Below are 72,089 nucleotides of genomic sequence, written 5' to 3'. Positions count from 1 at the left end.
GTTAGTCCGACAGCGCATTCCTCCGACAGCGCAGTGCTCCGACATTAAACAGTAAACCCGAACCAAACCCGCACCCTAACCCTAACCGCACGCGGATGCCACATAGTCGGAGAAAAGGTCTGTCGGATTAACGCATGCCTCCCCTCTTTAAGAGCCGGTGGTAACTGTGACTGTTTTAATTTAACACGCTTTAAGAGCCGGTGGTAACTGTGACTGTTTTAATTTAACACGCTTTTAGAGCTGGTGGTAACTGTGACTGTTTTAATTTAACACGCTTTAAGAGCCGGTGGTAACTGTGACTGTTTTAATTTAACACGCTTTAAGAGATGGTGGTAACTGTGACTGTTTTAATTTAACACTCTTTAAGAGATGGTGGTAATTGTGAGCTGGTGGTAACTGTGACTGTTTTAATTTAACACGCTTTAAGAGCTGGTGGTAACTGTGACTGTTTTCATTTAACACTCTTTAAGAGCTGGTGGTAACTGTGACTGTTTTAATTTTACACGCTTTAAGAGCTGGTGGTAACTGTGACTGTTTTCATTTAACACTCTTTAAGAGCCGGTGGTAACTGTGACTGTTTCAATTTAACACGCTTTAAGAGCCGGTGGTAACTGTGACTGTTTTAATTTAACACGCTTTAAGAGCCGGTGGTAACTGTGACTGTTTTAATTTAACACGCTTTAAGAGCCGGTGGTAACTGTGACTGTTTTAATTTAACACGCTTTAAGAGCCGGTGGTAACTGTGACTGTTTTAATTTAACACTCTTTAAGAGCCGGTGGTAACTGTGACTGTTTTAATTTAACACGCTTTAAGAGCCGGTGGTAACTGTGACTATTTTAATTTAACAGTCTTTAAGTGCCGGTGGTAACTGTGACTGTTTTAATTTAACAGTCTTTAAGAGCCGGTGGTAACTGTGACTTTTTTAATTTAACAGTCTTTAAGAGCCGGTGGTAACTGTGAATGTTTTAATTTAACACTCTTTAAGAGCCGGTGGTAACTGTGACTGTTTTAATTTAACACGCTTTAAGAGCCGGTGGTAACTGTGACTGTTTTAATTTAACACGCTTTAAGAGCCGGTGGTAACTGTGACTGTTTTCATTTAACACGCTTTAAGAGCCGGTGGTAACTGTGACTGTTTTAATTTAACACGCTTTTAGAGCTGGTGGTAACTGTGACTGTTTTAATTTAACACGCTTTAAGAGCCGGTGGTAACTGTGACTGTTTTAATTTAACACGCTTTAAGAGATGGTGGTAACTGTGACTGTTTTAATTGAACACTCTTTAAGAGATGGTGGTAATTGTGAGCTGGTGGTAACTGTGACTGTTTTAATTTAACACGCTTTAAGAGCCGGTGGTAACTGTGACTGTTTTCATTTAACACTCTTTAAGAGCTGGTGGTAACTGTGACTGTTTTAATTTAACACGCTTTAAGAGCTGGTGGTAACTGTGACTGTTTTCATTTAACACTCTTTAAGAGCCGGTGGTAACTGTGACTGTTTTAATTTAACACGCTTTAAGAGCTGGTGGTAACTGTGACTGTTTTCATTTAACACTCTTGGGAATTAGCCGAAAGAAGAATACATTGTTTCAACAATTAATTGATAGGATTTACCAGTGGTTCCCAAAAGGTGTGACGATGCACACTGGTGTGCCATGAGACAAGTCTAGGTGTGCCTTGAGATGATTATTATATCAATATAACAATAGCACACTTTAGGAATTCAATGAAAACATTTATGTACGTGTGTATTTACCTCAAAGTAAGAGCTGATGGAGGCCAGTACAACTCTATGGCAGGGGAACTCCTGTCCCTCACAGCACAGAATCACATCACATAAAACCTTGTTGAGTCGTAGACAGTTTAGTCCCTCTAACAGCTTGTTAGGATGCCTGTCTAGCTTCCTAGTTTCCTCCAGAAGGCAGGAGGGTGAAGCAGCATCGTCCCGAACCCTTTCAGCCATGATGTCTCCCTTCTAGAGCAGCCTGAGATGGAATACATGGTCACATAGTAACCATTGATTACACTTTACCTTTAATGAACAGAATATTCAAGGAGAGAAATGACAGACAGTGTGACAGCTAGGGTTGGGTACCGACATTCGGTAGGAACCGAATAGGAAATGGCGGGTACCGGGGTAGTGGTACCCACAAAAATAATTTCATTTTGGTTCTGCATATCGGTACCTAGACCCGCTGGGCCGCGGTTTTACTGAGATTATGGTTAGGAATAAGGTTATGTTTAGGCATAGTTTACTGAGGTTACGTTTAGGAATACCAGGGAGAGACCGTTTCGAGGTCGCCGGATTTGCGCCCGGGGCAACAGTGTTTTTGGGTGAGCGTTTTGGTATTCCTCTTGACCAATACGCCCATGTCTCAGACACACTGCAGTGAGGCTCGGTGACAAAACGGTGTAGTGACCACCGAGTGGTCACGATGTTTGTTGTCGAAGGACTATGTCTATTTGGATCCAAAGCAAAAGCCTGCAGAGGCTCCAATACATCCAGAACAGCGCTGCTAGGATCCTGATGAGCGTGCGTAAATACGAGCACATCACACCCATTCTCCACTCACTACACTGGCTTCCAATCTCCTCCCGGACGGAATACAAAATCGCCCTGTTAACCCACCAATGCATCCACGGCAATGCCTCCCCTTACCTCAAGGACCTGCTGGAGCCACAGACCTCCACTCACAGCCTCCGCTCTGGAAACACAAGTCCCCCCCACCAAGCTCCGGACCATGGGGCGACCGAGCCTTCTCCTTAGCTGCCTCTCTACCGTGGAACTCACTCCTGGACCAGCTAAGGGTTCAACAGTCTGTTGATGCTTTTAAGGGAATACTGAAGACTTTATTTTTTGCCAGACCCAAGGGGTCGGGCTTACATGAGGCTTTGGACCTGTTTTCTCCATACATGGGCATGCCCCCTTTGCCCTTTAGGCCCCAGCCATAAAAGTCTGTCCCCCTTCCGTCCATACATGGACATATTGTGTACCTGTTTTCTCCATACATGGGCAAAAAACAGGTTTTGCCCCCTTTGCCCTTAGGCCCCAGCCATAAACGTCTGTCCCCCTTTCGTCCATACATGGGCATACACCGTGACGTAGTGCTGGGTCTGGCAGAACCAGGTCTCCTGGTCTTGTTAATAAAGCATTTGGCTAGCTTTTCAGGTTTTCTTTGCCTCCCTTGCTTGTTTTTAATCGTATTTTTTAGATTGTTATATGCTCTGTCCTACTCCTCCCGTCCTGATGACAGGTGCTGGCCCCCGCCCATATGAATACATGGCGTGGCATCACCCTCCCTGTCCGCCTTCCCTCCCCTGAACACGGGCCAATAGACCTTTTGCTAAGCCCCGCCACTCTTTGCTAAGAAGAAAGTTGAGCTCCACACCCAATGGTGCAACCTGGAAGTGGATCTGTTCACCTCCGGTTTTACCAAGGTATATGGAAACAAGGTAGGATCATCTAAGTCGTGTTCGCTATCATGCAATTCCAGCCGGCAGATTCGTCGCACCATGGGAGCCAGACTGCAGCCTTGAGTTCAGTGGAATGCATTGGAGTTAATGAGAGCCCGGTGGATCAGCTCATGAACAACATATATTTCTGAATGACTGAGACCTTTGTAAAGTAATTGCTTCTGGAAAATAAAAGAAGACATATCACACATTGTTTTCTGCTGTGTTGCTTTTCGATATGTACGCTGTAGAAGTTTATTGAGCGATCTAAAGAACACAAAGTACAAGATACTGCAGAGCCAGAAACTAGTGTTGCCATGTCCACTTATTATAAGCGACTTTGGGCTTATTTTTCTGTGAAGTTGCTTGTAAATATTCGTAGTTGAAGGTTGCGTTTTTGGAGGGCTTTTTTCTAAAGTGCAGTTGATTTTGAGTTTATTTGGACTTGTTTTACAATTTTAAATTTATTTTAACCAGTGGTTCTCAATTATTTTTATGTCATGGACCCTAAAATGAATATGTATTTGTGCCTAACCCCCATCTGAAAATGTTTTGTGCCAAGGAGCCCCGTACCAGATTTGTGTTGTTAGTGTTTCAACAAGCCTCAAATATTTCACATTTTACTTCAAGATTTTTTTTTAAATAGCTGATCTACAAGCTTGAGGTGCGACGTGTTGTGAGCTTGTAGATCGGCTATTTTCAATGTATACAGTATAAAGGTTTAAAGTGCTCATAATGTTCTAGTGCAGGTCTTCAACAGGGGTCCGCCAGGTACTGCAGGGGGTCCGCGAAATTGTTGCTTGATTAGACAATTAAAACACATATATGTGTGTATATACACGTGTGTGTGTGTGTGTGTGTGTGTGTGTGTGTGTGTGTGTGTGTGTGTGTGTGTGTGTGTGTGTGTGTGTGTGTGTGTGTGTGTATGTATATATATACATATATATATATATATATATATATATATATATATATATATATATATATATATATATATATATATATATATACTTAATATATATGTTATTCTTTATTTTTTCAAAAATGTCCATTTGTCTTCATATATTTTTAAAACATTTTCCACATTTATGTATTAAATAAATCATGATTTTGTCCATTTTGAATAGCTTGTATACATCATTATTGTGCAATTGAGAGATTGTTGTTCTCAGTTGATAAAGTATGTTTATAAATGGCAGTACGGCCACCCTACTCACTGTAGGCTACCTTGTACATGTTGTTATGTTATAACAATAACAGCGTGAATATATCAATGTTTCTATTATTTTAATAGCTTAGTATTGATGCTCAATAAAATCTATGTTTATGAAACACAATTGTATACATAATTATACAATATATGTTGAGTCAGAATCAGCCTCCTGGTGGCTTATAAAGGGTGCATGTGAAAAATTGGGCCAGAGGTTCTTCTCTGGCATTCAGGGAGTGTGTGTGCACAGTTTGGTTGCGATCAAGCTAACGGTACCGGAGATTAGCTGTTCAAAGACAGACGGACGGACTCTGGGACAGGGGGCTAAACATACGTCTCGGCCATGCCTTTGACCAATAAATACATGTTTTCTCATTAAATTCCCTTTATAGCAGCAGTCATCAGCCACTGGAGTAGTGTGGTGGTGTTTACCTATAGAAACACACTAGGCCTACAGTAGTGTGGTGGTGTTTATAAACACACTGGAGTAGTGTGGTGGTGTTTACCTATTGAAACACACTACAGTAGTGTGGTGGTGTTTACCTATAGAAACACTACAGTAGTGTGGTGGTGTTTACCTATAGAAACACACTACAGTAGTGTGGTGGTGTTTACCTATAGAAACACTATAGTAGTGTGGTGGTGTTTACCTATAGAAACACACTACAGTAGTGTGCTGGTGTTTACATCTATACTATCCAACTCGGAAAGTCTACAAATATGAACCAAATGGACCCTTTACGGGTCCATGTTACTTAGATTGCATATTGTTTAGACAGATGTTAGCCTGATACTAGGATTTAAAGATATGTAGCCTAATACTAGGATTTACATATACCATGTAGCCAGCTAATAGCCTACTAGGATTTACAGATACAATGTAGCCTAATACTAGGATTTACAGATACCATGTAGCCTAATAGCCAATACTAGGATTTAAAACTAGGATTTAAGAGATACAATGTAGCTAGCCCTTAAACATGACTGTCATATCATGACAGTCATGGAAACACTTATTCATGATTTGAGAATGTTTTACATTTACAACCGGTATATCTACATAAACGTTCAGATTGCAAATACAAATTGATTACCCCAAAGACAAGAATGTAACAAGTGTAAGCGCCCGGGTCTAAGTACCTGTATCTTCCGTCTTGTTCAATGAAAAGCTTTTTAATCCGATCGGTGGCCATTCTCTTCGAATTTTCTCTAAATGCATTCAATTACGCGCTCCTATCGGTGGGCAGATGTATTGCACCCTGATACATTATACCCAAAAAATTGAAAATGGCCACCGATCGGATTAAAATACTTTTAATTTAACAATACGAAACATACGGGTACTTAGACCCAGGCGTTTTAATTTGTAACATCCGTGGCCGTGTAGTGATCACTTTATATTTGAAATCTGAACGTTTATGTAGATGTACTGGTTGTAAATGTAAAACATTCTAAAAGCAGGAACAAGTGGTTCCATGACGCTTGTGACAGACGAGCGTCATGTGAACCATGGCTACAATGTAGCCTGATACTAGGATTTACAGATATAAAGAGTCTTACCTTGTGCTGTTGGAAGCGTCCTGAATGAAGACAGTACAGATATTATAACTAATAGAGAACTAAAGTATTGAATGAAGACAGTACAGATAACTAATAGAAACTAAATAATGGTTTGTTTACTAAAAAGTTCCTCTGCAGTTTCCATGCCGTTGGTCTTCTGCTTCATTTAGTGTTCTGCTGAACCAATGCAACCATTGCTTTGAGGCGCATACTGCCACCTACTGTACTGGAGTATGTAGAACCCTCGTCCCTCGCCTGGTGTCTGATCCGGTCGGAGCGGAAATAACCTCACGTCATCAGGCAGCCGGAACCACTGGTACCGTGCACCTCCAAAATGATTCCCTGGGTTTAAAATTGGTTTTAATTTGTATAATCGTGTCGTTTCTTTTGGTATAATAATCGTTTGGTATTCATCTTTTATTCTAACTCGTAGCACGACTAGCGAGAATAAACTAAATGATACGCATTATGTGGGGAACAAAAACAACGCGACGCCAACCGGAACCAACCACCGGGTTTTCTTCTTTTGTTTGTTTGTCACAGCACATGCAGTAACATGTTTCAACCAGAAGAGGGAGCACTATCATCACAAATGTTTTTACTGAGAGACATAGTAAACACAGGACAGACTGGGTACAAACAGACATGTCCGTTCGCGACGGAACGAACGGCCGGAAGTCCCATCCACTCCCATGTTAAAAAAAAAACGGAAACGAAACGCGTCCGTCTTTCCGTTTTTTTTTTAACATGGGAGTGGATGGGACTTCCGGCCGTTCGTTCCGTCGCGAACGGACATGTCTGTTTGTACCCATTGACGCAAGTACAGTGCGTAAGCTTGAAGACCTTTCGCATCTTCTGCCTTGACATTTGGCCAAGCCATGATTTTGTCCATGTAAGCTGCTGTTACTTTTATCGGATTTCCAAAGTGCTCCTCGAGTAGGTCTTTAGCCCGAACGTAACCTCTCGCAGGGGCCATATGAAGGCAACTGCGTACCAGGTCCCTTGACTGTCCCTTAGTAAACTGCTCAAGGTAATACAAACAGTCACCCTGGTCACTGGTTTTAGCCTCCACACAATGCTCAAAGGCTTTTATGAATGAACGAAACTTTAAGGGATCACCATCAAACTCTGGGATTTGCCTGCGTGGTAGGAAGTGAGAAGCTTGTGTTTGCACAAGGAGTGCCATCATTTCATTTTGTCTTTGAAAGAGATCTCTTGATGGTTGGTTGTAGTTTGGAGATGATGATAGAGTTGCATGGGGTGATTTTTGCCTTGTTTTCCTTTCCACAGGCCCCCAAGTAGATGTGGGAAATGGCGGCTTATTTTGTCAAGGGTTGAAACGATCCTTATCTTTGTGATGCTCGGATGCGACAGACATTAGTGGTGGCTGAAGCTGTTGTGAGGACTGCTGTAGGCCAAGAGTAGGCACTGTTTTAGGTTTAGCACCTTTCCTAAAATAGGACTCCATACCATCAGATTTCCTGCCAGTAACACTGCTACTGGCCTCCCGGAAGACTGTTATTTTAGCATCAGAGGCTGCTATTTGAGCGTTCAGCTCCAGCTGCTCCTTTCTCCTCCTCAGAGCCTCAGTCTCTTCCTCCTGTGTTCTCCTCAGAGCCTCAGCTTGTTCCTCCACTGCATGCACCTCCTTTAGCGCAGCAGCACGAGCCACTAGTGCGGCCCTTTCCGCCTCTGCTTTTATGCGTGCAGATGAGGTGGATGATCTTTGGCTCGACCTTGAAGCGGTGGATTTATGGTGTTTTGAATAAACTTTGGACGTAACATTTGAAATGCTGTCATGGGGCTCAATAGTAACCTCATCAACATTTCCACCATCATTGGTGGCAACAAAACACTCATTTGCATTTTTACCTTTGCCGGCGGCAACAAAACCCTCATTGTCAACCTCACCATTGTCATCATCATCATCATCAAAATCACCATCATCATCAAAATCACCAGGGGAACCTTGTACCTTGCATGTAAACCTGCCTTCATTCACCGCCTCGATAAACCCATCAAAATTCAACATTTTTGCATTATACCATGTTTGGTGTTTCTTTGCTTCAGCCTCAGGCAGCAAACCCATTAAAGTACCTTGAACCTTTTCGGCTTCACCATATAACCCCATAAATGATGTGCGAAATGTACCATTTGCCTCATTTGCATTTTGCTCCTTAAACAAGGCAATGATGTCTTCCTTAATTTTCAAAAGTTTATTCAGTTTAGCCTTTCGCTCCTTCTCCAAACCATCAATTTTCTCCAACAATGCTTTAGGTGTCATTTTTACCATGCGTTTTCCCAAAGCCCCATCCCCACCAACGTCAAGTTCCACCTCTTCATGAGCGCAAGTTTGCGCCTCCTCTTTCTCCATAATAAATAAATAAAGTCAATGCTCCGTGCTCCACCCGCAATACAGTCTAGTCCAAACAATACGCCTTAACGCGCAAAAGTCTTTTTAAGGCGCTTGTTACCAATGCATTGGATTTGTTTATGTTAGTGTGCACACATGCTTACAATGGCCATTGTTTTATCGTCTTATCGGCGCTGCGCCGCTAATCGTAGGCTACCACTAACCAAAACACTGACGTCCGTCAGCGTACGAGAAGGTGGTGTAGGTCGGAGATGGTGCGCACCCGACGTGCGGTCCGGTCCAGTCGCGCTCACCGCTGGGCTGGCTGTTGCTGGCGTGCGGTGTCGTCTGTCGGATGTCCCCGGTTCGCTCCTGTAGCTCCGGGTGGCGATCCCTCACAGTACGGCACCTCGCAGCTGACCGCCCGCTGATGGCCCGCTGTCCGCTGATCGTCCGCCGTGGGTCCCCGTCTCCGCCGTGGCTCCGTCGCCGGTCGCCTCCGTCCACACAAACACACACGGCACGGCCTGTCCGTGCGCGTTCCTAACGAGCCTCGCTGATGTGATTTGCTCCCAATAAGCAAATTACCCCGAACTGAGGCAGTTTTAGACCTAAATGTAGCGTCAGTAAGTCCTATACTTTTTAGCCACTACATGGATGCCTGTGGCCAGGTATTACGTTCAGACGTGCGCTCTGTAAGAAACTGAATTCCAAACCGTAAAGTTGAGTTTAACAAAGGGGTAATTTATTCTCCGTCACTGTCAGCATACAAAGCATAAATGTAACTTAAATGCAAGGAAATATACGCCAAACAGTCCTCTCAAACATGGCTCTCAAGAGCACAGTCTAAAACTGTGTGCCTCTGCCACAAGCAACACCTGCACTTGATTACAGAACGTGTTAAATACCATGACAACCCTTGGCCTTGGCCTTGACCGCGCCCCGCAGACGCAGTGACGTCATCAAAAAAGTAAAACAACAGAAAACGTAAATATGGCTCTAACAGAGGTCTTGTAGATCATGACTGCTGTGGCTCCACACTGGGTACAAACACACTTGTCCGTTTGCAACCGAACGAACGGCCGGAAGTCCCATCCACTCCCATGTTAAAAAAAAAACGGGGGCGTGTACCCGTTTTTTTTTTTAACATGGGAGTGGATGGGACTTCCGGCCGTTCGTTCCGTCCCGAACGGAGATGTCTGTTTGTACCCAATGTTCTAATGCCATGGGGGAGCTACAGTATTTGGAGGAGCTAAACGTACCGGCTAACATGAAAGCTCTCTTACAGAAGCTCCCATACAAGCTCAGGGAGCAGTGGAGAGGCAAGGCATACGACATTATTGACAAGCAAAGACGAAGAGCTGGTTTCAGAGACATTGTGAAATTTATTGAACTACAGGTCAAAATTACTTCCGATCCGGTCTTTGGTAACATCCAAGACACTATTCTAGTTAAAGGAGAAACTAAACCCAAAACTCAACCTCAAATAAAGTCACAGTACAAAAACAGTTTTGCAACTCACGTGGCAGTTACTAACGAATCTGAAACAGAGCCACACCAGATTAAGTTTCCTAGCAACTGTCTGTATTGCACCCGTGGGCATGTATTGGACCAATGCCCACAACTGGGGAAGAAGGCCCATCAAGAGAAGGTGGACTTTCTAAGGGAGAAAGGCCTGTGTTTCGGTTGCCTGTGTACAGGGCACATGAGCAGGTATTGCGACAGGCGCATTACTTGCTCACACTGCAACAAAACACACCCCAGTGTGCTACATATGGAGAGAAGGGAGGTGGAGAGCAGCCTTGAAGATACCGAAGTGCCAACAATAATATCAGATTGTTGCATTACAACATCCACTTGTGGCCATACAGGGGCTGGCAACATCGGCATACTTCCCATCTTGCCTGTACAAGTGAAGTGCTCAAAGGGCAGCAAAATTGTCAAGACGTATGCTTTTCTGGATCCAGGAAGCACAGGTACTTTCTGTTCGGAACAGCTGGCGAACAAATTGAACATGGAAGGCAAAAGAACAAAAATCAATTTGCACACCGTGGGTCATAGTGAGACGGTACCTAGCTACATGGTTAATGGCCTGCAAGTATCTGCTTTTACTGGCAGGCTATTCTTTGAACTTCCTGACGTATTCACCCAAAAGGAAATGCCTGTGTCTACTGACAACCTGATCAGTGAAGAGGAGCTGGATAGGTGGCCTTACCTCCAAGGTATCCAAATTCCTCGAATAGCAGCTAATGTGGACCTGTTAATCGGTACCAATACCTCCAAGTTAATGGAACCGAGGGAGGTAGTTAACAGCCATGGGGAGGGACCCTATGCTGTCAGAACCCTACTGGGGTGGATAATCAATGGTCCTTTACAGGGTAAGGACCTGCATAGTGGGAGTGGTTGCCCCACAGTTACTGTTAATTGCACAGTCAGTAGCCAGTACAATGAACCATCAGTAGACTCAACTATCACGAAGAAGAAGAAGAAACGGAGGACAGCGGCTGTCAGTGAGGTCAAAGATCAAGGCGATACAAATGACCCACCAGCTGGTGAAGTGCTCCCTTCCTCTGGGAAAAAAGGCCAGAAGGAAGAATCGGCTATGGGGAAGAAGCCCGAGCTGAACAGGGTGGTGCAAGAGCCACTCAACGCAGAAGAGCACAAAATGACCGACATGGCTAAAAAGCCAAAGAAGGCCAAGAAGCCTGCCGCCAAGAAGGCAGCAGCTAAAAGGCAAAGAAGGAGGAACAAAGGACGATGGCAGAGCTCAAGAAAGAAAAGGCTCAAAACAGAAGACTGAAGGGAGAACAAATAATAAAAATGGGTTGAAAAGTGACTCAAACTAAAATCTGCCGGTACAGATTTAAACCAATTTTGAGTTTGGGTTTTGCAATTGTGACTATTGCCTGAGTTTATAACCTCAAAGGTTTTGTGTTTTGGTTTATGGCTCTTTGTGAATGTTTGTTTTTTAATTGCTCTGTTTTCTCCACCAGTAGCAATTAGGGGCTGGTGTGTTAGAGCCATATTTACGTTTTCTGTTGTTTTACTTTTTTGATGACGTCACTGCGTCTGCGGGGCGCGGTCAAGGCCAAGGCCAAGGGTTGTCATGGTATTTAACACGTTCTGTAATCAAGTGCAGGTGTTGCTTGTGGCAGAGGCACACAGTTTTAGACTGTGCTCTTGAGAGCCATGTTTGAGAGGACTGTTTGGCGTATATTTCCTTGCATTTAAGTTACATTTATGCTTTGTATGCTGACAGTGACGGAGAATAAATTACCCCTTTGTTAAACTCAACTTTACGGTTTGGAATTCAGTTTCTTACAGAGCGCACGTCTGAACGTAATACCTGGCCACAGGCATCCATGTAGTGGCTAAAAAGTATAGGACTTACTGACGCTACAACCTCCATGAAATTACATCAACCAACCCACATGTGTTACCTCAGTAAAAGTAGCAAAACCACAGAGTAAAAATACTTTGTTACAAGTAACAGTCCTGCATTCAAACACTTATTTAAAGGACCACTTCACCCATGTTCAACCTTGCCTTGATATAATTGGTCCATCCAAATTATGCTCTTTATAAGATGGCACCATTTTTCCCCCGTGTCTCATTGGTGACCTGTGGACAGTTCAGAAACCTGCCTAACAGTGACATCATCGATGTGGAATCCAAGCTAATTGAAACAGGCCCTCTCTTCCTGGAATAGAAGCCATTGTTCTCGCATTAACTTTACAAAAATATAATAATCATTTGAAATCATGTGTGAAAAGACCAAACCGATGATGTCACTGGTAGACGGGGTTCTGAAATAACTAAAAAACAAACAAACAATGAATGAAAACAAATATTGCATTTATTAGAAAATACCAAAATAATACTGCAATCAACACAAGCAGTGTGTATGTAAACACACAACACAACAGTAACAACAGCAGCTTATATCAAAACAAACAATGATATATATATATATATATATATAACATAATCAATACATATAACCATCTCCAATAAACTGTAAACAATACCAAAGCTTTATTATGTAAAAAATAAACAAAAAAAAATAAAAGTCAGGAATAGTTCCACACTTTTTCCATGTTTCACAATCTTTGTAGATTTTACCCTCCAAAAAAATAGCCGATCTACAAGCTCACAACGAGTCGTAATGCCATGCTTTGTGAGCTTGTAGATTGGCTATTTTCAAATAGCTCAAGTATAAAATCAGGTTAAAGGGGTCAAAGTGACTGATACAGTATTTAACTAGTTTAGCTGAGGACCCCCTGGTGTCTATTATGGAACTAATTCAGAGACATTAACCAAACAAACCCTACAGTCCCTATTCTGGACATGTCATAACAGGTGAAAATATCAGATGTACAAGCGTGTGCTGACATGCATTGTGAGCTTGTAGATCAGCTTTTTTTCAGTGAATACACTTGGTATAGAGGGGAAGAAAGAAGGGAGCCATGTATAGACCTCTGGGGGACACCAGTCAATGAGGTATATAGGTTTACTAGAAATGCACCGGTTGCAATATTCTTGGACGATTTATTCATCTGACATTATCTAGTATACTAGATAATGTTACCATCTGTAAACTGTCACTAGGCTACTATGTAACGTTTAATGACTCAGCATTGCGCACAACTTGACCACAATGTCACGCAGCACCTATATGAGTATCAATTTGACACCAAACCTCTGCCACGATCACCCCAAAACTGGACGATTTTGATGGGCGGCCGATTGACCGGTGCACCTCTAACAGCTACAGTACAGGATGGCATCAGTTACAGTGGACTAATGTATATAAACCTGTCTCCATAGGAACAGTGTTTACATCATATCAGGTGGAACCCGAGTGAACCCGAATGGTCAAGAGTGCCAGAGGTTTTTTAAAACAGGGTACAGCCAGTGCCAGCGTTTTTTTTTTTAAAAGCTGTTTTTGGCACTCAATGTGTTAATCATGACAGAGCCTATTTAAACATACAAATTCAGAGAACCGGCAGGGGGGGGGGGGGCAGTGACACGCATGTATCCGAATAAAGCAACCTATTTTCGGCATGGCCCTTTCAAAAGTCCCCTTGCATCACGTTGCTCTGGTGGTGGGGGAACGAACTGCTGATTGGCCTATAGGGGTTGTCAGTCAACGGTACTAATCCCGCCCAGCTCCCAGCCACAGAAAAAAAGGCAAACATGCCCGCATGCCAGACTCACTACTGAAATCAAGTACAAATGAGATTTCCGGAGGGAGGGGTTTACCAGGCTAATATAACTAGTAGATACCTACTGAAGCATGATGTTTGCATAGGGAGGTTTGGCATCCTAGATTCTAGGGCAGATCATCATCATCATCTTCACTGTCATCATCACCATCAGCTGTGTGGTGCATCGTTTGTCAGCCTGACAGACGCACACCTGAGACCAAAGTGACGAGCGGGCATCTCCCCGACAGTTTCCCACCTGTCCGTCTCTGCACAGTACCTCTCGATGTCACTAGAGAGACCAATAGCCATGAGAGAAATGTCTGGTGTAGACAGGAACTTTTCTCAAGCTTTCATGGTGCAGCAGCCTCTTACCTGTTAACATTTACATTTTCCTCTCCTTGTAGTACGTAGATCTTTCCATCCACCACAGCCACATGAGGAGAGAAGCGACTGTTTTGCATGGGGGCACACATGGTCCACTGGTTGGCCTCAGGGTCGTAGCACTTCACCTCCGCCGCTACGTAACCTGCTGAATCCACACCACCTATAGATAAAGAGGAATTAACAGGATAGTGACTGTTAGTGGGATCTATCATGTGTCTAAACTACAGTGAAGTTGAAATGTCTAATTTATTATGGAACTAAGAGCCATTAAGAACAGATATGATACCTATAGCGTAGATCTTTCCATTGAGCGTACAGCCAGCTGAACAGCCACAGCCAGCAAAACTATGATTCTGCATAGGAGCGACTTCTGTCCATTCACCAGTTATAGGGTTGTACTTGTACACCGGCCCTGAGTCACCTAAGGCCCAGAAGGAAGGAAGGAAGGAATGACGCACGCACGCACGCACACGCAAACGCGCACACAGCATAACATTAAGGCCACACACACACACACACACACACACACACACACACACACATACACACAGACACACACACAAGGCAGAACATTATTCATCGTCAACAGGGGAAGGATGAATATGTAATAATACAAAAGGTTATTTCAGTTAAACAATATGTTTTGCATGTATTGCAGCAGGTTGAACCTGCAGGTGCATAAATCTGTTTCATACCAAAAACGTAGATCAGTCCATTTAGAGCCGCCGCTGATACGATAATGTAACCAATGTCTGGTATGTTGACAGACTTCATGAGCTCCCAGGTGTTGGAGTTTGGGTGGTAGCGCTCCACTGATTTCTCACTCATATTCAGCTCCTCCTCCACGCCACCCATTGCAAACACACAGCCATCCAGCATCACCAGCTCTATGTGAGGTTGTGCAAGGGAAAAAATATACCTGATCATTAGAACTAGGGCTGTAACTACCTGCTCCGCTAAGGTGGTGGCCATCTTGAAAAAAATGGTCGCCATCTTGGATTTCTGAGTGGCCAGCGCCCTTTTCCATAAGAGTAGTAAATGTTTTTTTTATTTGAGAATAAAAGGAGATGTACAAGTAGCAATCATAGATAAAATCATAGATTGGATCAAAGATTGAATTGTGGGTACATCGTTACAAATAAAAGCATAAAAGGGCAAACAAACACCAAACATACAGTCAGGTTAATTATTTAAAAGTCTGATCATGTAGGGGATGGCACTTTTTTTGTACCGCTCTGTTGTGCAGAAGGCCAGGTCTAGGTCATTTAAGGAGCGGGTTTGGCGTTGGCTTATTTCGCCTCGCTCAGAAGAGTGGCCCTTACAGAGTATGTGTGCCAAATGTCATGCTTGCATCACAAAGTGAACGATTAAGTCATTAACCTGCTGCACTAAAATTGAATGACATAGTTTAACAGCCTTACCGAAATCACAGCGTGCCTTATTCATGGGAGCCATCTCCAACAATGTGTTACGGTGAAGGTCAAAGCGCCACATCTCCTTGCTGGTTGAACCATCAGGAGATTGTCCTCCAGCCAGATACAGAACAGTACCCATGTCTTTAGAAGAGCAGAATTAAAACGAGTTATGTTTTTATGCACCAAATATCTGGAACAAACTTCTAGAAAACAGCAGGACTCCTGCTCTCTTTATTTTAAAACACAACTGAAGACCTTTTGGTTTGCTGCTGCATTTGATCAAGTTATTTGTTTATTTCTCTTCTCCTCTGCACTGTAACTGTATCTATATATAATCCACAGGTAGGTCCAAGATTAAGAGCAAAAGTCTAAGACCAGCCTGATGACAGGCGGTGACCATAGCTTGTTCAGCAGTCTGACGGCAGGAAGCTGTGGAAGCTGTTCATGAACCTGGTGGTGTTTCCTTTGATACTGCGGTAGGCCTTCTTGCCTGGCCGCGGTCGTTGTAGGGGTTTGAACAGTTTGTGACTTGGGTGGTGCTTGTCCTTGATGATGCGCTGGGCTTTGACTACACACTGCTTTTTTTTTTTTTTGTACAGTTCCTTGAGCGCTTTGGATAAAGTTACAATATAAAAGGTAGGGTAAGTGGTATTTTGGTAATTTCTTTTTGTTTTTGTTTAAAGGTTAAAGTACTACAGAGCGATTGTTCGGTCACAGGGGTCTCTTCAGCTCTTTAGTAAACAGAATAACATACATTTTCAGGTAGGTGACAACATTTAAGCCAATCAGGAGAGAGCACTGAAAATGCATTTTCTGTTTAATAAAGAGCTGGAGAGACATGGGAGACTCCTTTTACTGAACAAACACTCTATAGCAATGAGTACTATCAGAATATAGAGCTATTTAACACTTATTTTAACAAAAGTAAATCACTTACCCTACCTTTAAGTAGTGGACGTGGAATTCAATAATTGCAACTTTATTTCCAGTGCAACATTGTTACAGCTCAATTCAGAAGCAATAAAAACATTACAGATCATACATTGATTGACCTCTACTCCACTTGACTCTGATGATGGTATTCCTCACCTGAAGCAATGATGCTTGGTTGTTCTGTACCGGAGAATCCACATGGCAGACTCTTCCATTGTTTAGTCCGGGGATCAAAGCTCTTTACGCAGGGACGCAACAGCGGGTCACTATCTTCACCATAACACACTGTCAAAATCACTTCGGGGGAGAAGGAGGCAAGCCAGAGGAGATTTAAGAGTTCATGGAGTAAATACATACATTTAACCACTTAAAACTAATTTGACAGGAGTCCCTCAGGGCCCTTTACTAGTAGCTCCCCCTGTTTCCACTCTACACTAAATATCTTCACCACAAATAGCAGATCTACAAGCCTAAACATCTATTCTTTCCTTTGAACGTTCAGCCCAGAATAGAGTTCATGTGGCGATCTACATCAATGCTTGAATTGTAAAATCTAATTGCCAGGTATGTTTGCTCATTGAAGGAAGTTGTGTCAGCACAAGAAGTCCTAACTACAAAAACAAGTTTGTATTTTTGCAGAAATAGCAGATCTACAAGCTTACAACGCGCAGCTATTTCCGCTATTTTACATTAAGTTTACATACATTTTTTTTCATTAAATAGGGCAATCATGTCTTTGCATATTTAAGTTATTTGTCATTAATGCCCTGTGCATTTTTTTATTACAAAGCCTATATGTCCCATTGTTCAATGCCAAACACACAATTAAATCGTTAATTGCAATTATGTGAGTGAAAATTAATCGTCAACTCAAATGTGTAATCGTGACAGCCCTAGATACCTGTGGTGTCAGTGTGTGTGTGATGTGTTACTACAGTAGTACCTGAGGTCCCACGGGGGCGTGCTGTGTTACGGTAGGACAGGAGAAGCTGGTCCTCAGCCTCAGAAATGAGCCTCTGGTAGGTCTTGGCCTCAGAGATGAACCTCTGACAGCCCTGGGATTCTTTCACCACATCCAGAGACTCAATCACAGTGTGGAGGTAAGAGGGGCTGATGAGAGGCAGACGGATGTGTTCCAGCACCTTCAACAACACACAAAACACTCATTATTTACTAGTTCAACTGGATACTGGGAGAACAACACTCATTATTTACTAGTTCAACTGGACACTGGGTGAACAACACTCATTATTTACTAGTTCAACTGGATACTGGGTGAACAACACTCATTATTTACTAGTTCAACTGGATACTGGGTGAACAACACTCATTATTTACTAGTTCAACTGGATACTGGGTGAACAACACTCATTATTTACTAGTTCAACTGGATACTGGGTGAACAACACTCATTATTTACTAGTTCAACTGGATACTGGGTGAACAACACTCATTATTTACTAGTTCAACTGGATACTGGGTGAACAACACTCATTATTTACTAGTTCAACTGGATACTGGGTGAACAACACTCATTATTTACTAGTTCAACTGGATAAACAATACTCATTATTTACTAGTTCAACTGGATACTGGGTGAACAACACTCATTATTTACTAGTTCAACTCGATACTGGGTGAACAACACCATATCCATGAGACTAATTAGTGACTGACCTTGTCAAAGGTCAGCCTGTGGTCTGGACATTTGTTTAACCACAAGATGGCAGCATCAAACACCATGTCCTCCTCTGGAACATTGAGATGGTCACTGGAGAGGATCTCTGTCAGTTTGTCCACAGAGACAGAGAGGAACTCCTCCTATTGGTAGAACAAATACATGAAATGATCTGAAACATTAAGACCCTGTTCCCATACGTCCTTAACTGATTGAATCTATCCACACAGGTCTGGGTCAGTTGTTATTGCTACAGGCTGAGTAATCATAATAAAACTAATCTATAGGAGAATAAGCCAACAACAGACCAACAAGTTGGTAAAAGAACACATCACTGACCTGCTTGTAGATGACACTGAAGTATTCCAGGATGTAATCCATGCTGGATTCCTCCAGCTTTTTACAGGAGTATTTGTCAGCCAAGAGGTGGATCTCTACACAGTTGTTAATGTTCATATGATGCTGCATGAAGTCACAGCAGGCTTCTTGAACATCTGTGACATCCATGAAGTTTGATTCTGCTAGCAAGGCCTAGAAGACCAAATAATCCAAAGATGTTTCTAAACACAGACGTAGGACAGAAATGGAGACCATGAATAAAGTTTATGATGATAAAACATTACCTGCACATTTTCTGTGGAGATGGACACCTCTGAAGTGTAGGCAAAGTTCACCAACATGTCGACCACCTCAGGTTCCACTCCATCCATGTTAACCCTTTCCTGTGTGGACTCCAGCATGCCGGTTGTAAACATGGCCTGTGTGGTTTGAAAAGACTGAATGGTTGGTGTGCAGTGTTCATGGTGTTTTCATTGTTTCAACAGTGTAATGGATGCAGGACAGTGGAACAGTGAGGATGCAAGGAGTAGAGGAAGGAGTTAAAATGAGTTTTAATTGTTGGGGTCAAATATCCAAAGTAATGGGGAGTGTGGACAACAGGTGAAGTAGGTGGAGAGGAGGTGAAGAAGAGAGTTCAGGCAGGGTGGAACGGATGGAGGAAACAGTGAGAGGGAAGATGCATAAGACGGTAGTGAGACCAGCCATGTGTACGACTTGGAAGCGATGGCACTGACAAAATGAACGAAGGTGCAGCTGGAGGTGGCAGAATTAAGGATGCTACAATTCTTTATTAGGAATGACAACATCAGAAATGACTTCATTAGGGGATCAGCCCAGGTTAGAAGGTTTGGGGATAAACAAGAGAGGCGAGGTTGAGATGGTTTGGACATGTGCAGAGGAGGGATGAGGGGTACATTGGGGGAAGGATGCTGAAGATGGAACTGCCAGGTAAGAGGAGAAGAGGAAGGCCAAAGAGGAGGTTTATGGATGTGGTGAGAGAGGACATGCAGGTGGCTGGAGTGACAGAGGAAGACGCAGAGAACAGAACCGGTTGGAAACTCCTGTGGCGACCCTTGATGGGAATTAGCCGAAAGAAGAAGACTATGTTTCACAATTAATTGATAGGATTCATCAGTAGTTCCCAAACGGTGTGACGATGCACACTGGTGTGTCGTGAGACAAGTCTAGGTGTGCCTTGAGATGATTATTATATCAATATAACAATAGCACACTTTAGGAATTCAATAAAAACATGTATGTATGTGTGTATTTACCTCAAAGTAAGAGCTGATGGAGGCCAGTACAACTCTATGGCAGGGGAACTCCTGTCCCTCACAGCACAGAATCACATCACATAAAACATTGTTGAGTCGTAGACGGTTTAGTTTAGTCCCTCTAACAGCTTGTTAGGATGCTTGTCTAGCTTCCTAGTTTCCTCCAGAAGGCAGGAGGGTGAAGCAGCATCGACCAGAATCCTTTTAGCCATGATGTCTCCCTTCTAGAGCAGCCTGAGGAGAAGGAATACATGGTCACATAGTAAACATTGATTACACTTTACCTTTAATGAACAGAATATTCAAAAAGAGAAATGATAGACAGTGTGACAGCATCACATGGATGCGGTTAGGACAAACCTGCCAACATTAGACTGTGAAAAATATGAACATTTTCTGATGGGGTTTCTGACTTAGTATTCACTGACTTAGTATTCACTGACCTAGTATTCACTAACATAGTATTCACTAACCTAGTATTCACTAACCTAGTTTTCACTGACTTAGTATTCACTGATTTAGTATTGACTATTTTTGGGAGAAATTACAATTCAGAAAGCACTGCAGGATAAAGGGTAAACATTCTCCTGCTAAATTCAGGAGTGTTGCCAGCTATGAGTTAGGGGTGCTGGTGCAACAGCTAACCGTGCTGCCCTCCCTAAAGGGACTTTAATGCATGTTTACATACACTTTTATGCATGTAAACACGGTTTTAAGAATGAAAGTGAACCTGTAACCTTGTGACCACAACCTTCGGATCAGGAGCATTATACAAAATTAAATCACTCCTGTGGATGCGACGTCACCCTATAAGTGCGTCAATCACCCACAAAAACTCTCTCTCTTGCTACCGACTGGGAAGGCATGACAGGGCCAGCCTTCACCGACCGAGTGACAATGAAGGGTTACAGGTTCACTTTAAAAACAATCATATTTACATGCGTAAACATACATTTTATGTAATGTCAAGTGAACCTGTAACCATGCAGTACACACAGTATACCAAATTAGGAGTCATGAGGAGAGTGAAGTGGCCAAACCTACAGGTTAAAAGTCATACAGAGGAGTAAACCTCATCACAGTAATACAGCAAGACACAACCAACTGAGTCAAAGCACGTTATGTTCAACTGATAGTCATGTTAACAAAATATTATCCAGGTTAATATCAATAAACTGAAATGTTCCAATCAAGGGAAACACACATTCCGGTTGGGACACCAGCCAATCCCACCACCACATCTACATCAAGCGTGCTCAAACACCGCCTCTCAAGGGCCACACATGAAGCCTCATCATCTGAGGCTTCGGGTGCCATATCCTGCCCTGGCTGGCCCTCCAGCATCTCGTAGATCCCTCCCATCCATGGTCTCTGTGGCTAATTTGGCGCCACCAATAGAACCTGGGGGCACGCAGCAACCTCACCATCCTGAGGAAAGCCGGCAGGAGAGGAAGTGGAGGAAAGCATACAGCCTCTGCTGAGGCCATGAAAGGCTCAGAGCATCTATCCCCAGCAGAGCATGTGAGCGAGGAGAGGAGCGACGCGATTTTGACGTGAGCACGGAGCTGGTTTATAAAAAGGTTGGAGCGCTACTCAAGAGCGAGGACCGCCTGCCGCTCCAAGACGCCCCGGCGGGGGCTGTGCACCCTATGTTTGAGCATGCCCAGTCACACAGACTCAGAGACACACAGACATCCATCAATGCACAGCGCACCGAGATTTCATTTGAATTTCGACTCTTTTCTTTTTTTTTACTGTTGAAAACCCGGTTTGAGCGGAGCGTGGAGCGAGAGGTGCGTAAATCAACGTGAGCGACGGGGAGCGGAGCGCGGGGGGAGTCAACGTGAGCGAATAGCGAGCATGAAACCAGCCCCCCCTGGAGTGCCGAGGGGCATTTCCACCCGGTCCGCTCACGTCCTCTGATCCCCAGTGGTCCTGGTGGTCCATGCATTGATGACTGACCAGAGAGGACAGTGAGTGTTCTGGAAGTAGCTGGAATAAAACCCCTGTCTCATTTCCCCTGTAGACAGGGGCCTTATTGCACCTTTCCCCAGCAAGGCAGAAACGTCATTGGCCAGAGTGGCAAAACGAGATTGGTCCCTTACGTTTGTCTCCAAAACTCCCCGAAAATGAGGGAGAACCCAAACTCCAGAGTTTGGGTTCTAACGCCAAGCCACTCACACCAAGCGGCTGAGGTGGGCGCTGGAAAAGCTGGCGCCAGTCCACTCGCACTGACAGGGGCGCTGGTGGGGCTTGGCAGATCCCCCCCCCCCGTGGTGAGCTCCTGAGATTGAGGCTGGGAACGCTGAGGGGGATACCCCCGCCTCACAGTCCCAGAACTCCAGGAGGAGCTCTGTTCTGCAGAACGAGGCCGCTGGAAGCTCCCTCGCCTTTCTAGGGGCTCCCGAGCCACTGGCCTCAACTGCTCAGGCTGGCGTATGGACTTGAGTGCGCCTCCAAACCTGCTGGGCCTCATCCAGCACAGCCTCTGCAGCAAGCGTGAACACCCCCCCCCCCCCCCCAGGTTTTATCTAGGCCTCTATGACAGCAGCTCGGTCTGCATCTGTCAGGTCAGATTCGCTCAGCCAAATCTGGCGCCGGACCAGGGTCAGTTGTGCCAAATAACTGCTAATAACCGTGGCTTGAGTGCTAGCACCCTGGATCACGGTGTCTACAACCTTTTACAGTTCTGGTAGGTCAGCTGGGTCCTTGGACTCCAGGTCCCGTAGCAGAGCCTCCAGATACACAAGCAGGAGTGTATTTGTGTTCGCCAGTCTAGAGGCCATGGCAGTAGACTGATAAGCCTTCACCACCAACCCATCAGTGGACCGGCATTTTTTATTTGGGTGACGGGCAGCCCTATTGCCTGTGGCTGGAGCCCCAGCCAACAGAGCAAAAGTCAGGTCCACTCTGGCCCATGCTCTGCAGCACCATGCAGGGTGCTGAGTGTAGAACAGGGTGCAGCAGCTGCCATTCTTATTACGGGGCCAGGCTTCCAGCATGGACCCGTATTGTTATTGGCATTATTCCATTTCTTCTTCTTCTTCTTCTTCTTCTGACGTTTTTGCCAGTTCTGGCTGAACCGTGCATACGCTTTTTATGAAACTCGGCCATATGATAGATGGTCATGAAAAACGATCAAAAAATAAATCTCACAATCTTTCGTCAAAAGGTGGCGCTATAGCACTCAGTTGAAAATGCCAACTTTGAACAGGTACAACTCATGCCCTGTTTTACCTACAGCCATAAAACTGCAATACACACATGCGTCTCCTCATGATGAACAACTTTCACACTCTGACTTTTGACCTCTGACCTTTAGATCTCCCACCATTTCGAATTATATGAAAAACAGTTAAAACCTATCTCCTCCTGGGATTTTTGAGTAATCTGCACGAAACCTTTTACACATGAACTTTGGACCTATGCCAAAAAACGTTTGCAAAATATTTTCCATAAGTGAAAAAATGAAGCTTTAATGAGCCAATGAATATTGCAGTTTTATGACAATTATTCATCTGCCCCTAACACATACATGCAGACTTACCATTCTTTGAAACTTTGCAGAAATGTAAAGGGCCATTCCAAATATCACTGAAACCAATCTTACTCCAATTGGTCAAACGGGGACGCTATAGCATTTTTTTTTAAATTGAAACTTTAAACAGGCAAAAGTCATGCCTCGTTTGGCCGACAGCCATTAGACCTGCTTACACATGTGCCTTGACTAATGAGGAACACATCTATCACGTTGACCTGTAAGCACCGCCCTTAGATTGTCCGCAATCTTGAGCAGTTTGAAAAACACTTAAACCCAGGATTTTTCAGCTATTTGCGTGAAACTGTATCATCAGTGTGATCTCTTTTTTCAGAGGTTTGTCTGTTGGTTTAATAGCTTCTCGCTTAAGTGTATGTCTCACAACCTCGAGGTCACAGGTTCAAGCCTCACTTGGTGCAGACTTCATCTAAGTTGCATTTCACACAACATGACTATCAATGAATACATCTGCAATTGTTAAAGATAACATGAAATACTCAATTGAGTGTTTTTTACATAATTCATTGTGAAAATAGCTGATCTACAATCTCACAACTTTTCAGATAGCAATGAGAGTATGTTTTTTCAATGTATAACATACTTCATTGTGAAAATAGCCGATGTACAATCTGACAACTTTTAATAGTTTGTGAGCTTGTAGATCGGCTAATTTCACTAGTTTTGGTTCTGAGGAGATGTACAATTTCTTCATTGGTAAATGGTTTGTGAACGAGTGATCTTTGTGTTAGTGAAACAGGGGCTTGGGTCATGACAGAAGGCAAGAGTTTGTGATCCTCAACAGACAATATCAGCCTGGACAAAGCTATAGCACTATAGGTAGTGTTGCAGCTACCTAAGAGTGCCTCACGATCGCAAGGTTGCCGGTTCAAGCCTCACTTGATGCAGACTCATTTAAGTTGAAAAAAACATGACTCAATCTATTCCGTTTCCATGGCTCTCTCTCTCTCTTCAATCTATTCCGTTTCTATCTTCAATCTATTCCTCTCTCTCTCTCTCTCTCTCTCTCTCTCTCTCGTTGCCCCAGGCCAGGTCAGCAAATGTGTCAATGAAATGTGTCCCTGAGCAAGACTCTTAACCCCTAATTACTCACAGGCCCTCATTGGAAACAAGACCGCAAGGACTTTCATGAACTGACCTGTTAAAGGAATTATCATTTCTCCTTCTCTCTCCTGGCCCCGTATTATCGCTGCTTGCAGCTATATTTATTATTATATTTCACCAGTAAACTTTACTGGTGAAATATGGGCTTTACTGTTATTAACAGTAAGCACCTTATGTTTTAAATTTGTACATGTTTGGAAAAATACGGGCTTTACAGTCTGTAAAGCCTGTATTTTTCCAAACATGTACACATTTGAAACGTATACGGTGCTTATCCGCTTGCCCAGAATGTTAACTAGGTCCAGAGTATTTTGGCAATGTATTAGTCCATTATGTTTCAATCAAGAAGTGTTTTTAATCCCGTCTGTGGCCGAACGCCATTTTCACCCCCCGTTTACTTCCTGTTTACATTGAGTGTAATTCCGGCTTTCACCGGATGCGCCCCGTATCTATCACTCATTGAGAACTTCAAACAGAATCGGCCATAGACGGGATTAAAACACTTCTTCATTGAAGAATATGGATTAATACATTATACAAATACTCCAGACACCTAGTTAACATTTGCAGCAAACGGGGAAGCACCTTATATTTAGCATTTGTACATGTTTGGAGAAATACGGGCTTTACTGGTGACATTCCATGACAAACTGGGGGGGGGGTGGAGCTAAGACTCTGGTAGATAGGCAAGTAAAAGCCAGACTGAATAAAATAGATCTACGATAGTCTTGATCTAAGGCTAAGATACAATGTATCCTGATACTAGGATTTACAGATACAATGTATCCTGGTACTAGGATTTACAGATACAATGTATCCTGATACTAGGATTTACATATACAATGTATCCTGGTACTAGGATTTACAGACATAATGTATCCTAATACTAGCATTTACAGATATAAAGAGTCTTACCTTGTGCTGTTGGAAGCGTCCTGAATGAAGACAGTACAGATATTATAACTAATAGAAACTAGTTTCTTTTTTTAAACAAACTAAGTTTGTTTGTTTACAAAAAAGTTCCTCTGCCGTTTACTTCTTGGTCTTCTTCTTCTTTTACTGTTATGGTGAGGACATGCAACCATTTTTTAGGCGCATACTGCCACCTACTGTACTGGAGTATAGAGCCCCTGTATTACTTCACAACATACATGTAGGCAAATATATAAATAATACAAATGTTTACTTGTTGATAATAATAGTAATAATAATAATAATAATAATAATAATAATAATAATAATAGGCAATAATAAGTTGAGTAGAAGAAACAACATATTCTACTATATAAATATAATCATAATCTATATGATTATACCTCTGTACCCCATCTCATATTGTTCTTTTGTAAATATAGCTTTATTATTTTTCCCCTGCTTTTTTATTTTATTTTTGTTTGTACATAGTGTTATCTTTGTCTGTATGTTTGTATTGATATTTGAACTGTGGCGCCACTATATATGTCTATGAATTGAATACCAAGGACCTCATTGGAAACAAGACTGCAAAGACTTTTTTTGAACGACCTTTTATAGACAAAGTATCTTAAATGTAACTGTGCTGTTTTACATTTTTGCCTAATAAAATATTCAATCAATCTCAGAATAGCCACTAGGAGGCTCCGTTCCATTGATTGATTATTCCATGAATGTTTGCTGATGAAAACACAATTTGTATTACTTGTTATGTCTATAACTGCTGCCCTGCAACATATTTCATATCATAACGTTATTGTACTCTGTAGTTTTGTTTCAATATTTATTTTATCTTCATAAAAAATGTACCTGATTGTTAGTGAATTAAGTACATCAACCAACCCACATGTGTTACCTCAGTAAAAGTAGCAAAACCACAGAGTAAAAATACTTTGTTACAAGTAACAGTCCTGCATTCAGACACTTATTTAAAGGACCACTTCACCCATTTTATACCTCGACTTGATATAATTGGTTTTCCTAAATAATGCTCGCCATAATAGTTTTTCTGTGTCTCAGTTCAGAAACCTGCCTACCAGTGACATCATCGATAAGGAATCCAAGCTAATAAAACCTGCAGGCTTTCTCTTCCTGCAAAGTTATCTTGCTATAATAGAAGCCATTGTTCTCGCATTAACGTTAAATAACATTTGAAATCCTGTGTGAAAACACCAAAACTGCAAACAGATGATGTCACTGGTAGACAGGGTTCTGAAATAACAATAAAAAACAAACAAACACTGAATGAAAAAAAGATATAGCATTTATTTAATCAACACAAGCAGTGTGTGTATGTGTGTATGTAAACACACAACACAACAGTAACAATAGCAGCTTATATCAAAAAGTATAAGTAAAAAAAACATATCAATACACATTATAACTACCTCCAATAAACTGTAAACATACCAAATACATTTCAAGAAAAATACCAAAGCTTTATTATGTAAAAAGAAATAAACAAATACAAATAAAATAATAGTTCCACACATTTCCCATGTTTCACAATCTTTGTAGATTTTACCCTCCAAAGAAATAGCCGATCTACAAGCTCACAAGTCGTAATGCCATGCGTTGTGAGCTTGTAGATTGGCTATTTTCAAATAGCTCAAGTATAAAACCGGTTAAAGTGGTTAAAGTGACTGATACAGTATTTAACTAGTTTAGCTGAGGACCCCCTGGAGTCTATTATGGAACTAATTCAGAGACATTAACCAAACAAACCCTACAGTCCCTATTCTGGACATGTCATAATAGGTGAAAATATCAGATGTAAAAGCATGTGCTGTAATGCATTGTGAGCTTGTAGATCAGCTTTTTGTGTGTGTCAGTGAAGACACTTGGTGTAGAGGGGGAAAAAGAAGGGAGCCATGTATAGACCCCTGGGGGACACCAGTCAATGAGGTACTGTATATAGGTTTACTAGAGATGAACCGGTTGCAATATTATTGTCCGATACCGTCTTGGCTGATTTATTCATCTGACTTGACTTTTTTTATACAGTTTTTTTTACCGATAGGGTTACTGCATGCAGCACCATCTGTAGACTGTCACTAGGCTACTAGATAATGTTTAGTGACACGATCACCCCAAAACTGGACGATTTTGATGGGCGGCCGATTGACCGGTGCACCTCTAACAGCTACAGTACAGGATGGCATCAGTTACAGTGGACTAATGTATATAAACCTGTCTCCATAGGAACAGTGTTTACATCATATCAGGTGGAACCCGAGTGAACCCGAATGGTCAAGAGTGCCAGAGGTTTTTTAAAACAGGGTACAGCCAGTGCCAGCGGTTTTTGGCACTCAATGTGTTAATCATGACAGAGCCTATTTAAACATACAAATTCAGAGAACCGGCAGGGGGGGGGGCAGTGACACGCATGTATCCGAATAAAGCAACCTATTTTCGGCATGGCCCTTTCAAAAGTCCCCTTGCATCACGTTGCTCTGGTGGTGGGGGAACGAACTGCTGATTGGCCTATAGGGGTTGTCAGTCAACGGTACTAATGCCGCCCAGCTCCCAGCCACAGAAAAAAAGGCAAACATGCCCGCATGCCAGACTCACTACTGAAATCAAGTACAAATGAGATTTCCGGAGGGAGGGGTTTACCAGGCTAATATAACTAGTAGATACCTACTGAAGCATGATGTTTGCATAGGGAGGTTTGGCATCCTAGATTCTAGGGCAGATCATCATCATCATCTTCACTGTCGTCATCACCATCAGCTGTGTGGTGCATCGTTTGTCAGCCTGACAGACGCACACCTGAGACCAAAGTGACGAGCGGGCATCTCCCCGACAGTTTCCCACGTGTCCGTCTCTGCACAGTACCTCTCGATGTCACTAGAGAGACCAATAGCCATGAGAGAAATGTCTGGTGTGGACAAGAACTTTTCTCAAGCTTTCATGGTGCAGCAGCCTCTTACCTGTTAACATTTACATTTTCCTCTCCTTGTAGTACGTAGATCTTTCCATCCACCACAGCCACATGAGGAGAGAAGCGACTGTTTTGCATGGGGGCACACATGGTCCACTGGTTGGCCTCAGGGTCGTAGCACTTCACCTCCGCCGCTACGTAACCTGCTGAATCCACACCACCTATAGATGAAGAGGAATTAACAGGATAGTGACTGTTAGTGGGATCTATCATGTGTCTAAACTACAGTGAAGTTGAAGTGTCTAATTTATTATGGAACTAAGAGCCATTAAGAACAGATATGATACCTATAGCGTAGATCTTTCCATTGAGCGTACAGGCAGCTGAACAGCCACAGCCAGCAAAACTATGATTCTGCATAGGAGCGACTTCTGTCCATTCACCAGTTATAGGGTTGTACTTGTACACCGGCCCTGTGTGACCTAAGGCCCAGAAGGAAGGAAGGAAGGAAGGACGCACGCACGCACCCGCACACAGCAAAACATTAAGGCCACACACACACACACACACACACAAGGCAGAACATTATTCATCGTCAACAGGAGAAGGATGAATATGTAATAATACAAAAGGTTATTTCAGTTAAACAATATGTGTTGCAGAAGGTTGAACCTGCAGGTGCATAAATCTGTTTCATACCAAAAACGTAGATCAGTCCATTTAGAGCCGCCACTGATAGGATAAGGTCTTCTGGCATGTTGACAGACTTCATGAGCTCCCAGGTGTTGGAGTTTGGGTGGTAGCGCTCCACTATATTCTCACTCATCCGCTCCCCCTCCACGCCACCCATTGCAAACACACAGCCATCCAGCATCACCAGCTCTATGTGAGGTTATGCAAGGGAAAAAATATACCTGATCATTAGAACTAGGGCTGTAACTACCTGCTCCGCTAAGGTGGTGGCCATCTTGAAAAAAATGGTCGCCATCTTGGATTTCTGAGTGGCCAGCGCCCTTTTCCATAAGAGTGGCCCTTACAGAGTATGTGTGCCAAATTTCATGCTTGCATCACAAAGTGAACGATTAAGTCATTAACCTGCTGCACTAAAATTGAATGACATAGTTTAACAGTCTTACCGAAATGACAGCGTGCCTTATTCATGGGAGCCATCTCCACCAATGTGTTACGGTGAAGGTCATAGCGCCACATCTCCTTGCTGGTTGAACCATCAGGAGATTGTCCTCCAGCCAGATACAGAACAGTACCCATGCCTTTAGAAGAGCAGAATTAAAACGAGTTATGACTGATTGTTAAAGAAATAAAGATAATTTATGCATACTCAACTTGAAATGTTTATTTTGTTTTTATGCACCAAATATCTGGAACAAACTTCTAGAAAACAGCAGGACTCCTGCTCTCTTTATTTTAAAACACAACTGAAGACCTTTTGGTTGGCTGCTGCATTTGATCAAGTTATGTGTTTATTTCTCTTCTCCTCTGCACTGTAACTGTATCTATATATAATCCACAGGTAGGTCCAAGATTAAGAGCAAAAGTCTAAGACCAGCTTGATGACAGGCGGTGACCATAGCTTGTTCAGCAGTCTGACGGCAGGAAGCTGTGGAAGCTGTTCATGAACCTGGTGGTGTTGCCTTTGATACTGTGGTAGGCCTTCTTGCCTGGCCGCGGTCGTTGTAGGGGTTTGAACAGTTTGTGACTTGGGTGGTGCTTGTCCTTGATGATGTGCTGGGCTTTGACTACTAACTGCTTTTTTTTTTTTTTTTGTACAGTTCCTTGAGCGCTTTGGATAAAGTTACAATATAAAAGGTAGGGTAAGTGGTATTTTGGTAATTTCTTTTTGTTTTTGTTTAAAGGTTAAATTACTACAGAGTGTTTGTTCGGTCACAGGGGTCTCTTCAGCTCTTTAGTAAACAGAATAACATACATTTTCAGGTAAGTGACAACATTTAAGTCAATCAGGAGAGAGCACTGAAAATGCATTTTCTGTTTAATAAAGAGCTGGAGAGACATGGGAGACTCCTTTTACTGAACAAACACTCTATAGCAATGAGTACTATCACAATATAAAGCTACTTAACACGTATTTTAACAAAAGTAAATCACTTACCCTACCTTTAAGTAGTGGACGTGGAATTCAATAATTGCAACTTTCTTTCAAGTGCAACATTGTTACAGCTCAATTCAGAAGCAATAAAAACATTACAGATAATACATTGATTGACCTCTACTCCACTTGACTCTGATGATGGTATTCCTCACCTGAAGCAATGATGCTTGGTTGGTATGTACCGGATAATCCACATGACAGACTCTTCCATTGTTTAGTCCGGGGATCAAAGCTCTTTACGCAGGGATGAAACTGCAGCTCACTATCGTCACCATAACACACCGTCAAAATCACTTTGGGGGAGAAGGAGGCAAGCCAGAGGAGATTTGAGAGTTCATGGAGTAAATACATACATTTAAATACATTTAACCACTTAAAACTAATTTGACAGGAGTCCCTCAGGGCCCTTTACTAGTAGCTCCCCCTGTTTCCACTCTACACTAAATATCTTCACCACAAATAGCAGATCTACAAGCCTAAACATCTATTCTTTCCTTTGAACGTTCAGCCCAGAATAGAGTTCATGTGGCGATCTACATCAATGCTTGAATTGTAAAATGTAATTGCCAGGTATGTTTGCTCATTGAAGGAAGTTGTGTCAGCACAAGAAGTCCTAACTACAAAAACAAGTTTGTATTTTTGTGAGGCAGGGTACCTGTAGGCTTGTCACAATTATTACATAATCGTCCTATCGCAATTATTTTAGATAATCGCAATTATTTTTGCATAATCGTCTCAATTTTGAAAAATTTTCACACATTTTCAAATATTAAAAAAGCAGAAATAGCAGATCTACAAGCTTACAACGCGCAGCTATTTCCGCTATTTTACATGAAGTTTACATACATTTTTTTTCATTAAATAGGGCAATCATTTCTTTGCATATTTAAGTTATTTGTCATATCTGCCCTGAGCAATTTTTTATTAAGAAGCCTATATGTCCCATTGTTCAATGCCAAACACACAATTAAATTGTTAATTGCAATTATTTGAGTGAAAATTAATCGTCAACTTAAATGTGTAATCGTGACAGACCTAGGTACCTGTGGTGTCAGTGTGTGTGTGTGATGTGTTACTACAGTAGTACCTGAGGTCCCACGGGGGCGTGCTGTGTAACGGTAGGACAGGAGATACTGGTCCTCAGCCTCAGAAATGAGCCCCTGGTAGGTCTTGGCCTCAGAGATGAACCTCTGACAGCCCTGGGATTCTTTCACCACATCCAGAGACTCAATCACAGTGTGGAGGTAAGAGGGGCTGATGTGAGGCAGACGGATGTGTTCCAGCACCTTCAACAACACTCATTATTTACTAGGTTAACTGGATACTGGGTGAACAACACTCATTATTTACTAGTTCAACTGCATACTGGGTGAACAACACTCATTATTTACTAGTTCAACTGGATACTGGGTGAACAACACTCATTATTTACTAGTTCAACTGGATACTGGGTGAACAACACTCATTATTTACTAGTTCAACTGCATACTGGGTGAACAACACTCATTATTTACTAGTTCAACTGCATACTGGGTGAACAACACCATATCCATGAGACTAAGAAGTGACTGACCTTGTCAAAAGTCAGCCTGTGGTCTGGACATTTGTTTAACCACAAGATGGCAGCATCAAACACCATGTCCTCATCTGGAACATTGAGATGGTCACTGGAGAGGATCTCAGTCAGTTTGTCCACAGAGACAGAGAGGAACTCCTCCTATTAGTAGAACAAATACATGAAATGATCTGAAACATTAAGACCCTGTTCCCATACGTCCTTAACTGATTGAATCTATCCACACAGGTCTGGGTCAGTTGTTATTGCTACAGGCTGAGTAATCGTAATAAAACTAATCTATAGGAGAATAAGCCAACAACAGACCAAGTTGGTAAATGTACACATCACTGACCTGCTTGTAGATGACACTGAAGTATTCCAGGATGTAATCCATGGTGGATTCCTCCAGCTTTTTACAGGAGTATCTGTCAGCCAAGAGGTGGATCTCTACACAGTTGTTAATGTTCATGTGATGCTGCATGTAGTCCCAGCAGGCTTCTCGAACATCTGTGACATCCATCAAGTCTGCTCCTGCTAGCAATGCCTAGAAGACCAAATAAACAAAATGTTTCTAAACACAGACGTAGGACAGAAATGGAGACCATGAATAAAGTTTATGATGATAAAACATTACCTGCACATTTTCTGTGGAGATGGACACCTCTGAAGTGTAGGCAAAGTTCACCAACATGTCGACCACCTCAGGTTCCACTCCATCCATGTTAACTCTTTCCTGTGTGGACTCCAACATGCCCGTTGTAAACATGGCCTGTGTGGTTTGAAGAGACTGAATGGTTGGCTTGCAGTGTGCATGGTGTTTTCATTGTTTCAACAGTGTAATGGATGCAGGACAGTGGAACAGTGAGGATGCAAGGAGTAGAGGAAGGAGTTAAAAGGAGTTTTAATTGCTGGGGTCAAATATCCAAAGTAATGGGGAGTGTGGACAACAGGTGAAGTAGGTGGAGAGGAGGTGTACGGCTTGGAAGCGGTGGCACTGACACAATGACAGGAGGTGCAGCTGGAGGTGATTATTATTACAATATAACAATAGCACACTTTAGGAATTCAATAAAAACATGTATGTATGTGTGTATTTACCTCAAAGTAGGGGCTGATGGAGGCCAGTACAACTCTATGGCAGGGGAACTCCTGTCCCTCACAGCACAGAATCACATCACAAAAGACCTTGTTGAGTCGTAGACGGTTTAGACCCTCTAACAGCTTGTTAGGATGCTTGTCTAGCTTCCTAGTTTCCTCCAGAAGGCAGGAGGGTGAAGCAGCATCGACCAGAATCCTTTCAGCCATGATGTCTCCCTTCTAGAGCAGCCTGAGGAGATGGAATACATGGTCACATAGTAAACATTGATTACACTTTACCTTTAATGAACAGAATATTCAAGGAGAGAAATGACAGACAGTGTGACAGCATCACATGGATGCGGTTAGGACAAACCTTCCAACATTAGACTGTGAAAAATATGAACATTTTCTGATGGGGTTTCTGACTTAGCATTCACTGACTTAGTATTCACTGACCTAGTATTCACTAACATAGTATTCACTAACCTAGTTTTCACTGACTTAGCATTCACTGACTTAGTATTCACTGACTTAGTATTCACTGACCTAGTATTCACTAACATAGTATTCACTAACCTAGCATTCACTGACTTAGCATTCACTGACTTAGTATTCACTGATTTAGTATTGACTATTTTTGGGAGAAATTACAATTCAGAAAGCACTGCAGGATAAAGGGTAAACATTCTCCTGCTAAATTCAGGACTGTTGCCAGCTACAGCTATGAGTTAGGGGTGCTGGTGCAACAGCTAACCGTGCTGCCCTCCCTAAAGGAACTTTAATGCATGTTTACATACACTTTTATGCATGTAAACACGGTTTTAAGAATGAAAGTGAACCTGTAACCATGTGACCACAACCTTCGGATCAGGAGCATTATACCAAATTAATCACTCCTGTGGGTGTGACGTCACCCTATAAGTGCGTCAAGTGTATTTGTGTTCGCCAGTCTAGAGGCCATGGCAGTAGACTGATAAGCCTTCACCACCAACCCATCAGTGGACCGGCATTTCTTATTTGGGTGACGGGCAGCCTGCTGGAGCCCCAGCCAACAGAGCAAAAGTCAGGTCCACTCTGGCCCATGCTCTGCAGCACCATGCAGGGTGCTGAGTGTAGAACAGGGTGCAGCAGCTGCCATTCTTATTATTATATTTCACCAGTAAACTTTACTGGTGAAATATGGGCTTTACTGTTATTAACAGTAAGCAGCTTATGTTTTAAATGTGTACATGTTTGGAAAAATACGGGCTTTACAGTCTGTAAAGCCTGTATTTTTCCAAACATGTACACATTTAAAACGCATATGGTGCTTATCCGCTTGCCCAGAATGTTAACTAGGTGTCCAGAGTATTTTTTGCAATGTATTAGTCCATTATGTTTCAATCAAGAAGTGTTTTTAATCCCGTCTGTGGCCGAACGCCATTTTCACCCCTCGTTTACTTACTGTTTACATTGAGTGTAATTCCGGCTTTCACCAGATGCGCCCCGTCACTACCACCCATTGAGAACTTCCAACAGAATCGGCCACAGACGGGATTAAAACACTTCTTTATTGAAGAATATGGATTAATACATTATACAAATACTCCGGACACCTAGTTAACAATGGTGGCAAACGGGGAAGCACCTTATATTTATCAGGCCACCATATTGGAGAGTCAATCGTCTGTGCTTATGATTAGTATGTATCGACCTCCAAAGTGCAGCAAAGCCTTATTTCTAACAGAAATATCAGAACTTCTATCTATCTGCTCCACTAATTATGACAGAACTCTGATTACTGGAGATGCTAATTTGTATGTTGACATTGTTTCAGATGTTGTGGCTATGGGTTTCCTACAGTTACTGCACAATTTTGACTTTATTCAACATGTTGTTGGGCCAACACATAAACATGGCCACACCCTGGACTTGGTGATCACTAAAGGTTTGAATATCACTGTTGACAGTATTATTGATAAGCCCGAACTAACAGACCACTATTTATTGTGTTTTAATATAACTGTCTTTGATCTAAGGAAAAACAATACAGAATATACTATAAAAAAACGTTTTTTTAGCTCATCTGCAGCAAACGAGTTTCCTCGTCATCTGGCGTGTGTGCAGGTGCCCCCCTTACTTGATGCTCCCTCAGTGAATGATATGGTTCAACATTTTAATCTCAAATTAGAGTCAGCTCTCGACATAGTGGCTCCTATGAAAACTAAAAAGAAACTTAATTCTAGAGTAACACCCTGGATCAACGAGCACATGCGCTCACTCAAGAAAGAATGTCGTAGAGCTGAGCGAATTTGGAGAAAAAACAAACTCACTGTCCACCTAGAGATTTTTAAGAAGTCAACAGTGGCCTATAACAAAGCACTGCGCTTGGCAAGGCAAGCATATTTTTCAGGCATTATCAATGACAACAAGCAAAATGCCAGAGTCTTATTCTCTACCATTGAACATCTCTTAAACCCCCCCCAGGCTTACAAGGAGTCGCTCCCTGCTTCTAAAGCTAAGTGTGATGAGTTTGCGTCCTTTTTTGCAAACAAAATTTTTAGCATTCGAGCTGGTATTATGAATGCTGCTGCTAGCACTGCAAATGCTGCAAATGGTGCATGGTGCAAAAACGTAGATCACTCCAGAGGAAGTCTAATATCTTTCTGCACAATTAATGAAGAGGAACTCCGTAAAACTATATCACAGATGACATCATCATCTTGTTCACTGGATGCAATACCCACCCCGTTTCTCAAAGAGGTTTTAGACAGCGTGATTGGAGATATCCTAAGAATTGTAAACAGCTCTCTACTTTCAGGCGTCTTTCCAGACTCACTGAAAACGGCTGTAGTCAGGCCGTTACTCAAGAAACACAACCTTGATCCATTGGTGCTGGGTAATTATAGACCAATCTCTAATCTGCCATTTCTGGGAAAGGTCTTAGAAAAAACTATCTTTCATCAACTGGATGTGTTCCTACAGAACAATAAGGTTCATAACAAATTCCAATCTGGCTTCAGGAAAGGTCATAGCACAGAAACAGCACTTGTAAAAGTAATTAATGATCTTAGGGTGTCCGCTGACAACAAAAATATATCTGTTCTCCTACTCCTTGACTTAACCGCTGCTTTTGACACGATTGATCACAAAATTCTACTACAACGCATGGAGTACTGGATTGGTTTGTCAGGCACAGCCTTGTCTTGGTTTTACTCTTACCTAACAGGCAGAAGCTATTTTGTCAGCCTAGCTAATTTTGACTCAGACAAACATGACATCTGTTCTGGTATTCCACAGGGCTCAATTCTGGGCCCCTTATTGTTCTCCCTGTATATACTACCACTGGGAGAACTCATCGCCGATCACGGAGTGAACTTCCATTTCTATGCTGATGATACCCAGCTGTATCTTTCGGTAGCTCCAGACGACCCCTGCGCTCTAGACCCATTGTTGACCTGTCTGTCCAGTATAAAATGCTGGATGAGTGAGAACTTTCTTAAGCTAAATGAGGATAAAACAGAAATTCTCATAATTGGCTCCAGTGAGCAGAGAGAATTAATAATAAGTAGACTTGGTAACCTGGCTGTAGAAAGTAACACCACAGTAAAGAACCTGGGGGTTATTATCGACTCTGAATTGAATTTTAATGCACACATTAATCATGTCACCAAGATTGCTTTCTTTCATCTTAGAAATATTGCGCGAATTAGAGACTATCTGTCGTTAGACGACGCAAAAACGCTGATCCACGCTTTTGTTTTCTCTCGGCTTGATTACTGCAATGCACTCTACTCTGGCCTGCCTAAGAAAACAACTGACAGATTACAACTTGTTCAAAATGCGGCAGCCAGAATTTTAACTAAAACTAGAATGAGAGAACATATCACTCCAGTACTAGCTTCACTACACTGGCTCCCGGTTGTTTTTAGGATTGATTTTAAAATTCTTTTAATAGTTTATAAAGCTCTAAATGGTCTGGCACCTTCCTACCTCTATGACTGCCTAGAGAGACATGATCCAAACCGGACCCTCAGGTCTTCAAGTGCTGACCTACTCGAGGTGCCTAAAATTACATATAAAAAATACGGTGAAGCAGCATTCTGCTTTTACGGACCAACAGTGTGGAATAAACTCCCATTACACCTAAAACAGGCAGCCTCTGTCGATAGCTTTAAAGCACAGCTCAAGACCTATTTCTTCACTCTTGCTTTTAGCTGACTCTTTGGTTGATTTTTAAGTCCTCACTGTATTGCCTATTTTAATGTTTTATGCTTTTGCTTTTATTTTATTTTATTTTTTGTTTGCTTTATTGTTAAATTGGTTGTAACTGTAACTGTATTCTTGCTCTGTAAAGCACTTTGCGCTGCATTTCATGTCATGAAAGGTGCTATACAAATAAAGTTTATTATTATTATTATTATTTGTACATGTTTGGAGAAATACGGGCTTTACTGGTGACATTCCAGGACAATCTGTGGGCGGGGGGGTGGAGCTAAGACTCCGGTAGATAGGCAAGTAAAAGCCAGACTCAATAAAATAGATCTACGATAGTCTTGATCTAAGGCTAAGATACAATGTAACCTGATACTAGGATTTACAGATACAATGTATCCTGATACTAGCATTGATTTACAGATAAACCTTACCTTGTGCTGTTGGAAACGTCCTGAATGAAGACAGTACAGATATTATAACGAATAGAAACTAGTTTCTTTTTTTAAACAAACTAAGTTTGTTTGTTTACAAAAAAGTTCCTCTGCCGTTTACGCTCCGTTGGTCTTCTTCTTCTTTTACTGTTATGATGAGGAGATGCAACCATTGCTTTTAGGCGCATACTGCCACCTACTGTACTGGAGTATAGAGCCCCCGTATTACTTCACTACATACATGTAGGCAAATATATAAATAATACTAATGGCTAATGTTGATAATACTAATAATAATAATAATAATAATAATAACAATAATAATAATAATAGGCAAAGATGAGTAGAAGAAACAACATATTCTACTATATAATCACAATCCATATAATCATAATCTATATAATCATACCACAACCTTCGGATCAGGAGCATTATACCAAATTAATCACTCCTGTGGGTGTGACGTCACCCTATAAGTGCGTCAAGTGTATTTGTGTTCGCCAGTCTAGAGGCCATGGCAGTAGACTGATAAGCCTTCACCACCAACCCATCAGTGGACCGGCATTTCTTATTTGGGTGACGGGCAGCCTGCTGGAGCCCCAGCCAACAGAGCAAAAGTCAGGTCCACTCTGGCCCATGCTCTGCAGCACCATGCAGGGTGCTGAGTGTAGAACAGGGTGCAGCAGCTGCCATTCTTATTATTATATTTCACCAGTAAACTTTACTGGTGAAATATGGGCTTTACTGTTATTAACAGTAAGCAGCTTATGTTTTAAATGTGTACATGTTTGGAAAAATACGGGCTTTACAGTCTGTAAAGCCTGTATTTTTCCAAACATGTACACATTTAAAACGCATATGGTGCTTATCCGCTTGCCCAGAATGTTAACTAGGTGTCCAGAGTATTTTTTGCAATGTATTAGTCCATTATGTTTCAATCAAGAAGTGTTTTTAATCCCGTCTGTGGCCGAACGCCATTTTCACCCCTCGTTTACTTACTGTTTACATTGAGTGTAATTCCGGCTTTCACCAGATGCGCCCCGTCACTACCACCCATTGAGAACTTCCAACAGAATCGGCCACAGACGGGATTAAAACACTTCTTTATTGAAGAATATGGATTAATACATTATACAAATACTCCGGACACCTAGTTAACAATGGTGGCAAACGGGGAAGCACCTTATATTTATCATTTGTACATGTTTGGAGAAATACGGGCTTTACTGGTGACATTCCAGGACAATCTGTGGGCGGGGGGGTGGAGCTAAGACTCCGGTAGATAGGCAAGTAAAAGCCAGACTCAATAAAATAGATCTACGATAGTCTTGATCTAAGGCTAAGATACAATGTAACCTGATACTAGGATTTACAGATACAATGTATCCTGATACTAGCATTGATTTACAGATAAACCTTACCTTGTGCTGTTGGAAACGTCCTGAATGAAGACAGTACAGATATTATAACGAATAGAAACTAGTTTCTTTTTTTAAACAAACTAAGTTTGTTTGTTTACAAAAAAGTTCCTCTGCCGTTTACGCTCCGTTGGTCTTCTTCTTCTTTTACTGTTATGATGAGGAGATGCAACCATTGCTTTTAGGCGCATACTGCCACCTACTGTACTGGAGTATAGAGCCCCCGTATTACTTCACTACATACATGTAGGCAAATATATAAATAATACTAATGGCTAATGTTGATAATACTAATAATAATAATAATAATAATAATAACAATAATAATAATAATAGGCAAAGATGAGTAGAAGAAACAACATATTCTACTATATAATCACAATCCATATAATCATAATCTATATAATCATACCTCTGTACCCCATCTCATATTGTTCTTTTGTAAATATTGCTTTAGTATTTTTCCCCTGCATTTTTTTTATTTTATTTTTGTTTGTACATAGTGTTATCTTTGTCTGTGTGTTTGTATTGATATTTGAACTGTGGTGCCACTATATATATGTCTATGAATTGAATAACAGGACCTCATTGGAAACAAGACTTCAAGGACTTCTTTATAAAAAATGTACCTAATTGTTAGTGAATTAAGTTGTTTCTCCCCCCCCCCCACACACATATACCATTTTGAACATGTAACATTAAATCATGAGTTACTTAGTGTTTCATTAATCAATTAGCGTTTCATATCCTTCCATATTTGAACATTTACAATGAAATAATGAATTAATTAGTGTTTCATAGCCATCCATACTTGAACATTTACAATGAAATCATGTTGGATTGGAATGAAAAACCTCCACAGCACATGCAGTAACATGTTTCAACCACAAATGTTTTTACTGAGAGACATAGTAAACACAGGACAGACTGTGGAGCCACAGCAGTCATGATCTACAAGACCTCCATGAAATTACATCAACCAACCCACATGTGTTACCTCAGTAAAAGTAGCAAAATCACAGAGTAAAAATACTTTGTTACAAGTAACAGTCCTGCATTCAAAGACTTATTTAAAAGGACCACTTAACCAATTTTATACCTTGTCTTGATATAATTGGTTTTCCTAAATAACGCTTGTCATAATAGTTTTTCTGTGTCTCATTGGTGACCTGTGGACAGTTCAGAAACCTGCCTACCAGTGACATCATCGATGCGGAATCCAAGCTAATAGAAACTGCAGGCTTTCTCTTCCTGCAAAGTTATCTTGCTATAATAGAAACCATTGTTCTCGCATTAACTTTAAATAACATTTGAAATCCTGTGTGAAAACACCAAAACTGTAAACAGATGATGTCACTGGTAGACAGGGTTCTGAAATAACAATAAAAAACAAACAAACACTGAATGAAAAAAATATATAGCATCCTACTATAATTCTAGTAACCTCTGTAGTGGTGAAGCTACCCGGTTCTCCTCACTGGCTGGAGCAATTGCTCTGATTTTGCACACAGCCATTGACCATTACCATCTGAACTTAACTGTGAAGCCCGTTTTTCCATTTCATCAAATCTCAGCTTCTTATTAGCGTTTTTGTGTAAAACACTGTCGCCATGGTTACGGGGCTGCCCAGCTATGGGACGAACTGCCTCCCGGGTTGCCAGATCATGTGCGCATATCCCCCCACGGATGCGTCGACCGGGTATGGTCTAGTTTATTTAATCAACACAAGCAGTGTGTGTATGTAAACACAACACAACAGTAACACTAGCAGCTTATATCAACAAGTAATAAGTAAGTAAGAAAAACATATCAATACACATTATAACCACCTCCAATAAACTGTAAACATACCAAATACATTTCAAGAAAAATACCAAAGCTTTATTATGTAAAAAAAATAAATAAACAAATACAAATAAAGGAATAGTTCCACACATTTCCCATGTTTCACAATCTTTGCAGATTTTACCCTCCAAAAAAATAGCCGATCTACAAGCTCACAACGAGTCATAATGCCATGTGTTGTGAGCTTGTAGATTGGCTCAAGTATAACATCAGGTTAAAGTGGTTAAAGTGACTGATACAGTATTTAACTAGTTTAGCTGAGGACCCCCTGGAGTCTATTATGGAACTAATTCAGAGACATTAACCAAACAAACCCTACAGTCCCTATTCTGGACATGTCATAATAGGTGAAAATATCAGATGTACAAGCGTGTGCTGACATGCATTGTAAGCTTGTAGATCTGCTATTTTCAGTGAATAAAATCGGTGTAGAGGGGAAAAACAAGAAGGGAGCCATGTATAGACCCCTGGGGGACACCAGTCAGTGAGGTATATAGGTTTACTAGAAATGCACCGGTTTCAACTGTCTTGGCCGAGTTATTTCGTCTGACTTGCCGGTTTTTGATACCGGTGATACGTCTAAGAATTTGACAGTAGGGTTTCTGTGATGCAGCACCATATGTAGGCTGTCACTAGGCTACTATATAATGTTACCATCTGTACACTGTCACTAGGATACTAGATAATGTTACCATCTGTAGACTGTCACTAGGATACTATATAATGTTACCATCTGTAGACTGTCACTAGGATACTATATAATGTTACCATCTGTAGACTGTCACTAGGATACTATATAATGTTACCATCTGTAGACTGTCACTAGGATACTATATAATGTTACCATCTGTAGACTGTCACTAGGCTACTATGTAACGTTAACTGACACAGCATTGTGTGCGACTTGACCACAATGTCACACAGCACCTATATGAGTATCAATTTGACACCAAACCTTTGACACGATCACCCCAAAACCAGACGATTTTGATGGGCGGCCGATTGACCGGTGCACCTCTAACAGCTACAGTACAGGATGGCATCAGTTACAGTGGACTAATGTATATAAACCTGTCTCCATAGGAACAGTGTTTACATCATCTTCTAAATACAAATAGATACATTCTGGTAGTGAAACAAACAGCACTACACCCTGCATGTGATGACAATGTGTTGAGGTTGTACATGTGATGAGAGGAATGTAATAAAGAGTTATTACATCATTATGATGCAACCAGAGTGTTTGGTCATGTTGGCATTAAGCTCAATGTTTGTGATCACACACACACACACACACACACACACACACACACACACACACACACACACACACACACATTATTATTGACAAGTGGTACTGCCTGAAGGTCAACATTCAATTCAATCTCTCCCCTGAGCAAGCAGACATGCTCTATTGGCTCAGTGGTCAAATATTCAGCACTTGTGGAGGTGGACCCGGGTTCAAATCCCCGGTAGGACATGACAGTTACAGAGAGCATTAACGAGTAAGTAAACAGTAACAACCAGTAACAACATGAATATTTCCTCTATAGAGGATACACTGAAGCATGATGGTTGTACAGGGAGGTTTGGCATCCTAGATTCTAGGACACTTCATCTTCATCTTCACTGTCGTACTCATCAGCTGGATCCTCTATGTATGGTGCATCGTTCCTCAGCCTGACAGACACACACTTGAGACCACAGCGATCAGCGGGCATCTCCCCGACAGTTTCCCACGTGTCCGTCTCTGCACAGTACCTCTCGATGTCCCTAGAGAGACCAATAGCCATGAGAGAAATGTCTGGTGTGGACAGGAATCCAACTTTTATCAAGCTTTCATGGTGCAGCAGCCTCTTACCTGTTAACATCTCCATCTTCCCCTCCTTGTAGTACGTAGATCTTTCCATCCACCACAGCCACATGAGGAGAGAAGCGACTGTTTTGCATGGGGGCACACATGGTCCACTGGTTGGTCTCAGGGTTGTAGCATTGCACCTCTGCCTCTGCGTCTTCTGCTTCATTCTCACCACCTATAGATAAAAGAGGAATTAACAGGACAGTGACTGTTAGTGGGATCTATCATGTGTCTAAACTACAGAGATGTTGAAGTGTCTAATTTATTATGGAACTAAGAGCCATCAAGAACAGATATGATACCTATAGCGTAGATCTTTCCATTGAGCGTACAGGCAGTTGAACCAACTAAACTCTCAGCGACTTCTGTAGAGTCACCAGTTATAGGGTTGTACCCCAACCCTATAACTGGCCCAGGAGGACGGACCCACACACACACACACACACACACACACACACACACACACACACACACACACACACACACACACACACACACACACACACACACACACACACACACACACACACACACACACACACACACACACACACACACGAGAAGGATGAATAATGTAATAATACAAATAATACAAAAGGTTATATCAGTTAACCAATATGTTTTGCATGTTTTGCAGGTTGAACCTGCAGGTGCATAAACCTGTTTCATACCAAAAACGTAGATCAGTCCATTTAGAGCCGCCACTGAAAATATGAAGCTAGAAAGGTGCATGTTGACAGACTTCATGAGCTCCCAGGTGTTGGAGTTTGGGTGGTAGCGCTCCACTGATTTCTCAATCATATGCAGCTCCTCCTTCACGCCACCCATTGCAAACACACAGCCATCCAGCATCACCAGCTCTATGTGAGGTTGTGCAAGGGAACAAATATACCTGATCATTAGAACTAGGGCTGTAACTATCCATTATCTTCTTAGCAACTATTCTAGATCTAATGATGACTTTTTCGATTAAATTAATAATCTGCACCCCTAATTAGAACTGATGACCTAGGGTAACCAAGGCAACATCACACAGTGTTCATTACAAAACAAAGTTAAATTGAACTAGAAAAAGTGCTCCTCGGAGCACAAGTCTCCGCCAGCAGACTTGTGTTGGGAATGTTGGGAATGTTCTATTTCTGGGAATGTTCTACTTCTTATGTTCTAATTCTTACAAAAATAGAACATGTCTCAGCCATTTCGTGATTGTTCCCGTCTTACCTCACTTTGAAAGAGGCACAGACTCTTTCAAAGTGACACATGTATTTATAGGCCGCTATACGTCACTAGCCAATCAGATCACACTATTTCACCGTATTGTCACGTGTCACGTGAGGCTTGACCAATCTGTGTGTCATATTTAGAAAGTGAAAACAAAGTCTCCTGGCGGAGACAAAAAGTGTACACGTGATGCGGAAGTCTGCCGCGGAGGAGCTGTTGAGAGTGGTCGAGGATACACTTGATGTACACTCGCTCAATGCGGAAGTGGAGAGCCTCCTCGCCTCCTCCACTCGACTCCACTCGCCTCCTCCAAGACGCACATGAACAATTGGACCGAGTGGGAGTGAGCGAGTGGCCGAGATTTTCGGTATTGGAATCTGGCTTATGACTCTTTCAAAGTGACACATGTATTTATAGGCCGCTATCCGTCCTGTCTATGTAAGTGTCCTATCCGTCCTGTCTGTGTAAGTGTCCTATCCGTCCTGTCTGTCCTATCACTCCTGTCTGTATAAGTGTCCTATCCGTCCTGTCTATGTAAGTGTTCTATCCGTCCTGTCTGTATAAGTGTCCTATCCGTCCTGTCTGTATAAGTGTCCTATCCGTCCTGTCTGTATAAGTGTCCTATCCGTCCTGTCTGTATACTGTAAGTGTCCTATCCGTCCTGTCTGTGTAAGTGTCATATCCCTCCTGTCTATGTAAGTGTCCTATCTGTCCTATCTGTCCAATTATGTATCCTATCTAATCGTTACAGTATCCACCATTTCTCAGCCATTTCGTGATGGTTCCTGTCTTACCTCACTTTGAAAGTGGCACAGACACTTTCAAAGTGACGCCATGTATTTATAGGCCGCTATGCGTCACTAGCCAATCAGATCACAGTATTTCACCGTATTGTCACGTGTCACGTGAGGCTTGACCAATCGGTGTGTCATATTTAGAAAGTGAAAACAAAGTCTCCTGGCGGAGACAATGACATAGTTTAACAGTCTTACTGAAATCCCAGCGTGCCTTATTCATGGGAGCCATCTCCAACAAGGTGTTACGGTGAAGGTCATAGCGCCACATCTCCTTGCTGTATGAACGATCAGGGAATACTCCTCCAGCCAGATAAAGAACAGTACCCATGTCTTTAGAAGAGCAGAATTAAAACGAGTTAATGACTTGTTAAAGAAATAAAGATACAAAACGTGAAATGTCTTCACTGATACCTAATGTGACCTGACTGACGTCACCACATACCATACAGGACAGTCCCAAAAGGTCCCAAAAGTGTTTGACTGTACTGCTATGTTATTGTGATGGTTCACTTATCAAGCATAGAAGACCACAGAAACATAGTATAATAGGTCCAGTTCAGGGCCTCGCCCCGGTGATCCCCATCCACTGCAATGTTATCAGATTAATACAAACACATCTATATACAAACACTGTGAATCGTCAAAAAGACTCAAAATAAGGTAAAACGATAGTTACGTATGTAACTACGGTTCTATGAGTCCCGAATGACCGCCAGAGGCGGTGCTTAAAGCACTGAATGGTTCCCTTCGTGCATGCGCAGTTCGAGTACGTATACCAACGACGTCACTTGTGACCCCGGGATGAACCGGAAGAGGCTATATCTTCCGGTGTCACCAGGGGGTCAGTCCCTACAGAATCTTCTAGCGTGAACACGAGGATTCTGAGCGACAGAGCGCTCTGGCGGTCATTCGGGACTCATAGAACCGTAGTTACATACGTAACTATCGTTCTATTTCGTCCCTGCTAACCGCCAGAGGCGGTGCTTAAAGCACTAAATGAGTCGCGAGGAATCCTGGTTACAAATCTTAGACTGAAGAACCGGACTCTGGCAAGAGGACCACGCCCAGTGGATGGGGAGTGGCAACATTCACCCTATAAAATCTAGAGAATGTGCCCGGTGATGCCCATGAGGCAGCGGCACAGATGTCCTCCAAGGATACCCCTCTCAGGGCGGCCCATGACGTGGAGACGCTCCTGGTGGAGCGGCACTGTATGCCAGGTGGGATGGGACGGCCGCTCGCCCCATAGGCGTGGCTGATTGTGTCCACAATCCAGTGGGACAGGCGCTGCTTGGAAAGCGCGCCCCCTCTGTTAGGGCCGCCGTGACAGAGGAACAGCTGTTCGGACCGCCGAGCATGGGCGGTTGCTCCAATATAAACTCTCAGGGCCCGGACCGGGCACAGCAGCTCCATCCTGCCGGACCTCTCCCCAGGCGGAGGGTTGAACCGGGCCAGCCTTATGGGCTGGTTGAGGTGCGCAGTCGACAGTACTTTAGGGAGGAAGGCTGCGTTCGGCCACAGGGTGACACCTGACCCGTCTGAGTTCCACCTCAGACAGGACTCGCTAACGGACAGAGCGTGCAGCTCCCCGACGTGCTTCGCCGAAGTAATCGCCAGGAGGAATGCGGTCTTAAGAGAGACCCACTTCAGCCCTGCCTGCGCCAAAGGCTCAAAGGGAGGCCCGCATAGGGCATCCAATACTGTGGTCAGGTCCCATACTGGGGCTCTCGGGGCTCTCGGAAGATGTAGCCTCCGAGCCCCCCTCAAGAAGAGGGACACCAGACTGTGGCTCCCTACAGTGGCATTGTCTATTCTAGCGTGTCGGCTCGAAATGGCTGCCACATAGACCTTTAGGGTCGAGGGAGACCGGCTCTTACCCAGGAGGGACTGTAGGAACTCCAGGATGGTAGGTTTGGAGCAGTGCACTGGGTCATCGTTCCGACCACTACACCAGTCGGAAAACAGCTTCCACCTGTTGTCATATTGTAGCCTGGTAGAAGGCGCTCTAGTGTTCGAGATGGTGTGCCTGACCGGCCCTGCACAGCGGCTCAACAGCGGTTCGGGCCCTCCAGTAGCCAGACAGACAGCTGAAGCCGTCGAGGATCGGGATGCACTATCCGACCTCCTAGCTGTGAGAGCAGGTCTGTCCTGTCGGGGAGGCGCCATGGCGCCCCGCGGCAAAGCTTGTGGAGCGTCCTCCCTGGCCAGAAGGGGGCCACCAGCAGTATGGTGTGACCCTCCAGCATGACTCTCTGAAGGATCTGACGTATCAGAGGAAGAGGCGGAAAAGCGTATAGGAGCGCCTCCGGCCAAGGGTGCGCGTCTCTGCGTCTCTGGACGTCTCTGCCAGGGACAACCAGCGCGGGCAGTGGGTCGATGCCTCTGAGGCGAAGAGGTCCACCCCTGCCCTGCCAAAGCGGCCCCAGATGGTGTGCACTACCTCCGGATGGAGGCGCCACTCCCCAGGTGGAGGTTTTTGGCGGGAGAGGAAGTCTGCCACGTGATTTTTCTGTGTCTGTGACGCTCGGGGTCCAAGTGAAAGCTGTTCAGCCACCTCTGCAGGGGGCGCAGTGACAGCAGACCCAGCGGAACAACGGCTGCGACGGAAGTTAGTCTGCCCAAGAGGCTGAGGAACATGAGGAGCGGCAGCCGTCTGCCTCTCCGGAAGGCGGGCAAGAGTTTCAGGATGTCGTCCACCCGGCGGGGAGACGGACATGCTGTCATGTTTGTAGTATCCAGGGCAAGGCCAATGAATGTGGTGGTCTGGGATGGCGTTAGGCAGCTCTTTTGTGTATTTACCTTTAGACCCCGGCAGGCCACGTGGGACAGGAGCCGTGCTGTATCCTCGGCTGCCTGCGCCCGGGATGGTGCGCACACCAGCCAGTCGTCCAGATAAGGCAGGATCTTCATTCCCTGAGATTGTAGAGGCGCAAGTGCCGCTGCCACAAACTTGGTAAAAACCCTCGGAGAGAGGGAGAGCCCAAACGGCAGGACCCGGAACTGCCAGTGGCGGCCCCGGTAGGCGAACCTGAGGCGGGCAATGGGGACATGGAAGTACGCAGCCGTCAGATCTATGGAGGTAAACCACTCCCTGTGGGCAACGGACTGCAACACGTCTGCCGTGGTCAGCATGTGAAATGGCATGACCTTGAGGTACTGGTTCAGTCCCCTCAAATCTAATACGGGACGAAATCCGCCGTTTTTTTGCGGAACGAGGAAGTATGTTGAGTAGAAGCCCCTGGGGCGTGACAGGGGGTCTACTGCCTCGATTGCGCCCTTGGCCAGGAGGGCAGATAGCTCCTGGTCCAGTGCGAGGGCCTTTGCCGGGTCGCCGATGATGGTCATTTTGACCCGGCTGGCTGTGGGGGGCCGGCGTCGGAACTGAAGCCTGTACCCGTGGGTTAAGGTGGTAACCACCCATGGGTCCGAATCTTGAGCAGCCCAGTGCCTGAGCTGCTGATGGGAAAAATGTCCGGCGGCCGGCCCCGTGGGTTCAGCGTCGGCCCCTAGAGGCCCTGGGTGGGGATCTGCCAGGGTCCGGGGCTTGGCGAGGGGCCGGTGTCTCCTCGGGAATCACGGCCCTGCCTCTGCGTAGGACGCTGTCGCTGAGGGAAGCGCTGGTCCCTAGGACGAGCTGGTGGTAGGCGAGCCGGGGGGGCCGCCGAGCGCTCCTGCTCCTGTTGGAGGGAGGCCTGTTGGGGGGAGGCATGCGCCCCAGACCTGCTAGTTGCTGCCTGGTCTGCCCGGCCTGAATAGTACGCTCCAGCGCTTCCTGAGCAGCTGGGCCGAACACCGCTCCCGGCTCCACTGGGAGACTGCGGAGGGTTCGTCTGGACGCCTCAGTGAGGTTTGACTGAGAAAGCCAGACCTGGCGCCGAGTCTGGACCAGGATGGACATCATCCTCCCGAGCTCCTGTGACATGAGGCCAAACGCCTTCTGTGACGAGTCGCTGGAGGAGTCTGCGTCCGCACTTGCACTGCCCTCCTGCAGAGATGCTGAGAGGGCCAGCATTAGATGCGACAGGGAGTTGCCCAGTCTACCGCACGCCCCCGTGTCGTAAGCCCTTATCAGCAGGTCTACAGTGAGCCTGCACTGTGGCCGGGGGCATCTAATGTCCCGCCGCAGAGCCTCATCGGGGGAGACGATGAGGGATGCGATGCCAGGTTCAATAGGGGGCATACGGTCCAGGCCCACTGCTGCGGCGTCATGCATGGCCGCCAGCGTACGCCCATCGGCCGTGAGACGGGAGCAGGCCCTCGTGTCTCTCCAGCAGGCCTGTAGCACACCTATGTAGTCCTCCGAGTGAGGAACGGCAAAAGAGGTGGAGGCTGGCCGGCGCCTGAAGAAGGCGCTTGCAGGGGCTGACTCCGCCTGCTGCGGAATGGCCAGCCGTTGTTGGTCTAGAGCCAAGCGCAAAACGGCCCGCATGGAGCTATCCTCCGTCTCACTCAGTGAGGTCCGGGCCGAGGAGTGGGAGCCCGGCTCCGAGGCCTGGGAGACATAGTCTCCCCTATCCTCCCCATCAAACTCACGAAAGTGGGTGGCTGATGCCGCCAGAGAAAGTGTGTCATCTGCTGGGGTCAGGTGTGGCATTGGAGGCGTAGGCGCCTCTGCCTCCTCCGAAGGGGGATCGGGCTGGCAGGCCATGAGCATGGACTTCATGTGGGCCAGTTCAGCCGACAGCTTCTCCACCTCAGTTGACAGACTGCGGTCAGACCTCTTAATGGGAGGGGGGGGGCGGCAGCCGCCTCAGCCCGACGTTTAGAATGCCTAGCCTTGGTTGTAGCCGGCTGGCCCGATGGGGGGATTTCGCCCGCACCCCGTGGCGGTTCCACCTCTGCCAGTCTGGCCGCCCTCAGTGCCCGAGGCATGTAGCTGCAGTTCATGCAGGCGTCGCCGTCCAGTGCCTCCCTCAGATGTTCGGGGCCCAGGCACCCGGGGCAAAGATCGTGTCCATCATCTGGCCGGAGTGGAGCCTCACAGGAGGCGCAATAATGGGAGTTATCCATAGCCCAGAGCGCGGACGCCACTGGTTGCTAGGAGAGAGACCGTAAGCTGGGGGGAGGGAGCGCTTACGCTGCCTGTACCAGCAGAGGCTACTAATGGATGGGCCGTAGCCCGCCTATGCTGGGAGAAGGACGAATCCAGCTAGAGGCTAGTGGTAGCGAGTTCAGGTGACCAGAGCGCTAACACAACTGGTAGCAAAGAATATTAATAAAGAAAAAATGCAGCTATGCCACCCAACGGTGGCTACTAATGGCTGCGCTGTAGCCTTCCTATGCCGGGAGAAAGTCGACTCCAGCAGAGGCTAGTGGTAGCGAGTTCAGGTGACCAGAGCGCTAACACAACTGGTAGCAATGAATATTAATAAATAAAGAAAAAATCACAGCTATGCAACACAGTCGCTGAGCAAAGCTCGAGAGCTGCTGTAATCTAGCTATGCTTATTCAGCAGGGGCTGATCAAAAAAGCCGCAAAGAAAAGCACACTAGTATAAATGATAGTGCTAAAGTATGCCGTGCCGTAGGCAGGCAGCAAGCTTGCTATCGCAAGGGCTAATCAGAAAAAAAAGACGCAAAAAAGAACACTAGTATAAAGAATAGTGTTACCTTATGCCGTGGGCAGGCAGCGTCAAGCCTGCTATAGCAGGGGCTAACTAGAGAAGCCGCAAAAGAAAAGCACACTGATATAAAATAATAGTGCTAAATTATGCCGTGCCGTAGGCAGGCAGCAAGCTTGCTATCGCAAGGGCTAATCAGAAAAAAAGACGCGAAAGAGAACACTAGTATAAAGAATAGTGTTACCTTATGCCGTGGGCAGGCAGCGTCAAGCCTGCCGTCACTAAGGCTAATCCAAACAAAACTAACGTCGAGCAGCTCGCTTCATTAACTTATCAAAACAAGGGACGCTGGTGTAAGCAACAACGCCAAGATACACCGTGTTTATAGCAGGCAGCGCTGACGCTTGCCGTCACGAGCAGATGCTAACCAAAACAACAAAGCTATCGGCTCCTCCGAGCAGCGTAATATTGTCAACAACTAGCCGTTCCTATGGTAACGGATGATAACCGGAGCGCTCACGCTACCGTTAGCAACATGCAACCAGATGCAGGAGGGAGGAGGCGCGCACGCGACCTTTACCAACAAAGGCTGATTTGATTTATAATCCAACACTTAATCTTAATTTAGCAGCAACCTACCTTGCGAGGAGTAGGACCGAGGGAACTCAAGATCCGTCCCCGACGGTGGCGCGACGGACGCCCACAGCGTCCGTGCGAGCTTAGCCCCGCTCGGGGAGAGAAGTCACAGTTCTTAGAGGGCGAAATAACGCTACTCCGACCTATGGTCACAGAACTACTAGCGACCTCTTTTTAACAAATGATAAGGTAGGTTTGTAATAATAGTAATATGGCTTAGTGCAGACCTTTCAAAACCTGCGCGCGAGAAGAAAAAAGGGACTGACCCCCTGGTGACACCGGAAGATATAGCCTCTTCCGGTTCATCCCGGGGTCACAAGTGACGTCGTTGGTATACGTACTCGAACTGCGCATGCGCGAAGGGAACCATTCAGTGCTTTAAGCACCGCCTCTGGCGGTTAGCAGGGACGAAGCAGAACTGCTGGCAGTGGCGGATTAATTAATTAATTAATTAATACCTGGCAATGAATGTGTGAGAAAAACACAACAACGAAAGTCAGCATGCTGTAGGGAAGGTGCAAAGTGTCAGCGTGTGTCGACCGCATAATCCACATAAAGTAGACTGACTGGTATAATTCACAGGTAGGTCCATGAGAAAGAGCAAAAGTCTAAGACAACCTTGATGACAGGTGGTGACCATGCCTTGTTCAGCAGTTTGACGGCAGCCGGGTGGAAGCTGTGGAAGCCGGGTTTTTTTGTAACCCAGCTCTTAGCCCTTTAAGAGGCAGCAGCTGCGCAGCAACTAGTTAGGTGGAACATGGCAAACTCCACACTCTGGATTTGCGCAATAATAAATTGTCTTTTACTGCAGTTTAAACAGGTTCCCAGAGACATGGTCAGTTCGTGTGCAGCTTGGGGCTGTACAAACAAATGCAATGTAGAAATAAGATGTTGTTGTTCAAAATAACAATAACAATTATTTACGTTCTCTAATTGTGTAGACCTGTATAGTAAGTAATGCAGATGTTTAACAATAATTTGACTCTTGAGAGTGTAAAATATACTGAAGATTTAAAGATCTACTGTATAAGGGTCCATTTGGTTATCAACTCTCCATCATTTAGCTGGGGACCACCTGGAACCCCCTCAAGGACCACTGGTGGTCCCCAGACCACTGGATGAGAACCATTGCACTGACAAGTCCCGGAAAAGATGCACTGTGATTGGCCAGTAGTCAACACGCTGTGAGCGCTGTGATTGGCCAGTAGTCACTTTGAGTGTCAGCTTTCCTCCTTTAATATGGCAGCCACGATACCAGTTGCTCCAACGAACTGCAGAGGCCAATGAGGTATCTAGGTTTCTATATCTATGATTGCGCAATTCGTGGCACTATTGCGGACGAGGACCTCTGTGATTTTTCATGTCTAGGGACCTACTGACTCAGTTCAAGTGAGAAATTCCCCCAACACCACATTGCTAACAGGTCTACAGGCCAGGTACAGGACACTGCTCCACTTCACTCTGATGATGGTATCCCTCACCTGATGCAATGATGCTTGGTCCATTGGCAACAGAGAATTCACACGCCAGACTCTTCCATTGTTTTGTCCGGGGATCAAAGGTCTCTACGCCGCCATCATCTTCCAACACCATCAGAATCACTTCTACAAGCGGGGGAGAAGGAGGCAAGCCAGAGGAGATTTAAGAGTTCGGATTAAACACAGTCATTTAACCACTTAAAACTAATTTGACAGGACCCCCCCTCCCTGTTTTCACTCTACACTAAATACCTTCACCACAAATAGCAGATCTACAAGCCTATAGTACATCTGCTATGTTCATTGAATGTTAACCCCAGAATAGGGATGCTAGGGTTCATGTGGATCTCCGTCAATTGATTGATTGAAATTGTTATTAGAAAAAAATAATGTAAAACATCACAATTACATTTATAATACTTTTGTCTAAAAGGTCCGTCCAAAAAAGTCCTTGCGGACTTGTTTCCGTTGGGGTCCTTGGTATTCATTTCATAGACAATAGTAGCAACCAACAGTTCAAATATCAACATGAAAATACAGAGAAGAATAACACTATGTACAAAAAAAGAAAAAAGCATGAAAAAACAAGGGGGGGGGGGGTCGACTGTGTACCGGGAAACTGGTACTACCTCCTCTTATGGCCTCCAGAAAGAGTTTTTAGGGCTGTTTGAAATGAGCCCAGCGAACTGCATTTTTTGAGGGATTAGTCCATGAGCCAGACCAAATTTCATTATCGAAAGAGTGGGCAAAACCATACCTATATTAAATTGTTTATACGGTCAATATAAGTAAATAAATATATGATAACCTTTCCACAGGAGCAGCTTTTTTATATTTATCACACATTTTGTTATTTTCCCCTTATGTACATGACAGGTGAAGAAAATGCCAAAATTTAAAAAATAGTTATCATAATGAAACTTCACCAGTTGAACTAGACCAGTTGACTAAATCATGAAGACAATGATTTATCGTATTACAAGTTTTCTGAAATTATATATTTAAATATGCAAATCAGGCATTAGGAAAATATGCCCGAACTTGCATAACTTTCCAGAATCAACGTTGGAACATTGGACAAAGCCAGAGTCAACATTCTTATTTCATTTTGTTAAGATGTTGGAGTCAAGGTTTTTAACAAGGGAATATTCAATATCTGGCTCAATTTTGGGGCTTGGCTCATGGACTAAATGCCTAATTTGCATATTTAAATATACAATTTCAGAAAAAAGTCCACACCTATGTTATGAGATTTAGCAAAACACATCTAGCTCGGATTTCATCTTTTTTTAATGAAAACAAGCCATATTCAACTGCCTATAATAACAGAACGTAAGATCGCGGTAAAATAAATGTTCGGATGGATAGAAGGGACCCTCCTCCTCCCCCAAGACAGCTTTTGTTTACATCCATGTCCACATCGTGGCTTCCGTGGGTCAACATGGATTGTCAAAATAAGGTAAAAACGCTGGCAGTGTCAGATGAATCCATTAATGAATACCTGCCAGTATATGTGTTAATAACAGGAGCAGCAGACACGGTGGTTATGCTGCCCACCACCTTGGGGACTGGGGTGCTGGAATGGAAAATGACATGGGGGGACACATCGGGGGACGCATTTGGTCAGTGCGAGAGCACATTTGTTTTTTTTCGGGTGGGTTTGTACATTTTTTTTTTTTTTTTGTTACTTTATTTCGGTTCATTCGGTACAATAAATGTACTCCATGAAGAGTAGATGTCAGAGGTTTTTTCTTATTCTTTCTTCTTCATCCCAACAGTCAGCTGTAACCAAATGGACTCCTCTGTTTAATTAACTAACCAATAATAAGCAGCCCTGGGTCCCCCCCCATGCTGGGTGGTTGCGAAGTGCGGGGGACTGGATTGTTTTCTTGTTTTTTTGACTGGACTGAATTGTGGTGGGACTGTCTTTGAATTAAACAGGCGTCGGCGCCACTGCTGGGGGTTCGAATTCCACTGTGGTGTGATCTACATCAAAGCTTGAACTGTAAAATCAAATTGCCAGGTATGTTTGCTCATTGAAGGAAGTTGTGTCAGCACAAGAAGTCCCAACTACAAAAACAAGTTTGTATTTTAGTGCGACAGGGTACCTGTGGTGTCAGTGTGTGTGATGTGTTACTAAAAGTAGTACCTGAGGTCCCACGGGAGCGTACTGTGTTACGGTAGGACAGGAGAAGCTGGTCCTCGGCCTCAGAAATGAGCCTCTGGTAGGTCTTGGCCTCAGAGATGAACCTCTGACAGCCCTGGGATTCTTTCACCACATCCAGAGACTCAATCAGAGTGTGGAGGTAAGAGGGGCTGATGTGAGGCAGACGGATGTGTTCCAGCACCTTCAACAACAGACACAACACTCATTATTTACTAGTTCAACTGGATACTAGGTGAACAACACCATATCCATGAGACTAATAAGTGACTGACCTTGTCAAATGTCTGCCTGTGGTCAGGACATTTGTTTAACCACAAAATGGCAGCATCAAACACCATGTCCTCATCTGGCACATTGAGATGGTCACTGGAGAGGATCTCTGTCAGTTTGTCCACAGAGACAGAGAGGAACTCCTCCTATTGGTAGAACAAATACATGAAATGATCTGAAACATTAAGACCCTCTTCCCATACGTCCTTAACTGATTGAATCTATCCACACAGGTCTGGGTCAGTTGTGATTGCTACAGGCTGAGTAATCGTAATAAAACTAATCTATAGGAGAAAAAGCCAACAAAAGACCAACAAGTTGTTAAAAGAACACATCACTGACCTGCTTGTAGATGACACTGAAGTATTCCAGGATGTAATCCATGCTGGATTCCTCCAGCTTTTTACAGGAGTATTTGTCAGCCAAGTGGTGGATCTCTACACAGTTGTTAATGTTCATGTGATGCTGCATGTAGTCCCAGCAGGCTTCTCGGACATCTGTGACATCCATCAAGTCTGCTCCTGCTAGCAGGACCTAAAATACCAAATAAACAAAATGTTTCTAAGCACAGACGTTGGACAGAAATGGAGACCATGAATAACGTTTATGATGATAAAACATTACCGGCACATTTTCTGTGGAGATGGACACCTCTGAAGTGTAGGCAAAGCTCACCAACATGTCGACTACCTCAGGTTCCACTCCATCCACGTTAACTCTTTCCTGTGTGGACTCCAGCATGCCGGTTGTAAACATGGCCTGTGTGGTTTGAAAAGACTGAATGGTTGGTGTGCAGCGTTCATGGTGTTTTCATTGTTTCAACAGTGTAATGGATGCAGGACAGTGGAACAGTGAGGATGCAAGGAGTAGCGGAAGGAGTTAAAAGGAGTTTTAATTGTTGGGGTCAAATATCCAAAGTAATGGGGAGTGTGGACAACAGGTGAAGTAGGTGGAGAGGAGGTGAAGAAGAGAGTTCAGGCAGGGTGGAACGGATGGAGGAAACAGTGAGAGGGAAGATGCATAAGACGGTAGTGAGACCAGCCATGTGTACGACTTGGAAGCGGTGGCACTGACACAATGAAAGAAGGTGCAGCTGGAGGTGGCAGAATTAAAGGGCAAGTGACATCACTTGCCCTGCCATTCTGAAATGGCCTGTTCAGACACGCCCATTCAGGAAATCCATGAAATGAGAATGAATGACTGAATGTTAAAAAAATATATTTTTTTGGGTACAAGAGACACTGGGGAGCCCAAAAAATACTAAAAACCTAAAAAAATGAAATTCATGGTGTTTCCCCCCTTTAAGGATGCTACAATTGTTTATTAGGAATGACAACATCAGAAATGACTTCATTAGGGGATCAGCCCAGGTTAGAAGGTTTGGGGATAAACAAGAGAGGCGAGGTTGAGATGGTTTGGACATGTGCAGAGGAGGGATGAGGGGTACATTGGGGGAAGGATGCTGAAGATGGAACTGCCAGGTAAGAGGAGAAGAGGAAGGCCAAAGAGGAGGTTTATGGATGTGGTGAGAGAGGACATGCAGGTGGCTGGAGTGACAGAGGAAGACGCAGAGAACAGAACCGGTTGGAAACTGCTGTGGCGACCCTTGATGGGAATTAGCCAAAAGACGAATACATTGTTTCAACAATGAATTGATAGGATTTATCAGTAGTTCCCAAACGGTGTGACGATGCACCCTGGTGTGCCGTGAGACAAGTCTAGGTGAGCCTTGAGATGATTATTATATCAATATAACAATAGCACACTTTAGGAATTCAATAAAAACATGTATGTATGTGTGTATTTACCTCAAAGTAAGAGCTGATGGAGGCCAGTACAACTCTATGGCAGGGGAACTCCTGTCCCTCACAGCACAGAATCACATCACATAAAACCTTGTTGAGTCGTAGACGGTTTAGACCCTCTAACAGCTTGTTAGGATGCCTGTCTAGCTTCCTAGTTTCCTCCAGAAGGCAGGAGGGTGAAGCAGCATCGACCAGAATCCTTTTAGCCATGATGTCTCCCTTCTAGAGCAGCCTGAGGAGATGGAATACATGGTCACATAGTTGATTACACTTTACCTTTAATGAACAGGATATTCAAGGAGAGAAATGATAGACAGTGTGACAGTATCACATGGATGCGGTTAGGACAAACCTGCCAACATTAGACTGTGAAAAATATGAACATTTTCTGATGGGGTTTCTGACTTAGTATTCACTGACTTAGTATTGACTATTTTTGGGAGAAATTACAATTCTGGCCCTCCAGCATCTCGTAGATCCCTCCCATCCATGGTCTCTGTGGCTAATTTGGCGCCACCAATAGAACCTGGGGGCACGCAGCAACCTCACCATCCTGAGGAAAGCCGGCAAGAGAGGAAGTGGGGGGAAAGCATACAGCCTCTGCTGAGGCCATGAAAGGCTCAGAGCATCTATCCCCAGCAGAGCATGTGAGCGGAGCGGAGCGAGGAGCGACGCGATTTTGACGTGAGCACGGAGCTGGTTTATAAAAACGTTGGAGCGCTACTCAGAGCGAGGACCGCCTGCCGCTCCAAGCCGCCCCGGCGGGGGCCGCGCACCCAATGTTTGAGCATGCCCAGTCGCACGGACTCAGAGACACACAGACATCCATCAATGCACAGCGCACCAAGATTTCATTAGAATTTCTACTTTTCTTTTTTTTTGTACTGTTGAGTGACCCGGTTTGAGCGGAGCGTGGAGCGAGAGGTGCGCAAATCGACGTGAGCGACGGGGAGCGGAGCGCGGGGGGGAGTCAACGTGAGCGAATAGCGAGCATGAAACCAGCCCCCCGAGCGGCATTTCCACCCGCTCCGCTCACGTCCTCTGATCCCCAGTGGTCCTGGTGGTCCATGCATTGATGACTGACCAGAGAGGACAGTGAGTGTTCTGGAAGTAGCTGGAATAAAACCCCTGTCTCATTTCCCCTGTAGACAGGGGCCTTATTGCACCTTTCCCCAGCAAGGCAGAAACGTCATTGGCCAGAGTGGCAAAACGAGATTGGTCCCTTACGTTTGTCTCCAAAACTCCCCGAAAAAGGGGGAGAACCCAAACTCCAGAGTTTGGGTTCTAACGCCAAACCACTGACACCAAGCGGCTGAGGTGGGCGCTGGAAAAGCTGGCGCCAGTCGACTCGCACAGACAGGGGCGCTGGTGGGGCTTGGCAGATCACCCCCGTGGTGAGCTCCTGAGATTGAGGCTGGGAACGCTGAGGGGGATACCCCCGCCTCACAGTCCCAGAACTCCAGGAGGAGCTCTGTTCTGCAGAACGAGGCCGCTGGAAGCTCCCTCGCCTTTCTAGGGGCTCCCGAGCCACTGGCCTCAACTGCTCAGGCTAGCGTATGAACACCCCCCCAGGTTTTATCTAGGCCTCTATGACAGCAGCTCGGTCTGCATCTGTCAGGTCAGACTTGCTCAGCCAAATCTGACCCCGGACCAGGGTCAGTTGTGCCAAATAACTGCCAATAACAGTGGCTTGAGTGCTAGCACCCTGGATCACGGTGTCTACAACCTTTCACAGTTCTGGTAGGTCAGCTGGGTCCTTGGACTCCAGGTCCCGTAGCAGAGCCTCCAGATACACAAGCAGGAGTGTATTTGTGTTCGCCAGTCTAGAGGCCATGGCAGTAGACTGATAAGCCTTCCCCACCAACCCATCAGTGGACCGGCATTTCTTATGTGGGTGACGGGCAGCCTGCTGGAGCCCCAGCCAACAGAGCAAAAGTCAGGTCCACTCTGGCCCATGCTCTGCAGCACCATGCAGGGTGCTGAGTGTAGAACAGGGTGCAGCAGCTGCCATTCTTATTATTATATTTCACCAGTAAACTTTACTGGTGAAATATGGGCTTTACTGTTATTAACAGTAAGCAGCTTATGTTTTAAATGTGTACATGTTTGGAAAAATACGGGCTTTACAGTCTGTAAAGCCCGTATTTTTTCAAACATGTACACATTTAAAACGTATATGGTGCTTATCCGCTTGCCCAAAATGTTAACTAGGTGTCCAGAGTATTTTTGCAATGTATTAGTCCATTATGTTTCAATCAAGAAGTGTTTTTAATCCCGTCTGTGGCCGAACGCCATTTTCACCCCTCGTTTACTTACTGTTTACATTGAGTGTAATTCCGGCTTTCACCAGATGCGCCCCGTCACTACCACCCATTGAGGACTTCCAACAGAATCCGCCATAGACGGGATTAAAACACTTCTTTATTGAAGGATATGGATTAATACATTACACAAATACTCCGGACACCTAGTTAACATTTGCAGCAAACGGGGAAGCACCTTATATTTAGCATTTGTACATGTTTGGAGAAATACGGGCTTTACTGGTGACATTCCAGGACAAACTGGGGGGGGTGGGGCTAAGACCTAAGGTAGGCAAGTCAAAGCCAGACTCAATAAAATACATTTACAATAGTCTTGATCTAAGGCTAAGATACAATGTATCCTGATACTAGGATTTACAGATACAATGTATCCTGATACTAGGATTTACAGATACAATGTATCCTGATACCAGGATTTACAGACATAATGTATCCTGATACTAGCCTTTACAGATATAAAGATTCTTACCTTGTGCTGTTGGAAACGTCCTGAATGAAGACAGTACAGATATTATAACTAATAGAAACTAGTTTCTTTTTTTAAACAAACTGAGTTTGTTTGTTTACACAAAAGCTCCTCTGCCGTTTACGCTCGGTTGGTCTTCTTCTTCATTTACTGTTATGGTGAGGACATGCAACCATTGCTTTTAGGCGCATACTGCCACCTACTGTACTGGAGTATAGAGCCCCTGTATTACTTCACTACATACATGTTGGCAAATATATAAATAATACTAATGGTTACTTGTTGATAATAATAATAATAATAATAATAATAATAATAATAATAATAATAATAATAATAATAATAATAATAATAATAATAATAAGGGTAATAATAATAATAATAATAATAATAATAATAATAATAATAATAATAGGCAAAGATGAGGAGAAGAAACAACATATTCTACTATATAATCACAATCCATATAATCATAATCTATATAAATATAGCTGCAAGAGAGAGAGAGAGAGAGAGAGAGAGAGAGAGAGAGAGAGAGAGAGAGAGAGAGAGAGAGAGACAGACAGACAGAGTGGCAGACAGACACTGACAGACTGGCAGACTGGCAGAGTGGCAGACTGGACAGTGACAGAGTGGCAGACAGACACTGACAGACTGGCGGACAGACTGTGACAGACTGGCAGACTGTGACAGACTGGCAGACTGGCAGACTGTGACAGAGTGGCAGACTGGCAGACTGTGACAGAGTGGCAGTCTGGCAGACTGTGACAGACTGGCAGACTGTGACAGACTGGCAGACTGTGACAGACTGGCAGACTGTGACAGAGTGGCAGACTGGCAGACTGTGACAGAGTGGCAGACTGCAGAGATGCTCGTAGGCCTGCGTCCTGCGTCGCTGACGCACCATATTGCGAAAGGACGCATTCATGACAACTCTAGTGCGTCCATGGGACGCAGCTCCGATTAGCTCCGATAATATATAATATTTGTCAGCTGTGATCTACATGGACTCTCTCGGTTAGGCACCGTTGGTGGAGAAGTATAACTCTCCGGTTAGACACCGTTGTACTGGAGAAGTATAACTCGGTTAAACGGCGTTGTGTGGCAGAAGCAGCAGCACAGCCCCTCGCTGTTAGTCTACGCTACACACACAGAGAGAGAGAGAGAGACGGCATGAGGACCTGCTCTTAAACGTGTTAAAACGTCTTGGATAGACCACTGTCTGGAATAATAACTGATCATCATACATACAGGTCTACTACTAATCTTTGTTGCTGTTGTCATCTTAAATTGACCAGCCAAAGTAAAATCCCCGATTTTAGAGTGTTCTCCCACTTGCTTGGAGATCAGAGTGAGTGGTGGATTAGCGCATGTTGCCAATCAGCTGTGTAACATTAGCAGGTTAACGATGGCTCGTTGATCCTATGCATTTGACCCTGATTTGACCACAAAGGCAAACAAAAGCACTAATTAATGGCAGCTGTAAGTAACCGGTTGTCTATCGTCTGTGTCTTGTGTATGTTTAATAGGCAACTGGATGTTTTCTGTAGCTTAGAGATATCATAACAATTAATTCCCTGAAGAGGGTAGACCCTCTCCCTCATGCTAAACTTAAAGTGACTTATAAGGTTCCACTTCTCCTCAAAAAGACAACTTTATTTTCCTTTCTCAATGACAAGCCTAATAGTATTATTGCATGTTGACTATGTGCAATAACTGCAAGCCAATGTTCATAGGCATTGTCAGTATTTGTCTTCATTATTTCTTGAATTCCTATTTCTTTATTTGCCAATACTTCCACTGTAAGCCAGTGTTTTCAGTCTACACAATAAATAGTAAAAACACATTCTACATTCATAAATAATACAAAATAAAATAATAATAATGATTAAAAGGTTCTATGATTAAATGTATTCTATTGGTCAAAGGTATGTTAAATCCACCTGTTGCCCACTACTAGTATTTCTTACCATAAGGTGTGCTAATACTACAGAATCATATACATTTGAAAAAATATATTTATGATTTTTTAATATATGTATATATATCGGTATCGGTCTTGAAAAGCAGGAACGGGTCGCACTGATCTAGATCTGCTATTTTCACAATATGTATCTGTGGAACTGAATCAAACTAAATTAAGTGCCTCAACTCCTAATTCCTCAGGGTGGGGGGTCCCCAGTTAAAATATGATTATTTTGGGGGGTCGCTGCCTGAAAAGGTTGAGATCCACTGCATCAGGATATAATGTACACAGTCACACACGCATAGAAGATATGGAGATTGGAGATCAAAGAAAACGATAGGGGGGGGGACGTGTAATTGGGGACCCATAAAATGTCCCTGGGACCCATCTAAAAGACCACCCTTGCATCCCAGGACCCATTACATTGAAAACCTAGCAACATCACTGAGACTGGCAGACTGTGACAGAGTGGCAGACTGGCAGACTGTGACAGACTGTGGCAGACTGGCAGACTGGCAGACAGGCAGACAGACAGACAGACAGACAGACAGACAGACAGACAGACAGACAGACAGACAGACAGACTGTGGCAGACTGGCAGACTGGCAGACAGACAGACAGTGACAGAGTGGCAGACTGGCAGACTGGCAGACTGTGACAGACTGGCAGACTGGCAGACTGTGACAGAGTGGCAGACTGTGACAGAGTGGCAGACTGGCAGGCTGCCAGACTGTGACAGAGTGGCAGACTGGCAGACTGTGACAGAGTGGCAGACTGGCAGACAGACAGACAGTGACAGAGTGGCAGACTGGCAGACTGTGACAGAGTGGCAGACTGGCAGACTGGCAGACAGACAGACAGACAGACAGACAGACAGACAGACAGACAGACAGACAGACAGACAGACAGACAGACAGACAGACAGACTGTGGCAGACTGGCAGACTGGCAGACAGACAGACAGTGACAGAGTGGCAGACTGGCAGACTGGCAGACTGTGACAGACTGGCAGACTGGCAGACTGTGACAGAGTGGCAGACTGTGACAGAGTGGCAGACTGGCAGACTGGCAGACTGTGACAGAGTGGCAGACTGGCAGACAGACAGACAGTGACAGAGTGGCAGACTGGCAGACTGTGACAGAGTGGCAGACTGGCAGACTGGCAGACAGACAGACTGTGGCAGACTGGCAGACTGGCAGACAGACAGACAGTGACAGAGTGGCAGACTGGCAGACTGTGACAGAGTGGCAGACTGGCAGACTGTGACAGAGTGGCAGACTGGCAGACTGTGACAGAGTGGCAGACTGGCAGACTGGCAGACTGTGACAGAGTGGCAGACTGGCAGACTGTGACAGAGTGGCAGACAGACAGACAGACAGACAGACAGACAGACAGACAGACAGACAGACAGACAGACAGACAGACAGACAGACAGACAGACAGACAGACAGACAGACAGACAGACTGTGACAGAGTGGCAGAGTGGCAGACTGGCAGACAGACAGACAGTGACAGAGTGGCAGACTGGCAGACTGGCAGACAGACAGACTGTGGCAGACTGGCAGACAGACAGACAGTGACAGAGTGGCAGACTGGCAGACAGACAGACTGTGACAGAGTGGCAGACTGGCAGACTGGCAGACAGACAGACAGACAGACAGTGACAGAGTGGCAGACTGGCAGACTGGCAGACAGACAGACAGTGACAGAGTGGCAGACTGGCAGACAGACAGACAGACAGACAGACAGACAGACAGACAGACAGACAGACAGACAGACAGACAGACAGTGACAGAGTGGCAGACTGGCAGACAGACAGACAGACAGACTGTGACAGAGTGACAGAGTGGCAGACTGGCAGACAGACAGACAGTGACAGAGTGGCAGACTGGCAGACAGACAGACAGACTGTGACAGAGTGACAGAGTGGCAGACTGGCAGACAGACAGACAGTGACAGAGTGGCAGACTGGCAGACAGACAGACAGACAGACAGACAGACAGTGACAGAGTGGCAGACTGGCAGACAGACAGACAGACAGACAGTGACAGAGTGGCAGACTGGCAGACAGACAGACAGACAGACAGACAGTGACAGAGTGGCAGACTGGCAGACAGACAGTGACAGAGTGGCAGACTGGCAGACTGGCAGACAGACAGACAGTGACAGAGTGGCAGACTGGCAGACTGGCAGACAGTGACAGAGTGGCAGATTGGCAGACAGACAGTGACAGAGTGAGAGAGAGGCAGACAGACAGACAGGCTACCAGGAGTATGTTTGTAACAAAGTAAGAATTCCAAATAATGATCACCTCAATGTATTTTTGGGGACAGGGATCAAACCAGCGACCTATGGATTCACAGGCTGCCTCTCTTCTTATTGAACTAGACATATAGCCTCCCTGATGGTGTCTGTTGATATCTATAGTTTTTTCAGTCCGTTATGAACCAAGCCTCTGTTTTGCTAACTACTCTAGATTACTGGTTGACAAATATTTAGCAATAAAGTTTTGTTTTGTTTTCTTGGAATGGAAAGTAGTGAAAATAGTTGATCTACAAGCTGACAATGTGTTGCTATCTGAAAAGTTGTGAGATTGTAGATTGGCTATTTTCACAAGAAAGTATGTTGTACATAAAAAAACAACTAATCTCAAAAAAGCATTTCATGTTATTGTTTAAAAGTTGCACATGTCTGAATTAACAGGGTCATGTTTTGTACAATGCAATTTAAATGTAAACTGTGACGAGTGGGGTTTGAACCATGGACCTCTGGCACATGAGACTAACAGTGTATTGATCAAGCTATTCAATCCACAGCCTTAGTGAGAAAGAGAGGCACTGAGAGAGCGCGAGAGAAGAAGTGAACATGCATCAAATTGCACATGTCTGAATTAACAGGGTCATGTTTTGTACAATGCAATTTAAATGTAAAATGTGACGAGTGGGGTTTGAACCATGGACCTCTGGCACATGAGACTAACAATGTATTGATCAAGCTATTCAATCCACAGCCTTAATCAGTGAAAAAGGAGAATCCAACAAAACAAAACAAAAGAGGGAATGAAGTACGTCATACATTGAAAATAAATACTCTAAATAAGCATTTCATTTATCAATTGCATGTTTATTCATTGATACAATCATGTTGTGTGTAATGCAATTGAGTTAAAGTCTGCATGACGTGGGATTTGAACCGGCGACCCTGTGGTATCAAGGCAAATGATCAGAGGTGCACATAACTTTTTAGGTCTGGTACGCAGAAGAGCACCTGGACATGTGACTTGGTGCGCATGGCGCCCGTCCTGTTTTGTCAACGGGGGGGGGGGGGGGTTCAGCCCGGACAGTTTTGTCAACGGGGGGGGGGGGGGTTCAGCACGGTGCCCACCGGACAGTTTTGTCAACGGGGGGGGGGGGGGGGGGGGGGGAAGAAAGAAAGGACGCTCTGCTTCTAAATTCCGCCGATTTTCGCCGTTTTTTTTTCTCACGCTGTTACATAAAGCCCCCAAGGTTGGTGCCCTGTGCTGCTGCGCTGATTTTATCCGCCAGATTGGGACGTTCACGGCATATTTTGCACCATTACGGTGCGTTCATCATCGGTGACGAGTGCCTCTAACAGCCGCTGCTGGCTGCGTGCACGCAGCGAGGCAATGCGAGGCGATGCGAGGCGACGCGAGTCATATCTCTACCCCTGTGCCTAATGGCTGTACATGGGGCCGACGGGTGCTTTAGAGTGATTGTGTGAGTGTGGCTTCAGGAAGTAAATTCCTAGCCTCGATCTCCAGGCTTTTATTTTTTAGTTTTGCTAAAAAATAAAAGCTTGGAAATTCCTGTCCCAGCTGTTGGTGCGCAAAAGCGCCTCGCGTCGCCTGATGTGGTGCGCATTTTTTATTTTCGGTGCGCATGCGCACCTGCGCACCAGTTATGTGCACCCCTGCAAATGATTAAGCCATTGGGCCAACAGACCCAAACTAGTGAACAGGGAGTTCACACGCATGACAGAGAGAGAGAGGCAGAGAGAGAGAGAGAGAGAGAGAGAGAGGCAGAGAGAGAGAGAGAGAGAGAGAGAGAGAGAGAGAGAGAGAGGCAGAGAGAGAGAGAGAGAGAGAGAGAGAGAGAGAGAGAGAGAGAGAGAGAGAGGGGCAGAGAGAGAGAGGCAGAGAGAGAGAGAGAGGCAGAGAGAGAGAGAGAGGCAGAGAGAGAGAGAGAGAGAGAGAGAGAGAGAGAGAGAGGAGAGAGAGAGAGAGAGAAACAGAATAGATTGAAGAGAAAGAGAGAGAGAGAGATGGAAACGGAATAGATTGAAGAGAGAGAGAGAGAGAGAGAGAGAGAGAGAGAGAGAGAGAGAGAGAGAGAGAGAGACATGGAAACGGAATAAATTGAAGAGAGAGAGAGAGAGAGAGAGAGAAAGACAAACCCTCACTAACCCTAACCTCAGTAAAACAACGCCTAAGCCTATCCTCAAGAAACACTATGTGTAAACTCAAGAATGCCAAATCATGATCACCTCAATACATTGTCAGGGACAGGGATCGTACCAGCGACCCACAGACTCACAGGCTGCCTCTCTTCTCAATGAGCTAGATATATGGCCTCCTTGACAGTGTCTGTTGACATCTATAATTATTTTCGTCCATTATGAACCAAGCCTCTGTGTCCTAAACTACTCTAGATAACTGGTTCACAAACCATTTAGCAATAAAGATGTTTTTTGTCTCCTCAGAACGAACTAGTGAAAGTTGCCGATCTACAAGCTGTTGTTTGATTGTAGATCGTCTATTGTCAGAAAGAAGTATGTGAAATTGCAAAAACAAACTCTCTCAAATAAGCATTCAGGTTATCTTTAAAAATTGCATATGCATTAATTGACAAAATCATGTTGTGTGCAACGCAATTTAAAGGAAATTTGCATCAAGTGAGGTTTGAACTGGTAACCTTGGGGTTGAGAGGCACAGATGTAAGCTAGAAGCCATTGGACCAACAGACCTGACCTGGTGAATGAAGAGAGAGAGAGAGAGAGAGAGAGAGAGAGAGAGAGAGAGAGAGAGAGAGAGAGAGAGAGAGAGAGAGAGAGAGAGAGAGAGAGAGAGATGGAAAAAGAATAGATTGAAGAGAGAGATGGAAACGGAATAGATTGAAGAAAGAGAGCGATGGAAACGGAATAGATTGAAGAGAGAGATAGATGGAAACGGAATGGATTGAAGAGAGAGAGAGAGATGGAAACGGAATGGATTGATTGGCCATCTCAACCTATTGCCATTAACAGGAATCGAACCCTCAACCTTCGGATTCACAGGCTGCAACACTACCTATTGTGCTATAGCTTTGTCCAGGCTCATATTGTCTGTAGAAAATAATTAACTCTTGCCTTCTGTCATGAACCAAGCCCCTGTTTCACTAACACTAAGATCACTCGTTCAAAAACCATTTACCAATAGAGAAATTGTATGTCTCCTCGGAACCGAAACCAGTGAAAGCAGCCGATCTACAAGCTCAGAAACACGTTGCTATCTGAAAAGTTTTGAGATTGTAGATCGGCTATTTTCAGAATGAAGTATGTCATACATTGCAAAAACATGGGGTTGAACTAGTGACCTCCGGACTCATAGGCTGCCTTTCTTCTCATTGAGCTAGAGATATGATAGCCCTGGTGGTGTCTGTTGATATATATAACTCTAACCCTAACCTCAGTAAAACAACGCCTAAGCCTATCCTCAAGACTATGTGTAAACCCAAGAATGCCAAATCATGATCATCTCAATACATTGTCAGGGACAGGGACCGCACCAGTGACCCACGGACTCACAGACTGTCTCTCTTCTCATTGAGCTATGTCCTCCCTGACAGTGTCTGTTTTTTTGTCTCCTCAGAACGAACTAGTGAAAGTAGCCGATCTACAAGCTGTTGTTAGATTGTAGATCGGCTATTTTCACAATGAAGTATGTCATACATTGAAAAAACGTACTCTCTCAAATAAGCATTTCAGGTTCTTTAACAATTACACGTGTATTAATTGACACAATCATATTGTCTGCAATGCAACTTTAATGAAGTCTGCATCAAGAGAGGCTTGAACTGGTGACCTTCAGGTTGTGGGGCACACATTTAAGCGAGAAGCCACCAACAGTGAAAAGGGAGTTCACACAGATGACACACTTTCATGCAAATTGCTCAGAAATCCTGGATTTAAATGTTTTTCAAACTGCTCAAAATTGCAGACAATCTAAGGGCAGAGCTTACTGGTCAAAGTGATACATGTGTTCCTCATGAGTCAAGGCACATGTGTAAGCAGGTTTAACGGCTGTCGGCCAAACGAGGCATGACTTTTGCCTGTTTAAAGTTTGCATTTTCAAAAAATTGCTATAGCGCCCCCCTTTGACCAATTGGAGTAAGATTGGTTTCAGTGATACTTGGAATGACCCTCTACAATATTGCAAAGTGTCAAACAAATGTAAGTCTGCATGTATGTGTTAGGGGCAGATGAATAATTGTCATAAAACTGCAATTTTCATTGGCTTATAAAAGCTTAACGTTTTCACTTATGGAAAATCCGCTTGCTCACGTCTGTCGGCATTGGTCCAAAGTTCATGTGTATACAGTTTCGTACAGATTGCTCAATCTGTACGAAGGAAGAGTCTTTTTTACTGCTTTTCATAGAATTCGAAATGGTGGGAGATCTAAAGGTCAGAGGTCAAAAGTCAGAGTGTGAAAGTTGTTAGGCATGAGGAGACGCATGTGTGCATCGAAGTTTCATGGCTGTGGGTCAAACAGGGCATGAGTTGTACCTGTTCAAAGTTGGCATATTTCAATTGAGTGCTACAGCGCCACCCTTCGGCCAATGGTTGTGAGTTTCGGGTTTTCGCCGTTTGGCATAGCCCTCTACCATATTGCCGAATTTCATAAAAAGTGACCACGCGGTTAGGCCAGAACTGGCAAAAGCGGCGGAAGAATAGTGAAAGCCTAGTATCCCAAGAAAGGCTTCGAGCCTGATGGCCTCGAAACCTTAATTATACCTCTGTACCCCATCTCATATTGTTCTTTTGTAAATATAGCTTCATTATTTTCCCCTGCATTTTTTTTGTTTGTACATAATGTTATCTTTGTCTGTATGTTTGTATTGATATTTGAACTGTGGTGCCACTATATATGACTATGAATTGAATACCAAGGACCTCATTGGAAACAAGACCGCAAGGACTTTTTTTGAACGACCTTTTATAGACAAAGTATCATAAATGTAACTGTGCTGTTTTACATTTTTGCCTAATAAAATATTCAATCAATCTCAGAATAGCAACTAGTAGGCTCCATTCCATTGATTGATTATTCCATGAATGTTTGCTGGTGAAAACACAATTTGTATTACTTGTTGTGTCTCTAACTGCTGCCCTGCAACATATTTCATATCATAACATTATTGTACTCTGTAGTTTTGTTTCAATATTTATTTTATCTTTATGAAAAATGTACCTGATTGTTAGTGAATTAAGTTGTCCCCCCCCCCCCCACACACACACACACATATCCCATTTTGAACATGTAACATTAAATCATGAGTTAATTAGTGTTTCATTAATCAATTAGTGTTTCATATCCGTAGAGGTTTGACGCGCTCAACCCACTCTCGTGCACGCTGAATTGCCTTTAACTCAACAGTAAACACAGACACATTATCCCATACGCGGATGCCCTGCAGGAATTGACCCCCGGCCCCGACACACCTTTGGTCACGTATTAGAAGGCCAATATCAGTCACCAGAACCAAGGACGTTTTCAATTAATCTAACATGGATAAAATGGAGTTTTAAGTTACAATAATAAGTACGTCGGGAGAGGCTTATTGTCGGTATCAGCCGAAACGCAGGAGTCTGTCCCCGGTACAATGCACTAGACCCCTGATAGGGTGAGGGATTGCTGAGGTGGAGCGCCACACCTACCATCAACTCCCAGTACTTACCGCACGACTTAAAGCACCCCAGGTCGTGCTACTCAAACGCTAGCCTCGGAAACCCATGCCTTTTTTTTTTTTTTCAAAAGAAAAAAAGCCTGGGAGAACCTTGCAGGAACGCTGGTCTTAGGACCTTGTTATCTCCTAGCCAATCAGAGTGCTCCAAACCCAGGCGCTGGAATCCAGCGCCTGGGTTTGGCTCCGCCCTTCAAGACCATCGATTGGGCTCGTTCTTTCAGTCTACTCAAACGCTGAGTTGGCGATGCCCCGGATCGAACCCATGATCTTGTGGTCCAAGGGTGAGAGCCCTACCGACTGAGCTACCCGTACACAAATGGGTTTATATACAGTAGGAAGGGAACGTGTCTGATAAAATTAATATCAAATATCTAAATACTGATTCAAGCATCTTAAGAACTGTCTGGGGTGAAACATTAAGACATTGAAATGACCCCAACCATGTTTGGAAGTGTAATGTCCCTTTAAACAGCGACCCTGTGACAGATATATGCTGATCAGTGTGTGAACACAGCATGAGAGAGTACAAATGGAACCAAACTTTTGGTTCCCTTTGTACTCTCTCAGAGTTATGGAGGTCCATGAAATTAAAAAGGATTGAAAAGTATGGAGCTAGAACCTGGGTTTTTAGAGTGTTACTAGAACCTTATGCTGGGGTTTCAGAGTGTTACTAGAACCTTGTGCTGGGGTTTCAGAGTGTAACTAGAACTTTGCACAGGGCTTTCAGAGTGTAACTAGAACCTTGAGCAGGGCTTTCAGAGTGTAACTAGAACCTTGAGCAGGGCTTTCAGAGTGTAACTAGAACCTTGAGCAGGGCTTTCAGAGTGTAACTAGAACCTTACGCAGGGGTTTCAGAGTGTAACTAGAGCCTTACGCAGGGGTTTCAGAGTGTAACTCACATTTATTAAACATTGAATGGAACTGTACATCCTTTGTTCTTATCCATTTCATCGTAATCAAAACACTTACACTTAACAGTTCAAGGGGCTGCATGTTTACAGGTTAGAAACTTTGGACACTTTCGCATTCAAAAGCCAAAATTCAGGTTTTTTACCAATTAATACTAAAACATGCTTGTAAATAAGTAACAAAATGAAACATTAGTTTTGTTTAAAGGGGGCATGAACTCCTCGGTTAGGCTCACAGGTTTAAAAACTCCCAGAAAGGTCAAAACAAACATGTCAGGCAATGCAGCTGCAGCTAATTTGATCAAATAACCCATCAACATCTCACTGCTTGTACATGTATGAGTGATACATAAACCCTTCTTGATTCTTGTTTTAAGCTGTACAGTAGGTATACCCAGAGCAGTGGTGGAAAAGTAACTAAGTACATTTACTTGAATACTGTACGAATTTATGCAGGTTGCCATGTTTTTACCCTGATGTAGTTTTTTTTTGTTTTTACCCCTGAACCAGAAAACAAACTACAATACCCAGCAGCCTCGGGTTCCAGCCCCCTTTAAAGAATGGGCGGGTCCACAGAAAGCGCCTTCCTGCCATGCATTTCTATAAGAACGTGTGGGAGCTCTCCTCTTTCTGAGCACTGGGCGTTGCGTAGTAATAATTTAATAATAATAATAATTAACCCCTCGAAAAATGTGTTATGAGCTTGACCCAGGTGTCTCCCAGGCGGCCTATTCTCTACCCATTCAGCAACGGTCGCCCAGTGGTGGAAAGTAACTAAGTACATTTACTTAAGTACTGTACTCAAGTACAATGTTGAGGTATTTGTACTTAACTTGAGTATTTACAATTTACAATACTTCTACGCCACTTCATCTGGCAAATATTTTACTTTTACTCCACTACAATTATTTGAAAACTTTAGTTACTAGTTACTTTGTAGATTTTGATTATTATTACAAAACATACATTAACCACTTGTATACCTATACCCTGTATACATTTCGACCATTTGAAAATAGCAGATCTACAAAAACAATGATGCGATGCAACGCATTGTAAGCTTGTAGATCTGCTATTTTCAAAAGATTTGCATACATTTGAAAACTTGAATTAGGACTTCTGAGTAGGAATTCTGCCTACTGATTACTTTTACTTTTGGTACTTTAAGTACATTTTGAATTCCGGACTTTTACTTAACGTAACAGAGTACGTCTACATCGCAGTATCGATACTTTTACTTAAGTAAAACATGTGAGTACTTTTTCCACCACTGGAAATGAGCCCGACAAAAGAGAGGCATCTTGCTCAGCGCATAGGTCTCTGTGGACATGACGTCCAAAGTGCTCCGTCGCTCAAAAAGTGCTTTCTGTGGAACACAGCCCCTAAAACAGCCCCGAAATCCCCCCCCCCCCCCCATCAATTCACAACCCCTTAATGGCTTTAAAGTTTCGTCCTGTCAAGAACACACCCCCGTCTTTGATCTCTGCGCACACATAACATGGAGAAATGATCTTCAAACTACAGAGGATAGTATTCATGTTCATGTCGTTAATATTTGGAGTTCTTCGATCTATCACTACTTTACAGCAAGACACATTATAGCAGATATTAAACAAAGTTGTTATTTCATAAAGACTTCCACAGAATTATGTGCAAGAATAACAGCCTTCCATATAGAACCCAGTTAAAAGTT

General features: G+C 44.0%; 4 protein-coding genes across 4 annotated transcripts in view; all 4 read right to left on the bottom strand.

The window, feature by feature from the left end:
• The window catches only part of LOC311051811 (kelch-like protein 25), a 12,825-nt gene extending 6,449 nt beyond the window's left edge, over nt 1-6,376 (bottom strand). The window contains exons 1-2 of the mRNA XM_084066463.1: nt 6,223-6,376; nt 1,756-1,984 (exon numbers count right to left, since the gene is read on the bottom strand). Of these exons, the coding sequence (XP_083922589.1) occupies nt 1,756-1,962 (207 nt within the window). The 5' untranslated portion in view covers nt 1,963-1,984; nt 6,223-6,376. The remainder of the gene's footprint in view (nt 1-1,755; nt 1,985-6,222) is intronic.
• Nucleotides 6,377-13,950: 7,574 nt separating this feature from the next.
• LOC311051668 (kelch-like protein 21) lies at nt 13,951-56,980 on the bottom strand (the record flags this gene model as incomplete). The annotated part of the gene is made up of 10 exons (XM_084066251.1): nt 13,951-14,071; nt 14,155-14,326; nt 14,862-15,053; nt 15,588-15,722; nt 52,532-52,654; nt 54,678-54,876; nt 54,968-55,111; nt 55,308-55,499; nt 55,590-55,724; nt 56,774-56,980. 10 exons carry the CDS (start codon nt 56,978-56,980, stop codon nt 13,951-13,953), a joined length of 1,620 nt encoding a protein of 539 aa, XP_083922377.1.
• LOC311052465 (kelch-like protein 20) lies at nt 15,989-18,699 on the bottom strand (the record flags this gene model as incomplete). Its single annotated transcript, XM_084067425.1, has 5 exons — nt 15,989-16,071; nt 16,671-16,811; nt 17,458-17,656; nt 18,192-18,335; nt 18,532-18,699. 5 exons carry the CDS (start codon nt 18,697-18,699, stop codon nt 15,989-15,991), a joined length of 735 nt encoding a protein of 244 aa, XP_083923551.1.
• On the bottom strand, nt 29,918-37,852 carry LOC311052464 (kelch-like protein 3; the record flags this gene model as incomplete). The annotated part of the gene is made up of 7 exons (XM_084067424.1): nt 37,716-37,852; nt 33,106-33,334; nt 32,642-32,776; nt 32,360-32,551; nt 32,023-32,166; nt 31,537-31,735; nt 29,918-30,000 (listed from the first exon to the last, which is right to left on the bottom strand). Exons 2-7 carry the CDS (start codon nt 33,310-33,312, stop codon nt 29,918-29,920), a joined length of 960 nt encoding a protein of 319 aa, XP_083923550.1. The 5' UTR covers nt 33,313-33,334; nt 37,716-37,852.
• Nucleotides 56,981-72,089: the final 15,109 nt, after the last annotated feature.

Source organism: Gymnoscopelus microlampas (assembly GCF_963454915.1).
Source record: "Gymnoscopelus microlampas genome assembly, chromosome: 9".
NCBI classification, from domain to species: domain Eukaryota; kingdom Metazoa; phylum Chordata; class Actinopteri; order Myctophiformes; family Myctophidae; genus Gymnoscopelus; species Gymnoscopelus microlampas.
This window is presented reverse-complemented; position numbering and strand designations above follow the sequence as displayed.